Here is a 71133-nt window from a genome sequence, read left to right as displayed (position 1 = left end):
CATTTTTGGAGGGCTTTATTTGTCTAAACAGGATGAAAGTGCAGCGAGGTTACATAGATAAGAGTGTATGTGTGTGTATGCAGGTTTCTTTAGTTTGTCCTATGGAGCTACGTGTATTTAAAACAGCTCCATGGTCGTCCCAAGGGGAATTTACGCAAGATTTCTGGGTATCTAAAAACAAGTCTCAAACACCAAAAACCATAGGAGCTTTTTTTGTTTTCTTGCTTGAAATGTATTTGGAAGGGGAAGGTGAGGGAGTGGGTTAAGATTTGCGAAGTCATGTTTGTACTTCTCAGATAACTCATTTGCATCTTTTTTTAACTAATAAAACAGCAAGATTCTCTGTGAGTGTGAGTGATCCATTTGCAAGTTCCCAGGTTTGTAGCTTTTTGCTAACATTGCTAGAATCGTGACTTTGGACGTGATCCCTCTCTACATGCATGTGCGGGTTTATGGCTTCTGACTAGCGCCCTTGAACAAAGACATTGACAAAACGTGGAACCGCCAATATAGGGCTGGAAAGCTCAGTTGGTAGAGCACCGGTACGGTATTCCAGAGGTGGCAGGTTCAAACCCTGCTCCAGTCAATGTCTTTGTTAAAATTTTAACTTATTTTAATGCACCATGTCAGTTTTTCTAGTGGTTTATTTGATCATTTGGATCTTGCTGGATCTGATGACTTGAACGAGGACCTTCATAATAAAACAAGACTAATGCCTTTTTTCCCCCAACTTTCACTCGGGAGGTAACACACTGAGTATACAGTGTTTATAGGTCGGTGAAGGGCAAAAACCTAATTTGATTTACATCACCCCGACGCAAAATTCCATCTTATGAATAGTTAATGCGGTACCCGCTGCTATGTACATCAGATTTGAACCAGCCAACCGATCCCGTTAGCTCGGTGGTCGAGTGGTGAGACGTCTGCACTAGAAAGCAGGAGGTCGTGGGTTCGAGTCCCATCAAGTGATTTTTTTTCCAACTTTCTCTCAGGAGGTAACACGCTTGAGTATACAGTGTTTATACATCGGTGAAGGGCAAAATTTGAAGACTTACGCCTATTTGAATATCAGGGTCCTTCTTGAAGTTGAAAACTGTGTCCCAAGGTGTGTAATGTACATTTTCCTTATTCTGCAGGAAAAGGAACTAAACTATTTGAATGGACAGGGAGCCAGCTATTTTCTTCACCTTTTCAAACACCACTCCAGGATAAACTGCCATCCAAATCAACACGTAAACTCACAAGCCTATAAAATGCTTGAAACACCAATTATACTCCTTAATCTGTCGTTCTGTTATGTTAGATTCCTGGCCATCAGAATAACAAAATATCCGAGGGGGACAAGGCAAGCACGGCAGGCAAAGGGCTGAGCGAGTAAATAGGTATGGGGCTATTATCTACAAGTCCTGGTATCTTAAAGCAATAAACTCCGTACAGCTTAGAGGAAAGTTGGCTGCTGTTAGCAGTGTTAGCAAGAGGCCCCAAAAAGCTGTCAAGTAAATAAATAGTGGAGGCAGCTAAATTGTGCAGCTCACTTGTATTACAGCTGAAATCAATTCTGTTTAGCAGTGTTCGCATTGGACTAACATTTTTTGCAAGATTTTACCGAGACGATGGTAAAAATGGGATGGCTAAAAATCTTTACTAGTGTCCCCACTGGTAAGATTTTACCGATACCGTGGCTTACATGTAAGTAACTGCATTGGGCATAAATACGTACGTGAGATTGGTTTTCCTATATCCTTGATCACGGTAACATTTTAACAATTTGTGGACTGCTGTGTTGTGGGATATAATTTGCCCCGAACTTCTTTCAAAACTTCAAAACGATCCAAAACCCACCAAACAAGGTTTATCGGTCGTCTTCTGTCACCCCTGGACATAAAAATCCCCCAAACATTTACTCTGTAATACTCCATTCAGACTGTTGACTGGAAAAATGTCATACATGTAGCTTACCCCCAATCCTACCCCCAATCCTACCCCCACCACACCCTATATGTGCCAAGGTCCTGACCCTGCAAGTGCCATGCGGTATCTACATGACTCATCTTGTATTTTTCTTGGCCCCACTTTTATCTCCAAACCCGTGTTGATGTGTGGATGATCTAATTTGCAGGTCAGCTGAAGTACAGGCTGGGCAATTTTGGGACAACTCCTAGTTTTTATACAGGATGTTATGGGATGTATCATGTTCAAGTACGGATTAATGTATAACTTGACAAATATTTGCAAGCACTCAGAGAGCGCAAACCTTCGCCAAAGCTAAACAATTCCCTGTCATATCGTCAGTACATCCAAAAGAAATACTGGCATAAATGGTGAAAAATCCTTTTAAAAAACCTGGACCCAGACCCAGATCCGGATCACTTCCAAAATCTAATTGATATGTACTTGTAACCAAGGACACCCCTAAACAAATTTTCATGTAAATCCATCCCTAACATTTTGAGTTATCTTGTTAACAATTGCAGAACACAGACAAGCCAACCAACAAACCAACCAAGCAACCACCTAACCAACCAACCAACCAACCAACAAACCAATTAACAAACTAACCAAATCTGATGAAAACATAACCTCCTGCGTGGAGGTAACTAGTCAGGTGAGCTTTGTTTGTAATAATCGGGTTGAGAGGCTCTACCAGGGTAGAAAATCCAAAATCTACAGTCGACTCTCCTACAACCTGTTGGTGTGGAGTTTTCTTTGCCGGCCAACGTGCGATCAGGCCAATGTGTGATCAGGCCAAAGTGCGGTTGCGCTCACGGTGGACCCATGTTGATATTTTAACATGGACAGGTGAGATCATACCAGAGTGAAAATTAAGGCCTACGAAAATTAAGGATGTGACATCGCGTTTAATTTTGTAAATGTTAAGCAAATATTTTAAATACCGTTTAAACGTTTAAACTTCTAGCCAGGTCATTGATGCCTGCCCATTATGTCTGCAGACCATTGTGATTGACATGACAATCAACAATGATTGACATAATAAATAGCGGGCAGTCATTAAAAAAGTTTTAAAAAAATTAACTACGCGTACCACGAATGTAATCAAAGCACTGCAGAGCTTCTACGGTTTTGTAAATTAAATAGGTTTGAAAACATCGTTAATTATTCGTGCTACCTATGTTTAACGCAAAGGAAGATCGCGTGAACGTAGGTTCCTTTATATAATCTGGGTTTCATTTGAACGTTTTGGAAAATTTGTAAACAGTTTTAGAATTTTTTTTCGTTTGAACGTTTAAACGTGTAAACGTCACATCCTTAACAGACAGGTTAAACAGTCAGCAGTGCAGTTTTATTGGGCGGCGGGTTACAATGAACAAACATGTGCTCCAGCTGCAAAAAGGTGATAATCTCAGCACTGCGACAGGATCCCATTCAACACCAGCATCAGTGATGATGAATTTGATGTTAATTCAATGTGTCAGTTGCTTCCTACCACTTGCTCCTGTCTCTCAAGAACAATGGGCCGAGAATAATTCCTTGGAGGCTAGACTACATTATTTTCCAAGCCAACTCATCCGTTGCATATACATGTATATTAAGATGACATGAAGCAACAAGTGCAGCAAGGAGACTGTTCAGTGACTGTCATGCTCGCAGCATATTTTCTAATGATTATAATGTCAGGCCTGCCAACTCTCACGCATTGACCACGAGACTCGCGCATTTCAGCTTAAATTCTCACGTCCACACCGGACTTCTCACCCTACAAACAAAAGCAAATTTTAACAAATACATAAATAAATAACAAAACAAAAATAATAATCAAGAGATTGACCCCAACTCGAAAATGATGTTTAAATGATGATCTTTTGCTCAAAGAAATTGGTTGAAGTAGTCAGAACTTCAAAATTGCCTCAGATCATACCATAGAGCATCTAGAATCCAAAACCCACGCCATTAGGGCTTCATGCTTCGTGCTCCCATTAGTTCTAATCAAGCTCCTTCAACGAATTCTCACTGTCGGCTCTAACTCAAAGTTGGCTGTCCTGTAAAGTTTTTGCCATTTAAAACATTTTTACAAGCTATCAGCAGTGAAACCAAGGACTTTTTATTATTAAAATTAGAAAATAGAAATAGATGACAACTTTCAAACCTATCATATTCTGCACAATGGGAAATGCGAAGTAAATGGTTGGATAGAAAAGAAATATGGATGAAATGAAGAACATATAAAGTCTGGTATAGAAAACTAGAGATTTTAATCATGAGGCTGCGATTTTGGCTTGTGCCACTGCATATACAGTTGAAAGTTGCTCTCTCTAACAGCTCCCTAATAAATTCAGTGTTTTCCTCAAGAACTATCAATTTGTATGTTTTATTTAAATGTTTGTATTGCTAGAAATATTAGGGGTAAGACAGAAGTGGAAGAGCCACTTCAACTCAGGCACATATGCAACTGGGAAGTCACAAAAAAGATGAAATTCAAATCTTTCCAAGACTTTGTACAGCGTTTTTCTATTCCTAATGGCACGGGAAGCTGATCCGAGGAAAAGTTGCATGCCTGTTAACTACAGAAGAGACAGAAAAAGGTTTTAGGTAGCTTCGCCCATGCATACATGCACGTATGCACCATCTTTTATTGGTAAAAGACTTGTCTGTCATAGGCAGATTATCACCACAATGATTCATCTCTGACCTCTCAATCCCAACGGGAAAAAGTCCATCCCAACAGGTAGTTAAAAGTCCCCTCCCTGAACGATCCATAGACACCTGCCTTACATGTATTCATTGCTTAGGGCCAAAATAAAGCAAACCCAGCCAGCCACAGAACCACAGAAAGTACAGGAGCAGGGGCTGACCCAGCCAGGAGACTGGGGGAGGGGGTGTGGGGGGGGGGGGGGGGGGGGGGCGGGGTTGACTTCTTATCATAGCCTATAAAGAAGTTTATCAGAATAGCTCAAATGAAAAAATGGTCCATGCCGGTACTAACTTCAAGTTGAACTATTTTCATGAAGTTAGGGTCCAAGTTGTAACTTGTTTTTGACTGACTTCTCTGAAATCATTTGCATGTACCCATGTAACTTATAAGAAAGTAGCTTTTCCCGTACCACCTTGTTGTTACATTCCTCTTAGAACCGCGAATGTCTCTTCCCTCTCCAAATTTACCCCTGAACATACCCACCCCCACCCCCACCCGGCCTCCCCTTAAAAAAATATATCAATATGTCCGACAGTGACATCCTATTTTAAGGTATGTGTATTCTTGAAAACCATGCGTATCACAGCAATATGTACTTTAAAGTTGAACATGGCATACATTTTCAGGGTTTAATGATACAATACGAATATCTACAGATACTGCACGTGTGGGAAACAAGCTGATCTGGAAAGAATTTTTTTTTACATGAAAAGGGGACATGATTGAGGGAAAGTTGCGACTGAGTTCCAAGGCTTCGGAAATTGATAAGGCCAAACAAGAAGGACACAAAATACTTGAAAGGGCTGCGTCCCACCTGTATTATCAAGGGAAATGTTTTTTGAAAGTGAACTTGAGGAAAAAGGAAGACGGTTAATTTGAAGGGAAAACTTGATAGAGCTCCATTGTCACAGGGGACGTTTCAATAAGGGAAACACCTTGCTCTGTGATACCCGACTTGGTTGTTTCTGAACTCTTTATAGAAAGCCAAGCCGATGATAAGTTTAGGGGGAAGGGGGAAGAGAAGGTTTGGCCAGGGTGCAATGTCCATCCATCATGCTGTCACAATTATGTCCCAGGAAGTGACTGGCAATCCAATTGCACTGCAGACAAGATGTATTAATAGCCTCTTTTGCCAACATCGGGATAAAGAAATTGTTAGCTTTTGTTTTTAACAGACAGGAAAAAAACAGGTGAAAGTGTCAGGGTAAAATGTTGGGGGTTTCAAAACTTGAAAATCCCATGAGATCTTATAAAAATTTCGCCGCCACGGAGTGGGCAAAATCACGCAGCCATGACAATCTTAAATTGAATTGATCTCATGCCAAGTCTGTGTTGAGTGGAAATACGTATCAGTATTAAGAGTGGTAGTGGTGACAAAGTTTATCAGCGTGCGCAATAAACCTTTCATTTCACCATCTGCTCTGGCTTGTTCTGAATTCATCTCCCTTGCGAGATATTCAAGCGGGACACTTGGGAATGTCTGGCCGACTGATGATGAAAACTGGATGCCAGTCTATGGATGTGCCATACCATGGCACTGCAAATGATGTCAGCAATTCGTCTGATGCCAGATTTCAATGACTCATTTTTCAATTGAAATTAATGTCTGTTAGCTTTACAAATAGACCGTGTATATTTGCACAACAGATTTTCTACAAAAAAACTTGACGCATATTTGACAAATGAACCATATCGTTCTGTGGCAGATTGCTTCCAAATCTACTTTTTCAATGTTACTCTTCATGCAGACAGATATAGACAAACTTGAGTTGAAAAGCACAGAAGTTTGTGTGTTATGCATAATGGCTTCTAATCTTTAAAGGGATTTTTATAAAACATTTGCAAACATCAAAAAACAAAACTACTACATTACTATGAAATACCTTACTGGACTGTTAGAGAATGACAGTCTAAAAGCATCCTGTGAATCATGGCACCTGGTGTGCTGTCATTTTCAAGAAAAGTGGTGAAGCACTGGTCAGCCAACCAACGTTGGAATAAAAACTGACTTTTTTCAAATACTGCCCCCAATTTACCATATTTAGTTCGTCCGCATTTTGTTTGCAACTGATTACACACCTATGAACGGGTACAAGCCAGCTAGACTGGTTCCCTGATCTTACAATTCCCAGACATCTATTAATTGCTCCATTTCATCTTATGTGGGGTCAGGGGAAACCAGACTACAGGAACGTGATTGTTTTTCTTGGTTTTTCCAGCATCTGCGAACACTAAACTTAAAACAAGTCAGTGTAACAATATTTACTATAAAATACTAACCCCCAAATCCATCCATTTCTGAAAATTACAGCAAAAGTAAATGTATATTCCCTTTAATTGCATGTATAGTCTCCAACATGCTTAGAATTCAGTTCATATAAAGGACATAATAGACACCGACAGAAACTGTCATAAACTTCAATCTGCACGACACAAAATGTGGTAAATGGGTCACCAGGCCAGGCTACTGCTCACCAGATGTTTTGCCATTATTTGACGACCACAGAACCTGTTCTACATGTGTTTTGTCAGCATGCATGCAGGCAACAACAGGAGCGAAACCTGTTGTCACAGTTTTGTTTTCAATCATTTTCTAACCACATGTAGTTTGCTCCTTTCTACTGAAAACAGAAAATTGTTAACAAATATGAAACTGTCATTGTTTCTATTCCAGTAAGAGCTTGCAAATTGAGTTAAATGTAGTGCAGACTTTTGCGGGTTCATGTAATGCCAACAATTTTTAACAATTTGTGAAATAAAGCTGTAAAATTGTCAGAAACTTTACCCTAACCCCCTACTAGGCCCTTTTTGTTTGAGGAACCATCCTCAACCCTCAAAAATTCTCCAAAATGTTGCACCTGTGCTCAAATGAAGGATACCCAGCGCTTCAATCCTTCAAATCGTCAGACAGTCCTGCCTCCCAAAATGCATTCATCCTCAATCCTCCAAAATCCTCCTCTTCTTCAAACACCATTCATCCTCAATCCTCCAAAACGTCTCATGTGCTTCAACACCATTCATCCTCAATCCTCCAAAATCCTCATGTTTCTCAAACACCATTCATCTTCAATCCTCCAAAACTTCTCATGTGCTTCAACACCATTCATCCTCAATCCCCCAAAACCTCTCATGTGCTTCAACACCATTCATCCTCAATCCTCCAAAATCCTCAAGTTTCTCAAACACCATTCATCTTCAATCCTCCAAAATCCTCCAAAACCACCAGGAGGATTTCGGTGGATTGAGGAAGAACTTTGCATGTTACTTTCATATAAAATGGACACACAAGACACTGAAAAGGGCAAGTACACATGTACATGTACACATCATGTAGTTTGTCTTCAGGCAATCTCCGAACAGTGGTACATGTACATGTGCATGTATCTCCAGTAACCTTGCAGTAGTCAAGGATAAATCTTTGGTGTTTGTTAGGGGACAACTCCCCTGTACACCTTGCAGCTTTTATTGAAGTGGTCATCAGGAGAAATTAATGGCTTTTCTTCAGTGCTAATATGCCCCCTGGAATGCTGGCTTTTGTGTGTTCATGAAGGTCAAATGACCAATAATCTGACCAAAAAGGCAGAGTGGTATTGGGCTAATCTAAATTCCTGGCCCTGGAATAGTTTGAGTTGAAAATTCTTAGGAATTTCCCAACTGTATTGTACTCAACTTGTAATTAATAGGCTGCCTATGATCTGTAGACAACCTGGTATAGAAATATGCACTGATCATGGTACAATTCAAAACCTGATGTTTCTTCCCAATTTTCAGGTTTTTTTCACTGCTTATGCAGTTGAAGGCCTACTCTGTTATAGAATACAAAAAAAACCTTAATTTTTCTTGATTCAAATCAAGACAACATTTTTCCAGCCTGCAAAAACATCAACAATTAACTTTCGAACAAATTGTAGGATGAACTTGAATTGCCATACAACTACCATACAATCAAAATGCCCAATCTAGTCTACATGTACAGTATATCATAACAGTCATTTGTCTGTCCTGCTAATGGTCTAACATGAACAATAACCTGGAATGATGCAAAAATAAATAAAACTTGAAGCTATAGTCCATCATTTGCAGCCATCCGAAAAGTAACTTGCGTAATTATTGTTGAAAAACAAACTTGGTTGAAAGATAGTAAGGGAACTAAACTCCCTGTGAAATTATTCTTTCTGGCAAGCTGTCATTTAGAAGTAATCAACGAAAGAAGGCCTTTCCAACGGTGCGTCTTAAGACGCACCGTAGGAAAATTTAAATTAGTAGTTCGTTTTGTTATTCGGCGAAGCGCGTGCAAGCATTGGCACGACACACACGTGCGCGCGGTTGCTATAATTCGTCGGATCAGTGCGCGATGTCGCGTATAGCTGCAATTCAAAACAATTCAAAACATGATTCAGTAACTTTTGATTTGAAATTGAGATCCTAGAATGCTATTTTACTCGGAATATACAGCTGAAACTTCATCAGGTTAGTTGTTCCGTATCCTTCATTAGATTTTGAACACTTTTGTTGCTTCAAACAAACAAAATGCACAAATTACAAATGATGGACTATATCTTTAAACTTGATCTTCCTAATCCGCCTGGAAAAGTTGAAAGTTGAAACTGTAGTCAAAATACTCAGACGCTTACAAGTTTACAACATCAACTTGTTTACAACAAGTTATGCATGTAACCTTGAGCTTACTGTAGTAGTGTTAGTACTGTTACCAGTTGGTACTGGTGATTACACTTTGCATGCAAATTCTATACATTCAGTGTGTCCTAGGGCTCGGTGACCGACCGAAAATGTCCGTGTACAGTGTACAATGGTACCTCAGGTATCAAATCTGTTATGCGAGTGCGTTTTGCCGCGATTTGAGGCATGCACGGTGATGTACATGCAATTGTAATGGAATATTGACAAACCTGGCCCGGGTCTTGTAAACTGGGCGAGGAGTCTCGAATGGCTAGTTTCTAAAGCGGTGTAGGGAGGGGACAAACATGCCTCGATAAATGGAATCGTGGAAGCGTTCATGCAGACAGGAATTGAAAGCTTGATTGAACTGGCTATAAACACGAACAGGCACACCTATCTGGTGGTTTTTTTAATTCCATTTTATTGCATTAATGCATTTAAATGTGTAGTTATTTCACTTTTTTTGGAAAGGGGGTTGGGTATTGGGTTCGGGGTTGGTTAACCCCAAAAGTGGACAACTTAATTTTCCTATTTTCTTTCTAGCAGAATTGTTTTGGAAGTCGCGCCACCAATTTTTTTTTTTTTTTTAAGTGTCCATGTTCTGCTAGCAGAACTTTTTTTTACTTTGAGGACTCTCGCTGCGCCCCAAAATACTTTACTGTTTTGAATTGCACCCGAAATCAGCATCCGGGACACTTCACATTCAGCTGATTGCAGCTTGCGATTGTCACGCACTGAACAGGCCTGCCAACTCTCACGCATTGAGCGCGAGACTCACACATTTAAAGTTATTCTCACACTCTCACGCCCACACGGATTTCTCATGCCAAAAAAAAAAATCTAGAAAATGATGTTTACATGATGATCTTTTGCTCAAAAAAATTGGTTAAGGTGGTCATAAATTGCTTCAGATCACACCACAGGGCATCTAGAATCCAATTTTTTTTAGGGCCCTAAGGCGGGCCCTGAATCCCACACCGTTAGCCGGTTCGCACTCGCATAAGCTCTACGCTTTGATAAAATTCCATCGCCAAATTCTCACTCTCTGCTCTTACTCAAGTTGGCAACCCTGCACTGAAGCGACGAATAATAGCAGCCATCAATGCTTGCGTGCACCCATTCACGGATTCGCCGAATTACAAACCAAAAAAGTAAATTTCGAAAATGCGTCACTTGACACATCTTAAGAAATGGCCATTTTTTCCTTCAAAATGTATAATATCGATTTCTTCAATGTGTAATAGACAAACTTTCAATACGACATTTGATAGAACAAGTACAACAAAGGAAAAATAATGCAGTCTACAAAAAGATAAGGGGTAGAACCTGCCAAATGCGATTGAAGTGGACTTTAAACCTACATCTAGTTGTTAGGCAATGCAACGTTAGTTTATCACAAACTTGAGTGACTCAGTATCTAGACAATGTGTCTTTGGCCCACATTCCTCACGTCTGTTTAGAAACATTCGATGACACGAAAAAAGGGCAAACATTCTAGATACAAGTGCATGCAATAATGTGTTCCAAAGGAGACACTTAAGTTGATAACGCATTCTGTCACAATTTATGAGTGAGAGGGTCGGGTTACCGACAGGTGAGTGGAACCGGTGAGGTCGAGACCTACAAACGAAAATTCAAATTGTCACGTAGGCACTTCATTGATGGGTACTTGGTGACCTGAATTCCTCCGGCACTTTGCAAAAGAACCTGTCAATATCAACGAAACTTTGCCCTTTTGATAAACCTAAACATATTTAACAAGTTCATTTGAACTCTCTTGACATTTTTGTCGGGAACCTTTCTGAATCCATCCAAAATCCACCAACGTGCTGGAAAGCAGACCGATAGGCCCTTTCACCCAAGATTTCAGAACCCCTTTCACACTAAATTGAAGTAACACAGCTCCTAGGTCTAGCACACTTCAGAGGTAAAATTTTGACTCTGGTCAGGACCAAGGTCAAGAGGCTCTACCCAGGTAGAAAATTCCAAATCTGCAGCCAGCCCGTCTAAATACGTGTATTGGTGTATGTGTTGTACATAACCCCCGAGGACCGACACACAAAGAGAGAACAACAGATCCTTTCAGTCCTCGTGAGTTGGGATTTTTTGTTAGAAAAGGTCCTCTGTAGTACGTTTGTGTGCTTAGTCTATGGGAGTGTGTTATATAACAGGGACAAAGGTAAACACAAAGCATTGTCCTCGAGAGTATAGTAAAACAAGAGTTGGTGTAAGTGTGAACGATAAGCCTTGTTTTAACCTGTGTTCAATTGAAGCAGGTCCAGATGGACCATAGTTGTCGAGACCTTGTGTTTGTGCTTTGAACCTTCAAGGCGCCTTTAAATTAAAGCAAGTTAGATATCTCGATGAAGTAATCCATGTCAAAGGTTATTCCGGATAAAATCGCTGATGTGATGTTACGCAATGTTACGCACACGCCCATTCTGCTCGTTATTAACACAGGAGTGTCATGTGCCCGTCTCCCTGCGCATTCATACGCCTTCGTGAGCGTGCGATTATCCGAATGACCTGTGTCTCATATATCAAACTGGTTTACTGCCATTTTAAATCAGAGCAACTGGCTCCATAGGCCTCAATCATCCAAAGCTTTTGGTAGAATTTGAAGAATCCGGGAGTGTTTCAATCAATAATCTTTTAAAATCAATAAGATTTCTTTGCAACAATTTCTGAGAATGAATGGACTGTTGAGCCAATTTGCAACAAAACTTTTACAAACCTACGTGTATGGCAATGGCATGCCCACTTTTGCCCAGTGGCAAAGGCACTCAATTGTCCTCTTAAAGGGAATATACATCATTTGCTTTTGCTGTAATTTTCAGAAATGGATGGAATTGGGGGGTTGGAAATATAAAGCAAATATAGTTGCACTGACTTTTTGGAGGTTTTGGGTTCGAAAATGCTATAAAAACCAAGAAAAACGATCATTTTCCTGTAGTCTGGTTCCCTGACTCCATATAAGAAGAAACAGAGCAGTTTACATACATTGGGGAATTGTAAGGTCAGGGAACCAGTCTAGCTGGCTCGTACCCGTTCATAGGTTTGTAATCGATTGCAAACAAGTGCAATGGTCAATTGGGGCCAGTATTTGAAAAAAAGCCAGTTGTTTCCAACGCTGATCGGCCGATCAGCGTTGGAAATTGATACAAAAATACCACTTTTCTTGAAAATGACAGTATACCAGGTGCCATAATTTTACAGGATGCTTCAGGCTGTCATTTACCAACATCCTATTAAGGTATTTCGCAAAAACTTGGTAGTTTTTTTTTTTGATGTTTGCAAATGTTGTATATTCCCTTTAATGTCGCCACTCTTTTGGTCATTGCCGTCATTGCGTGGGTGTGTACTTGCGCACACGTCCGTTATGTTGCTGGATTCGGCAAGTTGCAATTTTAAATCGAGTAGGCACATGACAACAATAATAAAATTGGCGTCGGCAAATGTTCAAAGCCTTGTGCACGGCGTAAACATCTTAATTTTCCGAAAAGCCCTGGGGTTGATGAATCATCATGTATTCTTCCATCAGGAAAAAAAAATAGGACCAAAAAAAACAACTGACGGGTGCATACATAAACCTATTTACGTTGATCTGACGCAATCCGAGCAAGTTGAATTTGACAAGACTAATCTGTGCATGTGGTTGCAATTTCCAGTAACTTTCCGGAGGTCTTCTTCTTTGAAGGATAAGCAAAGACAACAAACTGTTTACAAACTATAAAAACAACATCTCATTCTGAGAGAGAGTGTTTGTCGATCAAAACAAGTTAACGAGACACTGGCACCGCAGGAGGTGCTAATGTATCATCCTAAAAACCCTGAAAGCAAAAAAAAACCACAAACACACAAAAAGAAAAAATATTGACCCGACTATTAAATTTAATATTGTCCCATAAAGAAAAGGAAAGCTTTTGAATATGAGAGCTGGGGGCAATTTCTTCATTGTCCGACACCAACTTCAACAAAAGTTTGAAATTTGTCTGTAAACTAACAACGCCCCTTGAAAGTACGCAGTCAGAAGATTACAAGTTTTGGTGTGGCATGTATTTTCAGCTTTTCCCTAATTTTTTCACTGTTCCTGATCACAATATTTTTTATTTTCTTAGACACATTGATAGTGGTACATTGCAAGAATTTGTTTAATTATTGAAGGACAATATACACCTTTAAAGTTACAGGAATTTTGACAAGAGTTTTCGTGATCTGTTTACATCATCAAGCCAATTTAGGGAAGTGTTAGCACTTTTATGTGAGAATTGCTTCACCAATGGGAAAGCCAAAGTTCTTGGAAATTTATTTTAACTTCCGTGAAAATTTTGGGACATTCCCTTTAGAAAGTGAAAGCATACCTTTCCGTACCATTGTTTTTGCAACATTTTGAGATACGTATCAATAAATGTATATTTATGTACACATTCATTTAAGCCTTGTTAAATTTCATCAGGTTTTGCTAGATTCCGTTCTTTTTATTTTTCCACTTTGTGAAGCTATGCATCAGCCTTGGTCTTGAGTAAATTTTTTTTCCCAGTTGAAATGCCCCCTGAGATTACCATGTGACCACTAAGATGGTGATATCCGTGAAACAGTCCATGCATGCTGCGATTATACCCATGGGGAGGGAGGCATGACAACTGGGAAGTGTCCTTCGCACGCTCCTTCGCGAGGTTGCATAGCGCCCTCTGTTGTTGAATCTAATAGCCCGGAGGGAGGCAATTACAATTTCTCGAGCTAAAGAGCACAGGAGTTCTCCATCTGCCTTATCGTGTCCTACCCATTTGGCCGTTATCTCACACTACACTTAATTGCAGTTGAACAAGCAAAGTAAATGCTTTCCTTAACAAATTAGCGCGAGGCGGTGGTGACCGCAAAAATCCGAAAAGGTCACTTGGCGCATGAATCACGTGTAGGCAGGGAGTAACATATTGCATCTGTTTCGCTCACTACCTTCCAAAAAAGGAAATGTAACTAGAATGTCCCCACAGAAGATAAATTCATCAGTTAGTACACATATCCTGCGATTCCTGTCGATGGTTAAAGCTGGCTTCTTATCGATTTTCATGATCTCCGAGAAACTACACAGAATAACGAATAGCGCAAAAAAAAGAGGTTACTTACGATACATGCAGCCTGATTCGCCGTTGAATCGCGACCAGCCGTGACAGCACTTGTAGCGGGTGACGTAAGAGTTTTCATAAACGAGACGGTACGATGTGTAGTATGCAGTTCTGTAAAATTAATTTCACAATAAACAAATTTAAAATGTGAGCAATCTTCAAAAGTATCGAGCCTGTCACTTACGCAATTTCCTGTTCTAAATTATATTCTTTTAACTCTAACCCCTTGGGCTCTTTTACTAGAGAGTATCCTGAATCCGCCAAAATCCATCAATTTTGCCGAGCAAAAAAATGTTGGTGGCCAGTGAGTCCATCAGAATCCACCATTTAGGCGGAAGTAAATCCGTTGAGATCCTGAATCCGCCAAAGTCCCCAAACAGCTCGATATAGGGGTATCCTGAATCTATCAAAATCCTGCAGTTCCGCTAGGCTTACAATCCTAAATCCATCAAAATCCCCCAGTTTGTGCAATATGGAGGTATCCTGAATGCGCCGAAATCCCCCGAAACAGGGTGTGGATTGATGCATTCAGGTACATTAGGGTTAACGATTCTTTCTTTGAAAGGCAGAAAATATGAGGGAACAGCTGGCTTGCAGCCTTTTGAAACTCATCTGGTGAAAAGGTTACTTCAACACTATGTTCCTAAACTTTGTTGCCAATTCCCTGGTGTCAAGCTTACTATGTGTTAAGTTTTATCCCTATAAAAGTGTTCCTTTGTGGTATGGCTGAGGCGGCAACAATCACACGTTGTGCAAAAAAAATCCGCGCAGGGAGTTCAATTTGGTGTCAGACTTAAGCTCCCCATAAATTCTCTCAATTATGTCACTTCTGACGAGACCACATTTGCAGTGTATCAGTGTCACAGTAATAATACACATTTGAAGTTGAATGCAAAGTGGTAAAACATCTTGTGGGGTGCTGTGGTCCAATGGTCATGGTGTTCGACTTGAGGGCTGTGGTACAGGAGTTCGAATCCTGACCGTGGGAACATTGGGCTTGTGCTCTTGAGCAAGGCAATTTACCACTATTGCTCCGTTCTTCGGATGGGACGTAAAGCCGTAGATTTCTCGTGTGTTGTAGAATGCACGCTATAGAACCCAATAACACTTGTCGCTATTAGCTTAAAGTCCAATCTAAAGTGTTTCTGGCAGTGGCTGCTTAATGGCATTGATAGTGGTACATTGCAAGAATTTTTTTAATTATTGAAGGACAATATACACCTTTAAAGTTACAGGAATTTTGACAAGAGTTTTCGTGATCTGTTTACTTCATCAAGTCAATTTAGGGAAGTGTTAGCACTTTTATGTGAGCATTGCTTCACCAATGGGAAAGCCAAAGTTCTTGGAAATTTATTTTAACTTCTGTGAAAAATTTTGGGACATTCCCTTTAGAAAGTGAAAGCATACCGGTACCTTTCCGTACCATTGTTTTTGCAACATTTCGTATCTTTTGAGATACGCAACAATAAATGTATATATTTATGTACACATTCATTTCAAGCCTTCTTAAATTTCATTTTTATCAGGTTTTGCTAGATTCCATTCTTTTTTTCAGTTGAAATGCCCCCTGAGATAACCATCTGACCACTAAGATGGTGATATCCGTGAAACAGTTCAATTTGGTGTCAGACTTAAGCTCCCCATAAATTCTCTCAATTATGTCACTTCTGACAAGACCACATTTGCAGTGTATCATTGCCACAATAATAATACGCAGTTAATGCCCCACAGAACCTTGATAACCTTTATAAAGGGCTACATAATTGTTTATTGGTCTCATATCTCTCATGCATTTCATTCACCTGTCTCTAATAGTAGACATAACTCCCAGCGCCTTGAGCACCTATACTCCGTTGTGTCATGCCTGAATAGATTTCTGCAACACAGCCATACAGACAGAGATCTTTTGGAGGGGGGCAGGGCTAGGTTGAGGCGGGGGGGGGGGGGGGTTGTCAGTCAATTAGTCAAGTACATGCTTTACTAGAGGCATGACTTGTCTGATTTTATATATTTTTAAAATTTCTTTTAAATAATTACCTGCGTTCATATCCGACGCACCACTGGCCAGAGTAGCCACAGTTGGGCCTCCATACTTTTACCATCCTAGTGTAGGCTTTGACGCAGGGCCGTCGGTGGCCTATCATCGAGGGTTCTTGGTAGGGACAAACGTGTGGCCTGAAATGGCAAAAAAAAAAGGTGCATAATTACAAAAACTCATTCTCAAATTCTACATGAAACTTTTGATATCAATGGTGCTCATAGTCATCCATTACTGCATATAATACTATGTAAAGGAAATAATCGAAATCTGACAGTGTCAATTCAAAACATGGGCAATTCTTCAGAAATTGAAGCTAAATTAATTTTGAGAAAAAATCAAGAAGTCTTTCATTTGATGTAATACAAATTATTATTGTTCACGTAAGTGTTGCTAGTATGTAAATATATTAACTTCTTCAGACATTTCATATGTTGGTCTATCTGTGCATACATTTGCATAAATTAAATATCAAAATGTCACATACATCGTCGCAGAGCTGACAAACCGGCGAATCGACCATTTTGGCGATTTCGATTTTTTGTTATTTTTAGGCCTTATGAAGGTTGCTCTTTCAAGTATTTATGCCAAAATTCTTAATATTTGTCTGGATTTTGAGATTCAGAGCCCCCCTTGTGGCGAATCACTCACAAAAACAAATCCATAATTTGACATAGTGACGAATACGAAATTTCGCTGGTAACCAGCTTATGTAAGGTGTGCGTTCCAAGTACCAACGAATGTTATTCGTCAGTTTGTCGGATTGCGCGTGCATGCACGCGCGATCCGACAAACTGACGAATAGCTACACACATTTCGCTGGTAACCAGCTTATGTAAGGTGTGCGTTCAAAGTACCAACGAATGTTATTCGTCAGTTTGTCGGATTGCGCGTGCGTGCACGCGCGATCCGACAAACTGACGAATAGCATACAAACAGTGTGAAGAACAACCGGATATTGCCGATTAATGTAATTTGACAAACTGACGAATGCGTTAACGATCAAATAAAACCATATCGCACAACTTCTCTGATTAAATAAGTGACCTGGTCGATACTTAGTTTCATATTTTATTCAGAATATATACTAACAGTTTTTTTATGGAAACATTAAGGGTAAAATACGGCGCCCGGAGAAGTTTCCAACTTCAAACGCGAATTACTCCAAACAAGGTTTTCGCTTATTCGTCGGTTTGTCAGCTCTGCGACGACATGCTCACTGAACAATTCCCATTTAGTAAAACTAAAGCAGAGGGTGGACATTGTTTATGCAAATAAATCACAAAAGATGAGTCTTTCTCAAAAAATCAGTATGTGTGTCCTTAGAACTTTGGAGGAAAGTGTGAATTTCCGATATGGGCCTGATGACATTTTTACGTCTTATGTCACACCCGTGACCAAACTTTGATGACCCCTCGTAATACTTTGACACAATTTGTGAAAGTAGAAACTTTACTCTGAGGTAGGGAGTTAAAAGTACTAACCTGATGAATCAGTGAAAGTAATATGTCAGATGTACTTTAAAAAAAAAAAAAAATATGGGGTAGAGCTTCAAAAATCAGACAACCTCAATTTTATGTCATATTGTGACCAAAGAATGGCACTGATACACAATGTTTGGATGAACTTTTTCATTATACATGTATTCTCAATTTATCATTTTTCCGAGCGTGAGCAGGGGAGCATTTGCCCTACCCCCCTCCCCCCCCCCTCAAATAAACAGCAATATGGCTTCGCACCAATATGGCTTTTGCCCCCCCCCCCCTCGCGACGCCCATGGTATCAACATATACAACAAATTGTTAACACAAGACAAAAGCCTTGATATAATCATAATTATATCTGCCACCGCCTTTCTGACAAGACTGACGTGAATATTAAGTTTTGAGGTCCTGATGTTTTGATCCTAGCACAAGCTTTCTCAATTGCACAAAATAAAATTCCTTTGAGAAACATTCTGCTAATCAAAAGTAATAGTGCTTGGATCGAAACGTCTGGCCCGCTCCCTTGCACAAAAGAAAAGCTATTAAAGCACTCTTCTCCTGTTGAGTTCAATGATCTCTCGGTATATAATATGCCATAATTGACAATCGATACTGCCCGGGTCAATTCCCTAGTCATGTCTGTTGTACAGGAGTATTGGTGTTACGGGCCGTGAACGCGCGCTTTTTTGGTGCCATCCAGACACAACATCCAGCATTGCACAACCATTGATGTGACCACAGGTTGATCATCAACACGCCTTTTTGTAACGGAGGAGTGAACCAAACCATTTTTGGTGTCCAAGGATCTGCGCCTCGCGTGACAGCGAACAATCAAACCCTCTCATTTCAATGACACTTTGGCTTACGGATAAGCCCTAAACACGGCCACAAAAGGACCTCTTCACAAAAGACGCAACGAAGAAGGGAAAGAATAACACACCGCGAATACCTCCAAACAACACCCGGCACTGTTTTGAGACGCACAGGCGAGTTACCAAGGACTGAAGGATCGGCAGTTTTAATGTCAAATATTTTCAGGCATGGTAGCCCACACTAGTATAAAAAAAAAAACTTTCATTGTAATTGGTCACGATAACATTGGTCAGAAAAATTCTTCGTGCGAAAACAATCTTTCATGTGAAACGTTTCCAATTAAGTTTTGACAATGACGTACGACATGCCCGTTTTCAGCAGTAGTTGTCCAAAATGATGTGCTAACATATTTTGTATGTTCACTAAAATTTTATTGCGACTTTGTAAATTAAGTTTAGAGAACAGTTTTGCTCCCAAGACGTGATAAAATCATTGCCAAAGCATGGAGGTAGGAAAACCTTATCTGAATGTTTCAAGAAATTTACCAAATTACCAACTTTTTCTATAGGCATAGGCCAATATATGCACCAACATGACCAAATCTTTCTTTAGGTAGGGGAGAAGAATATATCCAGACGCCACTTCTTTGGTTGTGTATAAGACCTGTGGCTGTGAAGACGAGAGCCGCGTGCATTTTCTAAGAATTTTCTATCAAAATTGTCATGTCCCGGATTCATGACTTTTCGACATTTTTGCAATGACTGCCTTTCATTGAGATCACATTATGAGTTATGACGAAAAAAAGTGGCGTCAGGATGGAACATTCTTTCCGAAAATAGGGCTCATCAACTTACATTCCAGCTCCCAGTTCATTGCCCGACGACGCCATTGGAATCCCCGATGTCCGGACCGGGATAGGATCCATGGATCCCGGGGCTGGCCCTCCTCCGTACCCCGCGTACTGCTGCTGCTGATTACCCTGCTGCTGATAGTAACCCTGTTGTTGCTGTTGGTCATTATAATTCACTCCTCCCTGTGGTGGAATATACTGGGTCCCCACGAGCTTCAGCTCCGCTAGTAATCCCATCACCAGCACGGTGATGAATGCTGCACTCCTTGCCATGGCTGCACTCCGGTCTGCAGACTCGAAAAGCCTACTCTTTTTGTTACCGTCGTTACACAAATCGGCTCACGATTATTTTACACAAACAGTAACGTAACAAACGATGGCTATCGATTCCAGTGTGTCCTTAAATCCTGTAATAAGTATTGGTTCCAATACTATTACTAGTCTTATTTCACCACAGTAGCGATATTCCTGTTTTCCCCAATAGCTGGTTAATTCCGATCGACGGTCGGTGGTGTCTGAAAACTTCCCCAGCAAATATCCACTTGAAATTGTACCTTCCACTTATCCGTGAAGATTTCAAAAACTCGTTGTAGCCAGTGATCGGCTATAATGGCTCGGCAAACTAGTAAGAACTACCGGCAAGTATTCCAACCTCTCGCAAGTTTTCCACGCTTCATTCAAGCTCCAGTAGGAAAATAATCAAGCTCGCAAATGTTGCGTCTACTCGCCCTGAAGTCCAGTGAAATATGTGAATGGTAATTTTGAATAGCGCTGTCCCGATCGCGATCCCACGAGCACTGGCGCTGTATGCCGTGTACGGTATGTGTACAGCAAAGTGTACAGTATATACGTGCCTGTTGCAAAGTGGTTCATGCATATGTATCTCATTCTCCATTGGTTCTTTCTCGGAACCCGTCATCATGGACTCGTATCGCTATTTGTTTACTGACCCAAGTCGGCGCACCGTGATTACCTCGCACCCAATCATCACAAAGATGAGGCGTGGCTACCGTGTTGGATTTCATTCAGCTATAGGTCAAAAGTTTAGCGTTGAAAGTACAGCGGGTGCATGAGTATAAATACGGCAGTAAAATTCGTCGATCTGGGAGAGATTAAGTTTAGGTCGGGTCGGGTCTTTTCAATGGATTTTGCTGTTTGATTCAAAGTCTAGTTCAATTTCCCTTTCAATCCTAGTTTTATAGCCCTGTTGTGAATAGGTAAGCGCAGTATAAATCATTTTGGATATTAAAAAGTAGGTTATGACAAGTTCATAATACAGGCGCAGTTCAATCAGGAAACGGGGCATAACAAATACAAAACAGACGCTTAAAAACTCGATATGATCATCAAAATATGGAAGTTATTTCCTGTATTTAATTTGGCCTTTTTAGCCCGGAGGCAACCGACCTGAATTTTAAAAGTCATCGTATAATGGGGTAACAACGATTTCTACCAAACTCGTTATAGATTTTCAATAAGAAAAGAAGTGTTTGTCGATTATAAATTCCTTGCTCGGAATATATCATTTTTTCTTACTCATTCAAAAGCAATCACAGACTAGAGGTCGAGGATTCCTAATAACAATTTAGAAAGTTTCCCTTCTGATAGGAGTACGAATGGACAATACTAAATACTTATCTCACTTTTGATATTTGTTTGTCTTTCTAATGCATGTCCAACATCATTTAAAATTCCCATGTATGTTTTCCAACTCACTTGTTATACCTTACTAATGAAAGACATTCTTACGAGAAATGCAGACTCATGAATACAAATATTAGGAATATTTATATTATAACTAGTATTAGATTTGATGCCTGAAGCTTTTTCCTTTTTCATTAAGGGGCACTTTATGACACCACACCTGATTAATGTCACATCACCCTCATAATGTATTCGACCTTTGACCTTATACGTTCTCTCGGGTGAGTTTCCGGTGACCTTTGCTATGGCAGGACTAAACCTCCCGCTGTCGGATACGCTCTCATCCCCGCGAGAGGTAGTTTGCAATCTATCAAACTCACTTGGAGTTGTTTTATCCCCAATTTGGTTTCAGGTGAAGGGCCCGAGCGAGGAATCTAAATTGGAAAACTCTATAAAAATGAGGGACGTTATTTTAGGATTTCACCCTCTGGTGAACCTGATGATTTTAACATTTTAAAATACGTCCGGTTGTCCTAAAACGGTAACTAGATCCAATTTGCGAGGGGCACCGTCTTTTTTTCTTCGTGTATAGCGACCTTTCGGAAAGGTACATGAAGTGGCGCACCGGGATGAAGTTTCAGTTGGGAAAGGGAACACATGCCCTCCTAGTGCCTCTTACTGCCTCATCCCTTTTTGGATTGGAAGTGCTATTTTGGCAGATCCACGTACGACGATGGGCCTTCGATCGAAAGTTCGAATGAATGCTATATGCGCCCAACTTCGGCACATTTTCTTGCACAGTACTTCATGGTTCAGATCGTGGAGCTATTAAACAGTTCCATGTTCTGATGAAGATGTCAAGATGAACATCGCACACAGTTCGAACCGTCGGAACACAGCACACAAAAAGAGAAATGCGATGATACAGTCTTTACAGATCAAGGTGTTATGATTATTTATTTATTCAATCAATCATTTAAACGTTGCCCCGTCACGTCTTGATATTTTGTGGTTTTGACGTTTGCTGAGAGGTTGTAGAGCACCTCACCCGACCAGATTTTCTTCTTTTGCAATAAATGCCAACAAAATTAATTCCATAAATTCTATAACTAGCTAAGGGAGTACTCGGAGCAAGCGAAACACCTTTACTCTCTTTTCTTTTCAGTTATCGTGGCGGCAAGGTATGATACATTATTGGCCGGACGGAAAGGACAACAAATGCTAGGAAGTGGGATGTTGTGGTTTCACGGAGCTGGAGCTGGGGCCATGCTGTACCACTGCGGAGGCCTGATCATATCCCGTGGACCTGGCCCTGCTGGCTACATGTGGTTAACCCCACGTCATGATAGGGTACAAGACCTTAATGTCAAGCACAGCAAAACTATCAAAACATGATTCATTCACGAAAAACGGAATCTGAGTGCATGGTATTGGCTTCCGTATTTCCAATTTAAAGGTCCAGTTGGATTTTCCCTTTATTAACCTTATCTGATGACGAGTTGGTAATGAACCACAAAAGGCCAAGCAAAAAAGGATGTAACAAGTCACGAATTGCAGGAAGCAGAAAGGAAATTGACAGACCTTCCTCGTTAAGGACAGATTGTGAAATTGTTGTTTTCGCAAGGTCGGGGCTCCCCCACAAAACACAGCAATTAACGTAATGTAACTGGGGAGTCAAGTTTAATGTTGCAATAATGTACCACCCATGCTGGTGCTTTTTTTTTTACATAAGGGGTGGGATGTTCGACTATCCACGGAGCTATCCAAGGTCTAAAAAAACCTGTATGACCCAATAAAAATTGAACTAACTAATGTATCCGAGAAAGCAAAGTAGGTCTACGTGTACTTTTGTTCAGATTCACCGTTTTATAGTCAGATCTGGGAAGTAGAACCAGACGTGTCGGATGTCCGACACCCTTGCTCAACTGCCGTTGTCATGTGACGGCCATCTGCTGGCATCCAAAAACAAACATAGGTTGCTTCCGGAACCGGACTGTAAGTTTCAACCAGACACATTGTTTGGATTCAAGGGCAAAGCAAGGAAATATGATGGCAACATGGCCGACAGAGAAGGTAGACATAGGCCTACAAGCGAGCTGATTACACAAGTTTTCGTCTGATCGCTGTCTACGACTGGAGCAGACTTTTACTCGGCCCATAGGACCAACATATATAGTGTCCTCTGTTTGAACGACTGTCACTTGTGGGCCGGGCAGTGCAATCGTATAGGATTACCCCGTTATGCCGATGAATGGGCTAAACTCCGCCCATTGTGTAGACCAGAATGCATGAAAGACTACATAGCGATTGGAATCATTGATTAGAATTCTGTGCACACTGGGACCAGCTTTATAGGTTTGCCAACAACGAGGCCAAAACACTGTTAAGGAGTGGTGTTCCAGAAGACATCAGGCAGTATTCATGTGCTTGGAATGACATCATTCTGCGTAACAACGGGCCTAGATTACTCCTTCGCAAAAAGTTTGTAAACTTTCGCCTTTGCCAGCGCCAGTCGAGTCAACTTAGATGGAAGACCGAATATCGCGATTTAAGGAACGAAATGAGAAGGCACTTGGCGCCTCGGGGCCGTCAAATTTTCAGGGACCGAAGTTGAGCACGAAAATAACCGAGTGTTCCCAATTTGATGGTATGGAAATGGATAGAATGGGAAGCTTTTTTTTAATTGCAATGTTGGAATTCTGCCAATCGTCTCAACCCCACCGGAAAAAAATTCATCCCATCTGACCCACTCGGGATCGTATGCCGTGTCAACCGTGAGAGTTGAGCGGCAATTAAGTGTGCCTGCAGAAGCTATTTCTGTCCGATGTGAAAACCCAAAAGGTTAATTCTCAAATATAGATCAGGCCGTCAGGAAGGGGTTTAGGTGGCAAGGATGTCGGCTTGTGAACAGTGTGTAGAGAAAGGAAGGCAAAAGTAATTGGTATTAACCAGACTGCATTTTCCTGAAGGAAATGCGTTTGGAAAGCCCCGAAAGGTAGAAATAGAGGGCGCTATATCGTTTCCTCAGTCATCGGTTCCAGGGCATTTGTGTGCGGTTTCACTTTTAGCGGGCCAACAAAACACTTGATCATGCCAAGATGACATTTATTTTATAGTTTTCAAGCAAAGTGGCACAAAACCCTGATATACAGTGGGTAACACCAACACTCATACAACTGAAAGATGCATGTAGGATGATATGACATACTGACGTTTTGTTTACACAAAATCAGTTCCTTTTTTTTTTATTTTAGAAGCCTCGGAATGTTGTGTTTTGCCACAGAAAACTACATGTAGTTGGATATGAGATGTATTTGTTGGGTTGTTCCGAATAATGAAGTAATTTGAAACAGTCTATTGGATTTTTCTTTCTAATTCTTGAACATTGTTTTATTTCTTGCAATAAATAAAAACTTTTGTTTACAACAGGTAGGTCTCTGCAATTAATAATGTTTTTCTCTAACACACACTGAACAGCACCAATGAACAAATTTAAATATGCTTATTTATAGATATCATAAATATCAAAGATAAAGGTTGTATTAAACTTTCATAAGTGAATGAATTGCTATTACTGTCAAAATGGAAAATTAAATTCCCAATATGCAATTTCAGCAAGTTATCCTGAGTTTCTGCCAACTTGAATTCATTCGATACTTTTGGAAAGGTATCTTCATCAACTTTCTAACACAACTGATGCACGTCAAGCAACAAGAACTAATTAACAATAGAGGTGAAATCTAGCACATGGATGTAAAATAATCGCGGGGTAGGTTGGTCTTTTAATTGCTGCAATGGCGTGTACATTTCCGTTTAATTGTATCATCTCAAGACATTGTGATTTTAGACCTACAACCACAGTATTTGGATGGGATGATGATCAAATACTATGTCATCCAATTAAATAAGCTAGGTATAGCATTCCACTTTTTGGATCGCCTAAATGGTTTAAATACCATCTCCATTGAGACTTGGGTCACCCTGAGCCTCCTAAAAGTCCTTATAAGCTATAATGATGGAGCCCCTACTATCCCAAATCCCATACAAATTACCAAAAATGGTAATTTATATACAAAATGCACTTTTGATATGGGATATATACTTATATTTACTTAACACACAACTGAAGGCGAAACACAATATCAAAAAATCCAACAAATTAACTTTCGATAACAAGAAAAAGTAAGTCAAGGCCATATAAGTCATGTTGGCAAGGGTATTTATTTATTCCTCAACTATTTCAAACGACTGTGGGTTTGTGTCACTTCCTGATGTCTGGTTAAGGAGTTTGTTGGGATCTCCCTGAGAAGGCTCATCAACTGTGTCTTGATCCTTAGGCCAGTCCTCTAGATCCTCCATGCTGAAGTCATCACTATCCTCCCCCACATCCACCCGATCCCTTTGCCTATCTTCTACGACCAAGACAGTGTCATCATCGAGGAGATCCTCATCTAGATTGAGGAGGAACTCCTCATCATCAACATAATGTTGCTCCTGTCGTTCAGCTTTCATTTTCTTGGGAGATGGAGATATGCTGTCCTTGGCATCAATTCCAGACTTCAGGTTGGTCGCTTCTCCAAATTCAGATGATGGTTTACGCTTGACGTTCAACTTCTTTGGTGATGGTTTTTTGGTTACCCCTGTTGGCTCATTTATACCTAATGTTTTTACTTCATTGCCTGGATTTTCATTCCTACTGGTGTCTGGACTGACCTTGTTCATAAGCTCTGGTGGTTCTGAATGGGGATGTGCAACTGAAGAAGCCTTTGAGACTGCGGTCTTGTGTTTGATGCTGAATTTCTTTGCAGTACCTTTCTTAGGCGGATTCTTCTCCAGCTTCTGTGGTTGTTGGTTAAACGTACAATCAGCATCCCTAGTCGGCTCTGCTGGGGGAGTTGGATTTTGGTTTATGCATGGACTTGCATCAGTCACGGAAATTTCTGCTGAGGAAGTTGACTCGGAAAGAGGGAGGTTAGCTTTCTTCTTGATGCTAAACTTTTTGGCTCTTTGTTTGGACACACCAGCATCTTCTGGACCAGTTTTAGTGGTGGTGGTATCTGATTTAGGAGGCTCTTTTTTCAAGTCTTTGTCAATTCTCCCTTCAACTGACATCAAGGCATGATTTTCCATGTTATTGGAAAGTTTGTCTTTTGTGGTTTCCTTCTGATGAAACTTTTTAGACAACTGTTCATCTTTTCTCACCAACGGAACTGCAAAGGATGACTTCTTTGGCTTCTTTACCACATCCTCTAACTTCTTGGATGGTGTTTTGAAAGCTGGCTTCATCTTTGGGCCAGCCTCGGTTGTCTTACTCTTCTTTTTGGTTTTGGTTTTTGAATCATCATCCCGAGTGTTTGGAGAGCCATGAGCTTCGATATTTAACCTGTCAGACATGTCTTCTGCGGTACAAGTCTTCACAGGATCTGCTGAAGGTTTTGCAGCAGAGGATTTCTTAGCTCTTGGCTTCTTGACTCTTGGTTTTGAATTTGTGTCACTTTCTCTAACATCTTGGATTTTCTCGGATTCTGCTGTTGGGGTATCAGTCTTATTCAAATTCCCTGTGTTCATCTTTGCTGAAAATTTCTTTGCTCTGGGCTTCTTGACTTTGGGTTCAACTTCACCATCTGATTTCTTAACCCTTGGCTTTCGGACTTTCTTTTCTTTCTTCTCTTTTGGGACAGCAGCTCCATCACTTTTGTCAGGTTGTTGTGGATTCTCAGATTCTTTTACTGAGGCTGTCTCCTTCGGCACCACAGCAGGTTTTTGCTCATTATTCTCTTTGGATTCAACCCGTGGCCTTCTGACTTTCTTCACCTTTGGTCTGACATCTCCAGCAGTTTTCTTTGATTCTTGTTTCTCAGATTCAACCACTGAAGTACTAGTCTGGGGAGACTCTTCTGCCTTTAGCACTACAGCAGGTGCTATATTTGTTTTCGGTTCAACCTCAACATGTGATTTCTTTACTCTTGGCTTTCTGGGTTTTTTTTGTTTTGTTCTCGCATCAGGATCAGAGTTTTTACACTGATTCATTGCATCATCTTCCCCTGTACTTCCTGCTGCTTTTTTGTTGAGTAAACAGCTCTTCTTGACATGTTGCTTCTTTGACTTCTTTGTTGAGCCATCTTCTTTCACCTCATCATTTATTATCTTGGATCGTATTTCTGATTCAGAAGCTTGAATATCTCCAACACTCTTGCGACATTCTTCATCCATGTGCTTTGCAGTATCGTCATTTGACCCTGCAGTGATGCCTGCTTCTTTCTCCTTACTATTTTTCTTTGAATGATGATGATGGGATTTATGCTTCTTTTTCTTTTGGTCACTAATATCTTTGAGAGACTTCTTTTTGTACTGCCTCTTTGTCTTACATTCCTTATCAATATTACCCTCCCGTGCCTCTCCATCCGTAATCTTCTTTGACTTCCTTCTCTTTTTAGTTTCCTTTGGGGCCTCTGCAGAAAGTAAAGTAAGAAAACAAAATAACCAAATGATAAACATCTTTCCTAATGGTAAACATCTTTCATATCTTTCATTTGCATTAGCAGAGGAGGAAGTATCTTCCCTGACAGAGAAATAACTAAAACTACTAGGACACGGTTGACTGAGCAAAGTATATTGACGAATCCGCGCACGTGATCACTGTACACTCACAAGGCCCCCTTCAATGGAAAAACCATTGTGCATGCAATGGACCGATCCAGTAAGCTCCGCCCAGTGCGCACGTGGGCAAATTAACACGTGCTCCTCTCCAATGCCACGCTGCATTTTCCTTCCGCGCGCATCATACGCGCGTGCACGCATGTCGGACTTGAGTGCACACACGTCGGACATAAATCACGGCTGTGATTAGTCAGAACACCATGGGGCGGTGCTTACTGGATCGGTCCATTGTAGAAACCAACTTCTACATGATGGATTTATCTACAATAGCTAGCACAATGCTTTCGCCATTGAAGGCGCCTTCATGATAGAATTGATAGCGTCACCGGATTGGTCTATACTGAAAATTAACAGGAAGTTTTTGAGGCAATAAGATTTCTTCCAACTGAGTTTTCAAACAAATTTCTCTTTTCACACAGTTGTGGGGAATTCAATACTTCCCTGAAGGCATTTTGTACTGGGTTACAGATGATATTCTACCTTCATCAAGAGGTGTGTCTTGAAGTGACTGGATGGTCTCCCCTGCCTCACTCAGTAAGGCCTCTGCCTCCTCAAGTATCTCGTCTACGTCCAGCCCAAGTATCTCAAGATCAAACTCTACATCCACATCATCTGACTCATGGTCTGAATCTGAAGCGACATCTACAACCTCAACTGTGACAAGATCAAAGACACAGAAAATGTTTTAAGAAAGACTGCTGTTGAGAAAAATCGGTTAAATTATTGTTTCTCAGTCTTTGAGGTATATTAAAGTTCATGGTTTCTCTAAGATTATAGCTTTCTCAGCTGTTTTCTTCAAATCAAATTTGTGGACTTTAAGGTTTGTTATTTGCATGGTTTGAGTAAGTATTTGCTGGAATTTTAAAAAGACATCTTGACTTTTGACCCAAACCGTTATGGGTGATTACAACAACAAAATGAACCAAAACATTTTGTTACTGTATAAAAACACCTCTCCAAGAGTAAGAAACGTAATTTAAAGGGAATCTGATTTTTATATGACTAAAAAATGGCTTATCAAACCCTGGTTTAAATTCTTCTTAACAAAATTTAAGGTTCAAGGGTTTTAAAGGGTTTTTCCCCACTGACCAACAAATAAATGAAATGACTCCATAAAGGTGCTCACCAATTGAAGACTCCTGTGAGTTATCCACTATCTTTCCTTTAAAGGTGTGACTGAAGCCAAATGTCTTTATTCGCTCCTGTAGAAATTGAGATTTAAAAAAATTTACCCTTTGTGATCCCCAAAACAAGGCAAACAGTAAGTAACAAAATTTGGTATCATACAACCATCATAAATATGTGAATTATTACTCTGAACTCACTTAAACCTGTCTGGACGTATATGGTGGTTTTCTACAGGGATGTGATTGTCAATTTAAAAGAAAAAAAAAATCGGAAAATTGGATGAAAGGTCTGAAAGATCTAGTTTTTCCTATAGTGAATACGTCTTTCTCTCAGATTAAAAAAGTCTGATTTCAGACAAGTCTGAAAAATCTCATGCCTATCCCTAGTTTGTCAATGTAATATTTTTTGGATTCCGAGTTTTAAAGATGATAGAATACAAACAAACTAAGCAAGAAATACAAGTAATGAAAGAAATTGCAATAGACTGATCTATTAAGCCCCCAATGATGTTCCCGACATGATTAATGTCAGACATGCGTGCAGGCTTTATCATGCAGCTGTTGCCTAACATGCACAGTGGCCAGGGTAAAACAAAATTTTCCTGGGGCCCTTGAGCGGGCCCCAGACCCCACGCCACAAAGGCTTCACGCTTCGCTCTCGCATGCCCCATCTTGGACAATGCTCCTATTCTATAATTATATCCTGGCTAGAACCCTGAGCCACTGCATAAAATGCATTTTTAAAAATTATCTTTAAAAATTGATGTTTAAACAATAGACTTTGTTTTACGTACCTGTACGTTCATGGACAGTGCCTTGTTAGCTCTGGCTACAGCTTGACTAACCTGCTGTTTGTAGTCTCGGCCCTTTGCATGTGTCTGTTAAAGTCATGGTTAATGTAAAATCATTCTCACTCAAAGAAAAATGTCTGTAAGTTTTGTTTGGATTTTATGGGTTTGTTTTGGGTTGAGTTGGCCGGGTGGTTGGGTTTGGTTGGGTAGGGTTGTGTTGTTTGGGGGTTGGGTTGCGTTGTTTTGGGGTTGGACTGTTTTGGGTTGGGTTGGTTTTTTTTTGGGGGGGGTTGGATGAGTTGGGTTGGGATGGGTTGTTTTGGGTCAAGTTGGCATGAGTTTGTTTCTGCATTCAGTAGGGGACGCTGAACAATAGAGGACAAAAGGGTCCCAATTCCCGAGAGGTCCCCTATTTGGATTCGTGTACAAAACATATGGGAGGTCTTCCTAAAAAGTTAGTACAAACAAAAGAGGGACAATAGGGGGTTCCCGATTGCAGGCAAATACACACTTGTGTGGGTTGGGTTGGGTTGGATTGGGTTTCTTAGTGGGGAAGTTTCGACTGGGAAGTGTTATCTCAGAACCTCCATATTGTCAAAGCATGTGGGCTGGAAAATCAGGTATCACTGCACAAATATCTGTGAGGCTCAATTAAACCAAAATGTACGTTCCATTTTGAAATTCGTGTCTTCACTGCAGATCAGAATTAGTTCTCTTAAATGGTTGGACTGCAGACAATGCGCACTGAACATTTAGCCAATTGGCTTGTCATCTCCAGCAGGTACCTTTTCCAGGTGCTATTTTGACTCTTTGTATGCAAAGTTAATACCTATCCCCTCCCTCAGAGTTTGTCAAGTACAATGCACTGCAAGTTAAATAACTAGTACTACACCTATGGATGTTCGATATTTGAGTCAACATTCATTGTCAGGTAATACGGCATTTTTTTTATTAAACATCTCACAAAGACCTTCTCAAGCTCTTTGAAGAAATAGATCCTTTGCTCCAATAAAAAGATAATTTCAAATCCTACTTTAACATTATAACGTCGTAATTGTTTTGTATAATGACAGTAAAAGTATTATGTCTCAGCTTATTAAGTTGGACTTAAATGAAATCTGATGTTCTATTGCATAAACATTGTTTATACAATAGTGAGACCTCGTGTGAGGTCTCACAGAAAGTCTCAAGTACATCATTAACTTCATGATCAACCCTCACAATTCACCCCAGTTCCCCCAAATGAATTAATCCTCCTAAGACAGTCATCCTGGTAAGGATTTGATAAATCTTACTTGCTCGTCTTTGCCGGGATCATACTTCCTGATGAATGTGCTCTTCAGCCAAGTCCTGGAGACATTCTTGTCCAGAAACACGACATGGTAGTGAGTCTAAATAAAAACAAGGAAAGAAATATTAACAAACCAAAATAAGTACTTATAAATGAACAGAAATATTTATCTCATTGTGTCAAAAGTTGTTCTGACTTTTTCACGTACAAAGAAAAACAAAATTGTAAAATTATTACTTGACAACTTGACCACATTTCATTTGGAAAGAGGACTCCTCAATTTTAACTTTGAAACGGTTGTTTACTCTTCCCGCATTTTATGGACCGTGATAATTAAAAGGTATTTTTATCACAGTACTCCAATTGAAAAAAACACCCTATTCTCACTTGAAACAAACTGGAAAACAAGGTGCATGTTCAATCTGTCGGAAGATGTTTTACTCTGAAAAAGGCCAGGGAACAAGTTGTTTGAAACAGACAGATCCTTTCCCAAATCTAGTGTTCACACTGAAAGGACTTTAACAATTTAGAAATGAATGTGCTTTGAAGCTCTGCATGGCAATACATAGTAGAATAGTTTTTTGCGGATACACCCTGGAATACCTCTCCTCTGAAGAAGTGTGGTTCTGAAAATAACAGACCGTGAGAATTGTTCTCGACAGTTATAGGACAGTGTCCTCTGTCCTCAATATTCTTCCGTTGATGGGACACTCTGTCTGAAACATCAAGAACATTTCTCACCTCTAGTTATTTTCAGAACCACACTTCTTCACAAAAGAGATATTTCATGGTGAATACGGGCAAAAGTTATCCTTTTACTGTATTTTAGGAATTGTTTTTAGACCCTTCTTTTGAGATTCTTACAGGGTAGGTGTCGGTGTCCTCTTGTTCCAGGTATGTACCAGTGTCGGGGTCTTCCTCTACCATTGCCGGCCACCTGTCATGTTTACAGAAAAATACACATTTTAGTTTCATGAGCAAGAATTCATTATTGCATTTACGTGAATAGCAGTCCCTGGATTAATTTTCACGTGTCAAATTCAAAGTTAAAATATCTTGAGCCAACTTCTGACAGAAGCTGTGTATTTTACCATGGGAAGCCCTGCATCTTGGCCCAGACAATGGATCCCTCGGTGAACTTGGTGAAGACAAACTCCAGCGAGTGGTAATCCTCCTCAGGGTGTTCACAAGAATTGTGAGCAGAATCTTAAGATAAAAAAATAACAATTAAAAAAAGGATTATTTGGTTCACGTGGTTTGCTGTGTTGTAGTTAAGAGTCTCCTAATGGTGGGCGGAGCATACTGGTTTTTTTTATTGAGGTCCCCACAAACCACATAATTACCAGGACCCAATTTCATGGTTCTGCCTACCGTTAGTGGAAAATCCCTACTTACTAAAACTTCCGCGCTTACGGCTAGCATATTTCACAAGTTGGCAAGGATTTTGGCTTATATCTGCACATGTGTACATCACGTAACTAAGGATTCTGTGCTCACACAGGGTTAGCACAGATTTTTTTTTTGTTGCTTGTCTGCTAGCACAAAATGATGATCATAAGCGTGGAATTCTGTGGTAAACAGAGCCACGAAAATGGGCTCTGGCCACATGTGTCGTGAGGGTACAATCCGTAGTGTGCCTGGCAGAAGGTCGTAGGCGCCTACGCCCTTACACACAAACGCGTAATCACCAAAACATTTTCAGCAAAAGGCCATATGCAGAAAACTGCCTCTATTTCACTGAAATTTTAATACTTTCATCTGAAATTAATATGTTGTTCCCAAAATTATGATTCATATGTGTGACAAGTTTACAATTTATAATATGTGTGGGAGAACATTGGATTCATAATACGTGTAGCGGACACATTGGAGCCTTTCAATGCAATTTTCTTGAAAAGTGATTTTTTTTTTGCATTGGAACGCTCATATGCCCTTCTGCCGGGCACCCAACGAATCCTCCATGGGCGGATTCAGCATACTGTCTGACAATTGAGTTCCCCTGGTTCTTTTCAGAACCTCATGAACTCACAAAAGGTGGATTTCTTACTACATGTACATGGTAAAACCACAAACTTTCTCTTATTGCTAATACTTCACCATGCAAACCTTCAAATTTTGAATCAAAATATCTGCCTTCTGTAGTTGTGGAATGATTGTTTTACAAATTGCAAATTATTTGTGGTCCTAAACTAATTAAGGTTGATCTTTTGCTGCATTTAAGAGATGCATTAGCAATCCAAAATAAAGGCCTTTTTACAAAGGGTTACATGTGCCCAAAGTAGGGGAAAAAAGTTTGTCTTCAAGTAAAAAATGCTGTGTACAAGTTTAAAATTTGTTACGAAAAAATAATGGAATTCTTAGACCGAAGCCCTGTAAATGAACTGCACAATCTGTGTTTCCTAAAACAAATTTCTTTCACAATGTAGAAGTATCTACAGACTTTTACCTGTATTCATTTTGCAGACCCAGTGCTCAGGTATCAGTGCGGGATCTGTGACATCACTCAGATAGCGCCACTTCAAGCATTCACTGTGCATACACTGCACCCAGGTTCCGTCTTCATGGACCGTTCGCTCTTGAAGCTTCTTCTTCTTATCGCTGCCCTTTCTTTTTTTCTTGGGTTTGGGGTCAGATTTTGGGAGGCGTTTTCTCTTGATCGCTTTGTGGAGGGGCACTGGAGAGTTTTGGGTTAAGGAATAAGAAATAAACAATTATATGTGAGGAAATGTTATTCTAGACAAAACAAGTTGGGATGTTAAGGCCAAAAAAAACCAGTTGGTCTCTGGTCAGCGCGCGCGTCGATTTTGATCATGCACGTCTTTTTTTCTTCAAATTTTTCGCGGTAGCTACAACAGCGATATCTCTATTGCCGCGCCACCTCAAATTTTTGTACGAAGGAGCACCAAGGAATTGGGAAAGTGCACAAAGGCAAATGATGGAGGACACCAAGGCAAATGATGGAGGACACCAATGTATATGAGGACACAAAAAACAAAAATAGAGCCCACCTTGGCTGTACAATCCAAGATTGGAAAAAAAATGGGGGAAACAAAAAATAATGTGCTGCCTCATCAATTTCGGAGCTTTGGTCTGACCACAGACCCAGTCCTTCTGATTTGAGGCGTGCGATCGCACCCCCACGCCATCGCATGCCTAAAAGCTTCCCGAGAAGTGTGAATAATTGCATGCCTGAATTTCCTTGGACCACAGATCACACACCTAGAAAAACCACACGCCTAGAAAAATCCAGGTGTGCGTTTTCCCACACGCCTGTGATTTTCAAATCAGGACTGGAGACAGACTATTTTTTTTTTGGCCTAAGATTGTTTTTTTTTCAGGGGAAGGAAACCAATTTTGGAGGGAATGGTTTGGAAGAAGACTTAGCTAGAAGCTTTGACATTATGCCTGCCAAAAGAAAATTATGCCTGCAAAACAGTAAATTATACATTTGAAGACATCAAAACATTCCTGCCATTTTAATAAAATGATTGCATATTTGAGGTCAATGACATTTTTGCCGGCCACTTTTAATTATTGAATTTCTGTCTGCCACAGTTAAACAGTAAGTAGACATTTTAATGAAACACATATCATTTCCAACATTCATAAAGTAGGCCTATGGGCGCTGGGCGTCAACAAAAGAGGGTGCCTTTTTACCACTTTTGAGCCCCGTGCACGGGACACACAGCGTGTGTGTACTGTACTATACTGCTCGCGCGTGAAGAATGCACAACTTCCTGAATGTGCCAAAGATATTAGCCACAGCATCTTCGCGTGACCGTCATCATCGTCAGTGCGCGAATGCGTTCGAATTTATCTTGCGATGGTCTCCTAGACTAATCCCTGCCCCCATAACTTTGGATCTTTCGAAATACGCAGTGGATGAATCGGGAACCGGTCTAAGTCTCCCCCAACTCTCCTTTTCTGGCCGTTGAAGGGGTACTTGTGCACGGAGCCCATAACTTTAAATTTGAGGTATTACTGACACGTATTCGAACAACTGTCAGTAGACCCACATATACACACCCATTACGTACTTGAGATATTACAAGTAATGAAGAAGAATTACAATTCTTTTCCCTTTTATTTGCAGCGACGGTGATTAAACAGCGTTACCATTATACAAAACACTGAAATTTGTCTCCAGATATCTTAAGTTTCATACCAGATTGTGTAGAGCTCTGGTACTCCAGTTTTCTCCCACTTCTCTTGCGTCGATCAGCCTGAGGAGTCTTCTTCTTGTGCGACCTCTTGTGAGAGAGTTTTGGAGGCATGGGCAGGGATTCCTTTTCCTCGGCGCTCAGCTCCGGGGTGACTAGATCGCTGTGTCTTTAAGGAGGAAATCAACAAGCAACCATTATAGTGATGCTCATGAATAACAGAATCACTTGAAATACAATGAGTGCGTTCGATTACTTCCCCCAGCTTACTCACGCCTGGCTCCTCGCGTGATGACAGACATGCACAGTGGAGCTAAATAAATGAACGGTTTCGGGTAAAGTTTCGTGCAGGAGCTAGAGTTGAACTTTGACATGACACTCAGGCTGCATCCGAATCAACTGTCTAGAGCTAGTTAGTCTAGGTCCGAAAATACTGAATACTGAAAATACGCGGGGATGCGCTGACAATAGACGTAGCCGTAGCTCTGAAAGCCCGTTTTGGACACAGCCTGAGGCGCCCGCCGGACGTCACGTTGGCAGCCATGTTTATTGCATGGCCTTATGGGATACTTACCCAAGTAACCGGCTTGGCGAGTCGGTTACTTGGGCCAGGCTCGAGTAAGCGCGGGAAGTCACGTGAGAGGTAAATCGAACGCTGCCGCACTTGCACGAGTAAGCACGGGGGAAGTAATCGAACGCACTCAACATGGAGCAGAAGGAATTTAATTAAAGAATTTTGCTGGTGACTGAGCAGTTATTGCCACCAACTGTATTTATCTCCTCATACAATTCTTAATTTTTGTTTTTTTTGGCGGGTGACTTATTATTTGAACAAGCATCTTTAATTTTAGAGGATTACTTAACCCTAAAGGGGCCTGGGGGGGCGCCCCCCCCCCCCCTCAACATTTTCTGTGATAGCCTCTGTTAAGACTTTTTAGCCTCGAGCTTTGCGCATCTTTTGATACCAAAAACATAAAAATCGGACAACGGGTTGCTGCGTAGCGAAAAATTTTCCAGCGCTATGCGCCGTGAAAACTGAATTTTCGCATATACTTCGTGTACACAGAGCAGAATTGCCATTCGTACATATGAATAATTAATAAGCCATAATTCCAAAACCCTGTGACCTATAGTCATGAAATTTCTTGGGTATGTTTAGGAAGAGTTGCTCTATGCATTAGTAGAGTTTCAAAATTTTTCGTCACTCTGTTTTCTGCTTCCGATTACATGGCATTTGAAAATAGAAAAAAAAATTTTGGCCAATTTTTTTGTGTACGATCATATGGAGGCGTCTGCATGTAGTCAAGGGCAAAAGGTAGAAATTGATGGTTTTGGGTGTTTTCTTCTCATTTTTCCAATAAAAAAATAATGGTACGGGCTGTCAGAATAGGGTAGGTAGGGAAACCGGAAGCAGAACTATTATTTTTTTTGGCCTAATAAGTCCTCAAGTTTTGATCAACTTGAACCAAAAAGTAATAGGTGGCAGATGCCTACCATATAAACCCATGCCTGTAAAATCAGCGTCCAATTTAATTGAGCTACTATGCAAAATGATGTTGTTCAGCAAATGTATGTGCCAAGAAAATGTCAGTTGAAAACCAGACACAAGCAATATCACATAAACAATTTGGCTGATGATCTGTTTTTGAAAGGAAATATGTTTGGCAAATTCTTGTGCTTGAAAGTTCAGTAAAATTGGGCCCAGGGTTTGAGATGGCTCACATGTTATCTGTTTGTTGTTGTTGCTGGTCAACGTCTTGAAGTTCTTCCTCCTCGCTCTGTGGATCCTCCAGATCTTCATCAGGACCACACCCTGTCAATCAACACGAAGTAACAACCACCATTTTTCACAACAGTACATGCAAGTTTATAAATAACAAGGGCTGGGTATAAATGTTAATAGAATTATGACGATTACTTGATCCGGTACATGGTATCCTGTGGACACATATGCATTAATAGGGAACAAAAGACGGAATATGTCTCCTCAGGGCAATTTCAATGGGTGAATACGTCTCCAAAAGGTTATCACGAAATAGATATATGGATTTTACTCAAAAACTAGGAATTTCCAAGTTGTGTTGATCGTGACAATGGACCGATCCAGTAAGCCCCTCCCACTGCGCACGTGGGCAAATTAACACATGCTCCTCTCCAATGCCACACTGCATTTGGCTGCCGCGCGCATCATACGCGCGTGCACGCATGTCGGACTTTTGTGCACGCGTGTCGGACATAAATCACGGCTGTGATTGGTCAGAATACCATGGGGCGGTGCTTACTGGATCGGTCCATTTCAGCCCAAAATTTTAAGGTTATTAAAAACAGGAGCCTTTTAAAACTACACTTACAAACTGTAAAATTTTAGTACCCAAGAACAAAGAAATGACTCCTCAAGGATACAAATTCCAGTATGTGTGTACTTTACAAGAAAAATGCCAGTGAGCAAAAAACATTTTGGTTCAATTTTTTCAACACCACGTATTAGCATGTACTTGTCAATTGATCAAGCACACTTGAAAAAGTCTATACTGCTCACTTTATTTGTTAAACTGTTTAACTTTGAGGAAACCTTTATAACATTTTCATAGAGACTCTCACCAGGTCTGTCAGCAAGTGTCTTTTTTCTCCTTTGCAGGACTGCATCACACAGTTCATTGTACTCCTCATCGGACACAGAATTTGCTGATGGGATATTCTAGTGATACACACCATACAAAACACAACCCAACAATTAAGTTTGTTTCATCAATAATTCATTTACCCATCAATAAGGAAAAATTTAAAAAAACATGTTTAGCATCCCCGTCCGCCTCCTTTTTGGACGCCGCCTCCTTTTTTTTCTCTTTTTTTCTTTCAAAAACCGAAAAAAAGATAAATTTTAAACAGTGACATCATTTTGGCCTCTTTGTCTGTTGCATCTAGCCCATATAAAGCTGGTATGCTATTTCCCCGAGTCCAATGGCGGCCATTTAAAATAAACTGGCGGCCATCTTGAGAAATAGCTGGGTCGGGCGGCCATATTGGGAAGGAAAAAAAAGGGCCTCCCACTTCCATTTATTCAAAAAGGCAGGATGCTAAACATGTTTTTTTTTTTTTTGGCCTAATATAATGATGTAGCCTACATGTCGCTGGGGATAAAGTATATTTTTAGCTCCTTACATGACCCTATAATTAGGCCCTACTTAAATTTTAGCCAATAAAAGTCAAGGCAAAATCAGTTTCAATACTTTTTATAAAATGCAGTGGCTATCGGTACGGCAGCTGTATCGTGATTTTTAACTGCTATCGTTACTAGTATAGTTAGTAGTAAAATAGAAGTAGGCCTCTATTCAATGTCAGGATTTTTGGCTGCCGGAACCAGACTATCAACCGAATGGTTCTCAGATTTTATTAATTATTTCCCTTTTTTAAAAAATCCTCCAAAGCCACTGATTCCAAAGAAGAAAATGAAATCTAGGTCGTCTTAAATATAAAGTACAGTTTGATTAAAACAATGCGTTAAGAAAATTCTCAGAATACCTGATTCAATTTTTAAGTTGGCTTAGCCGCTATTGATGTGTTGTTTATTGTCATGTCTACTTTGTTTAACCGTTATATATTTAACATTTATTATTTCAAATTCTATAATAGGGGCCTAAGTGTTGTTTGTCTTGTATTGTTGGGCACATCCACCACTGAATTAGCTTCGGCTTTTTAGGATGCTGCCTCCACAGAGTGGAAATAAATTGAATTGAATTGAATTGAACATCATTTTGTACATGTACCAAAGGCGTTTTGGTCGGATGGGTAGGCTACTTTTTGTAAATGTGATATCGATTCACAATTGATGCAATGCCGTAACGATAGCAGTTGACATGGTTGAAAATTGCGTTTACGGCTGCCGTACCGATACTGCAATAGGCCTACGAAATAAACAACAAATTTTCGATAAGTTCCAAGTTTACAAATTGACAGTCAAAAATACTGCAAATCTTGATGCATTTCTTCATTCAGGTCTTTGTTGGTATTTGTGGGCCTAGGCCAGAGGCCTATGCCATAAATATTGTGCCTCCCCCCGAAAATGTTAAAGTAAAGTAAGACTTCCGATGGCCCAGCCAGCTAGCCAGCCACTAGGCCTAATGGTGCTAACCGTTAGCCCCTAGCCTAGGCCTTGGGCGGCCTAAATGACAATGATTGATACTAACCACAGTCCATGTACATGATGTATTAAACGAAACATTAAAGATCATGCTGACACAGTCACAAGCTTACCCGTTCGACATCGACGACACGTTCGACACATTCGCTTTCTTTTATCTCCTCATCAACATTAACTAGGGCCTCCATGCCTACAATCGTTTCCAGTTCGCTGTCATCATTCTGCCGTGTGGGCTCGTTCTTGTCTCCTTCCGTTTTATTTTCGGCCTCCATTTCATGAATCTTGCAACATCAAAATTCTCACCACCTGGCCTGTCCGTGACCGTGCCGTGTTCACTCAAGTCATGACAGTGACTGTTACTGTTAGTGTTACAGAGCAAACTTTACTTTTTTGTACAAACGGCCTCGTCTTTTTAAGTCCAAGTCCAACAACTACATGGACCGACAAAAAATACAAAGCGAAATCTTTCAAAATTCAAACATGTTAGACTAAGAGGATTCTTTTTACTGCAGAATGAAGGCCAAACCTGTACATGCTGTAGGCCTAAACGAAATTTCACGGAGGCGTCCGATCCGACGTCACTTCATGAACTTGGAAAAGTTTGGGCCGTGCATGGTCTGGTGCTTGTGGTAATATATACTTTAGCGCAATCAATCCTATATAGATGAAAGGGAACCAGACTATATTTTGACACATTTTTGAGTAAAACTTTTCGCGCCAAAAAATAAAGGTACCATTGTCTAGATAACTATTTCATGTACGCTTCCGTCTTTTGGACGGGATGCGCACGTATCGGACAATTTTGCGCTCACTTCCCGTATATATTTTGTACGCGGCGTCATTAAAGAGCGGAGCATGAATTTTATAAATAAAACAGTCGTTGAGCGCGCTCACGACCGGCCTAGAAAAAGTGAAACTGTGTCACATTATTGTTCCAGTTCCTCAACATTTGATCGGAAATTTATGCAACAAGGGACAGGGTTTAGACGAATGCGACGACACGTTTATGAAGATAGAAGTTTATAGTTTCGATTTATGCGTTTTCCAGACAGGAAATTCGATGACATCATCACGAATTCAGGCGAAGGAATTCGTCACTCTACACAGCAGTCAGGCTCGTTTGGTTATCCATGTTTATATCGTAGTTTTTTAAACTTTACTTAGGCCTAAGGCCTTGCGTAAACTACGTTTGGCCTGCCCGGCGCCTATAGACTAGACCTTGATAATTACACCCTGCTTTACCATGGCGTCAGGAAGCATGGCCCTCGTGGATTCTGGTCTGGCTGATTTGGACAAAATTCTTCAGAGCTTAGGTAAGTTTCTCCCCAAAGTCAGAAACAAATCTGTGAACACATGCATTGTCATGGCCATGCCTTTTTGCTTTAGAGTTTTTACCATATAAAAACAAACATGCTTAGCGTCCTGCCTTTTTTCAAGATGGCCGCTAGCTCTTTTTTTAAAAATGGCCCCCACTTGGACTCACGAAATAACATACCAGCTTTATATGAGCTAGATGCAACAGACAAAGAGGCCAAAAGGATGTCACTGTTTGAAATTTATCAATTTTTTTTTTTCAATTAAAAAAAGGGAAAAAGGAGGCGGCCTCCAAAAGGAAGCGGGTGGTGACACTAAACAGGTTTTTATTTTTTTATTCGGCCTTATTGCTGACTTTTGGTTTATTATTATAACAACATTAGAGACACCAACAAAGTTGAAGTTAGTGCCCTGTTTGAATAAAGAAACAGCTTTTTTACTTTGCCCTTCACCATTTTTTTCCCCAATGTGTTACAGAAATTGAGAATAAACAACAACAGCATGAGATACAAAAGGAACAGCAACAGACAGCAGGTTTGTTAAACTTAAGTCAAGAAAAAGAAAACAAATGAGGCTTAGAGACTAGCAAAAAGTGCTTTGGCAAAAATGTACTTTGGTAAAATGTGCTTTGTGGAATTAAAACTACATATTCAGCATCTCAAATTTCCAACTCACGCAACACTATTCCCACAGATTTGTGTCTCAAATCTGACAGAAAATACACATCAAAAATTAGTTGCTGAAATTTGAAAGACACCAATTTCAGAAATGGGTAAGTTTAAGAAGTTAGAGAAAATAATTATGTTTAATATTCTGTTATTTGTTAGCCTTTGAAGCAGCCACTATTGAGAAAGAGATGGGTACAAAAACACAACAGGAGGAAACAGCCAGGCTGGACGAGGAGACTAAGGCAGCTCATCAACAGTTTTGTCGCAACAAGGAGACTTATGAAAGGTCAAAAGGATGGATGTTTGCACACTTGTAATAAAGTCAACCACAAGTCAATCACAAGACAAATCACAAAATAAGGTCCCTTAATATCCGAACATGTAGAACTCCTAAGTCCAAAAAGGAATGTTTTGTTGACCCAACAGCTTGAGACTAGGTTACTTGTTTTTGACTTGTGATTTAGTTGTGATTAACTTGTGATGGACTTGTGATTGACTTGTGATTGACTTGTGATTGAATTGTGATGGACTTGTGATGGACTTGAGATGGACTTGTGATGGATTTGTGATGGACTTGAGTTTGTGATTGACACGTGAATTGTGATTGACTCGTGATTGACTTGTGAATTGTGATTGACTTGTGATTGACTTGTGATTGAATGGTGATGGACTCGTCATGGACTCGTGATTGACTTGAGATGGACTTGTGATTGACTTGTGATGGACTTGTGATGGACTTGAGATGGACTTGTGATGGACTTGTGATGGACTCGTGATGGACTTGAGATGGACTTGTGATGGACTCGTGATGGACTTGTGATGGACTTGTGATGGACTTGTGATGGACTTGTGATTGACTTGTGATGGACATGTGATGGACTTGTGATTGACTTGTGATGGACTTGTGATGGACTTGTGATTGACTTGTGATGGACTTGTGACTGACTTGTGATTGACTTGTGAACTTGTGATTGACTTGTGATTAAATGGTGATTGAATGGCGATGGACTTGTGATGGACTTGTGATGGACTTGTGATGGACTTGTGATGGACTTGAGATGGACTTGTGATGTCTTGTGATGGACTTCGGATGGACTTCGGATGGACTTGGGCTGGACTTGGGCTGGACGTGCGAGCGACTTGAGATGGACTTGGGATTGATTGACCTGACAGTAACACTGGAAATTTAACTACTCTCCAGTGTCAACTTTGAAATAACAAATGAAATGATTAAGGAAGGAAAATCCCCTAGTACCTTTTTTAAATTTCCAATTTCTTTTTTTTAGCTTGAAGAATCATTATCTTGCCTTGGTGTTGAACCAAGAAACGGCACAGAAAGAATTACATGAGCTGCAAGACAAGTGGCAAGTCCAACAGTAAGTTTGATTTCACAAGAAAAGGAGAATTGGCCATTGGCACTGCAGATGTACAGTTTTAGTGGTTGGAGGAAACCACAGAATGGTATATATGGAAACGCTGTGCATTTGTATTCCTAAGCTGTCCCTAGTAAACATTACACCTGCCTGTTCAACACCCCCCCCCCCCCCATTTTCAATTTTCTGTTCTAGGAAATGGGCATTTCTAATATCCTAGATAAATCCCCATGTTTGAGTTGTTTTCAGTGAAAAAATATATGTCCGGTACCCAAGGGCGTAAATCCCCCCCCCCCCACTTTTTTACCCATGGCCCATTGGATCACCCCCTCCCCCCCCCCCAAATAAAAGTTCAGGCTATTTTCTAACTTTCTAAAAGCCCAACTGTTGAAAAACGGAGAACGAACAGCACGTAAGCTTTAAATGCACCGTCTTGATGTATTGTAAGCAGCCAGTTGGCATAAGATGTACATTTGTATCATGAACAGCACCCTCTAGCCCCCCCCCCCAAAAAAAAGCTTTCAAATTTCCATGACTGGGCAATATTAGGATTTGGGTCATCCACCATCCCCCATGGCATGAATTGACGCCACTGTTAGTGCCCAATAATTGTGTATATTAATATGTACAAAAAGACACCTATGTGGATTTTTTTTATTGTACACAGAGCCGAGCAGGAGAGAATTCTGCAGCACTACGAGTCCATCTGGGACAAGTACAAGGCCAAATATGAGGAGAAAGCGTTGGCTGTGGAGCTGAGGCAGTGGCAACAGCAGGTGGCACAGACGAGGGAGCGACTGACTGAATCAAAGCACAAAGTCACGTCCCTAGAAGCAGCCATTCAGGAGAGAGAAGACCAGAAAAAGAATGGTACGATTTTTTTTTGTGGGGGGGGGGGGGGGAGACGGTAGGATGAAGTGCCCCCCCCCCCCATCCCCGTAAGCTTATAGCAAAAAAAACGGGAAAGGCATTTCATAAGGTGCTTTAAAGGACAAGTGTACAAAAAGTGGTAGAAGAATTTTTCAAAAATCCATTTTCCGATCCCCCAAAAAACGAAAAGCAGGAAGGCTTTATAGACAGCATCTGACACAGAATTGTAGTGTTTATTGTGGTATTTTGAAGATTTCGGCATTTTACGCCCATTTGAGACATCCCACAAAAGGTAAAAATGCCAGGGTCAGCGTTTTCTTCTGTGAAGTTAAATTTCTTGGCAATGTCTTCACAAAGATGACAATTTTTTTCACAGACATTTTTCAAACAATTTTTCTTTTTATAAATTATAACAGCTCAATTTCTATCATGTTATTGCTGGTATTGTTGTATTACCCCCAAACATATTACTTTTCCTACATTTGTATCTTATCCTTCTCAATTTTTCTAAATTCTCGTTTTCCTTTAACAGCTCCAAAGCCATTTAAAAGCCTGAACGATTGGGTCATCCAGATGTATCCTTACACAAAACTAAAAAAAGAAGCGTCGTGCAAAAATACACTCTGCCTTAAAGCTATAGTCCATCATTTGCAGCCATCCGAAAAAGTAACTGGCGTATTTATTGTTGAAAAACATACTTGGTTGAAAGATAGTAAGTGGACTAAACTCCCTGTGAAATTAATCTTTCTGGCAAGCTATCATTTTGAAGTAATCAACGAAAGAAGGCCTTTCCAAAGGTACGTCTTCAGACACACCGTAGGAAAATTTAAATTAGTAGTTCGTTTTGTTATTCGGCGCAGCGCGCGCAAGCATTGGCACGACGCACAGGCGCGCGCAGTTGCTATAATTCGTCGGATCAGTGCGCAGCATCGCGTATAGCTGCAATTCAAAACAATTCAAAACATGATTCAGCAACTTTTGATTTGAAATTGAGATCCTAGAATGCTGTTTTTCTCGAAATATACAGCTGAAGCTGAGCTGAAACTTCATCAAGTAAGTTGTTCACTATCCGTCATTAGATTTTGAACACTTTTGTTGCTTCAAACGAACAAAATGCACAAATTACAAATGATGGACTATATCTTTAAATAAGACAAGGGTATTCATTTTGTAAGCCTTCTTAATAATTTCCAAACCATGAATGCAGATTTTAAAAAACACTCGGCGAACTAGTTCAGAGTGTGAATTTCTCGTGCTTTCTTACCAAATGCTTGTTTTTTTTGTAAATGAAATTAATAAAACAAAGAAAAACAATCAGCATTTTGTTGAAGTTGTTCTACTCATGTACTCAATTTGTTTGCTCCTAATGAATTTTTAATTTGTATTTTTTTTTTATGAACAAAAAACTCCATTTCATCTCTATTTTGGATGTTTTCAACCCTCTCTCTAAAAATACATTTTTATTTTGGGTATCTTTTGGCCCATTTTATGCACAAAGAACAGTCAGAATGATTTTTTGGGTACAAAAAATTCAAAAGTTATAAAGTAAATATTGCACAAATAAATGTGGACAGGGTTTTTGTTTGATGTCTCATTCAAAAGTGAATATAAGTGAATAAAAAAATACATCTCATGAATGAATAAGTTTTGTTTTTCTAGAAAAAAAAAATTCAAAACCAAAATATATTTTTTCCGGATAAACTAAAGAAAAAATAATAGACTTGGGGTAAGTAACTTTATATTCAAATAAAATGATCTGAAAACGGCTTGACTCAAGTGTGGCATCAGAGCCAAGGCTGCAGTACGAACAAGAGATCTTAGACGACAGAAGGAAGAGACACTGAGGTCAATCAACAGTGCAAAGATGAAAATACAAGAGAGGAAAGAAAAGCAACTCCGACTGCAAAAGGTAGGCCTGCGATCTTCAAGGATCTTTCACTTGACTTGTGCCTCTTGCAAAAAGGATAAACTTCACTTGTTTACATTTAATACTTTATCACGGTTTTCTTTCTTTAAACATTATTCATAAATACCTAAGACAGTTTACCCATTCCTATTGGTAGAGAGCCTGTTGCATGGCTGTTCTTTTGATAAAACACCGGCTTGCTGGTTTTTAACACTTTAACAGTGTCACCTGAAATTTTGGACTCCTATGAAATCTGGTCCCTTTTAACCTTTTATTGGTTGAACGTTCACAATCTTCACTTAGGCATACACAATACTACCACTGAATCTGTATTTCGAGAGTCCTCAATTGACACTACACCGGCACCGCTGCGTTCTGCGCCACATCATACAGTGCGCACCAATCTCCGTATAAGGAGTTGTTTATGACTACTCACGAGAGGCACATACCATAACATAGCCAGAGTGGTGTTTCAGAAGACATGAAGTGAAATTGTTAAATAAAAAAGTTGGAAATGTATAATTGTTGAGTTGTTTTGACTTTCTACCGAAATGTATTTATGATGAGAATAAATATGTGCTTGGCTGGTATTAAACAAGTCTGTTTAAGACCTGCTGGGGGCTCGGGCTATTATCAGCGTCCATTCCCCCAGCCGGTCTTAAACGGACTTGTTTAAAACCGGCCAAGCCTACATATCTATTTAAGATATAAAACCTTTAGCCAGAGTGTTAATCAAGTCATCACAAGTCAATCACAAGTCAATCACAAGTCATACGGTATCCAATCACAAGCAGTTCAAATGAATCATGACAGCATTCCATTGTCATTTATTAATCCCATTGCTCATGAAGCTTGTGGCTGATCTAAGACCTGGGCGCTCTTTCATGGCGCTGCTTGTTAGTAAGCAGAAACGTTGAGCTTACTATAGCAGAAAAGTTTACTAAACTTAAGCACTATTTCACTGCGTGGATGTGCTAATGGTTGCGCATATGGAAATTTCTATTGTTAAGTCAGTAATTTAAGTAACTTTTTCATCTGAGGTAAGCATTTCTTTTGCTGTGCTTACTGCTTACGGTCTCCGCGCAATAGACAGAGACTCTGTAAGCAGAAAATCATAACAGCTATGAAATTGGGCCTGACTTTTAAACTTGACTTTAAATTATTTGACTTGTGATTGACTTAATTGCATCTCTGCCTTTATTCTAAATACATTACTATGAACTATGCATTTAGGATTTTTCGTAACAAACTTCTAGGCATTAAAGATGTACATGTACTTTAGTCTAAACTTTTAAACACAACTTTATACATATCTTATCACAAATGAAGGGGTGTGAGTAACCATTTATGACTAATAATCATCGCGGTGTCCGCTTTAAGCAATAATTAATCTTTTGAGGACAGGAAAAGGAGGAACAGGAACGCAAGAGGAAGTTGAAAGAGGCCGAAGACAAGACACGCCAGGAAGAACTGGAGAGGTATATATAGAACTGCGGTCGCATGTTGGTCTAAAAATAGACCAGGGGTCATGCAGAGGTCAGACCTGGATCAGACATCCTCAGTCTAAACAAAATACCCATTTAAAATATGCCCTGTTCAGTCTAGGGGTGCTGTGGTCCAATGGTTACAGTGTTCGACTCGTGTGCCGTGGTACATGGGTTCGAATCCTGACCGTGAGAATATAGTGCTTGTGCTCTTGAGCAAGACACTTTACCATCATTGCTCCTTTCTTCGGATGGGACGTAAAGCCCTCAGGTCCCGTGTGTTGTGTAATGCAAGTTAAAGAACCCAGTAACACTTATCGCTAAGAGAAGGGGTTTGCCCCGGTGTTTCCAACAGTGGCTGCTTAATGCGCGGCAGCACCTTGTAAACCCTCATAAAGGTGCTATCATATTTTCTGATGTACTTCATCCACATGTCTCTAATAACAGACGTAATTTTCAGCGCCTTGAGTACCTCATTGCTGGTAGATACATGTACATGCGCTATATAAGACTCCGGTATTATCTTGTTTCATATGTCTAGTTTGGAGACGTCAGGGCAGATCTTGCTTTCAGGAAACGGGGGTTCGATATGAAGGGGGGTTGATCAAAGGCGTGCCAAGAAAATTTTGGAGTCTACCATGCTCTCTCCTGCATTCTAAGGCAATTTGAAAATAAATTAAGGAACTTTAGCATTCCATATATTACTTTTGGTCCTCTTTTTCTAGTATCAAAACATTGCTGAACAGGGGCAGGGGGTGTCACCCCCGCCACTCCCCATCTAGATCCGCTACTGGACTATTATTTGAGAAAATCACTGCACACAGGTTGGGTCACAGCGGGATTGCTTAGTTATGGTGTTTCGTACTAATTGAACCATTTCAAATATGCAACTGCTGCCTTGATTGTAAACAAAATGTCAAAAATATTTGAAGAAAAAAACTTTTTGTTACTTTCACATGTTGTTTTCCAGACAAAAACAACAACAGCTGTACCAGGAACACAAACTGCAGCAGCTGAAGGCACAGCAGCAGCAACGGCAACAGCAAACCTCAGTTCCTACCACACCCCAACAGATCCTTCCCCCACAGTCCCCGATATTTCAGCAGCCCACCAGGAGAGCCCCGCCCCAGTACATCCAGAGTCCTATGGTTAGGCCGGCAGCTGCGGTTCCAGCCAGCCCGCTGCGGCGACCGCCTTACTTGCAGATGCCGATCCTGGCATCCCCTCGACTCTCGGCCGATAGTGCCAGCGGCAGCTCTGAGAATGTGCCGCAGCCATTTGCACTCAGAATGCCAGCGGAGAGTGTGAATAAAACTCAGGTTCGTTGTTCAAAAGCCATTCCTCCAATCCGAAAAAGGTCCAAAGATAATTTTAGATGGGCACATGTAGTTTACTTTGTGGTACCCATTCTTTTGTGGGAAGAAGCTCCTGCCTTTATGGTTCACACTGCAATTCCTTAAAATAGCTTAACCCTAACCCCCTAGGCCCTTGTTGCTTACAACCATCCTCAACCCTCCAAAATCCTCCAAAATCCTCCAAAATTTTGCAACTCCGCCTAAATTTTTCAAAATTGTCAGACAGTCCTGCCTCAAAATGCATTCATCCTCAATCCTCCAAAATCCTCCTCATCCCAAAACTTTGCACTCGTGTTTAAATGAAGGATAACCAACGCCAAATCCTTCAAAATCATCAGACAGTCCTGCCTCAAAATGCATTCATCCTCAATCCTCCAAAATCCTCTTGTGCTTCAATCACCATTCATCCTCAATTCTCCAAAATCCTCATGTGCTTCAATCACCATTCATCCTCAATCCTCCAGAATCCTCATTTGATTCAATCACCATTCATCCTCAATCCTCTAGAATCCTCCAAAACCGCCAGGAGGATTTTGGAGGAGTGAGGTGGGTTAGGGTTAATACTTGAATAAAACAAATACATGTACAATGTATTACCCAAATGATTGTTTTCCATTTATTTCACAAAACCAAAACCGGACATTCCAAACTAGATGCAACCGCAGGCAATGGTGCAACAGTCCTCAGATGCGCCTGTACCCAAGGAAGCACCAGCCCTACCCTCAGTCTCCGCCCATGAGAGGGCGGAAGCAGCCAATCAGAGAGCAGTCCCACGGCAGGACGAGCCAATCACAGAGGGCCGATTTGAAGTCAGTGGGGAGGAGGAAAGTGGAGGAACTGATGATGCAGGCATGTGCAAAATTTTTCTAATTGTTGACAGATTCTTAGTGCAGCACGTGACTTCAAAGTTATAATTTGCATCGATTCTTGGCATATCTGGAGTGTGCATTTATAATAACAAGTATTCCCGTTAACTGTGACAAAAAGTAATATGTAAAAGTGACTTTAAAGGGAATATACAACATTTAGTTTTGCTGTAATTTTCAGAAAAGGAAGGATTTGGGGGGTTAGTATTTTATCGCAAATATATTTTTACACTGACTTGTTTGAAGCTTTGTGTTCGTAGATGCTGGAAAAACCAAGAAAAACAATCATGTTTATGTAGTCTGGTTCCCTGACCCCACTTAAGATGAAACGGAGCAATTTAAAGTTGTCGAGGAATTGTAAGGTGAGGGAACCAGTCTCGCTGGCTTGTACCCGTTCATAGGTGTGTAATCAATTGCAAACAGGGGTCAAAACCCCCTCTTCGGCTGCATAAAAAAGTAAAAAATTGTGCAAGAAAACACAGCAAATGCCTGCAAACGCCCCTCTTGGCAGTTAACGTTCCTCTTGATCGAAACCTGGATCCGCCCCTGCAACATGATGGAGCACCCCTTGCCTTTTAATCTTACAGTAGACGAATCTCTGAGTGAAGCCCCAGTGACGCCGGCTACAGACCCGACCAGCTTCCAGGACCCAGGCACGCCTGGATCAGTCATGTCTCTGCCCCCGAGAAGCCCCTTTGATCTGGACACTCATCTGCAGGGCCTGCAGGAGATGGCCAAGTCGCCTGGATTCTCTTACTCATTCAGGCCCATGTTTGGTTCCGCCGAGGATGCAAATGCACATGTAGGTGTCTCAATTGTGTTCAAGTCAATTCAAAAGTTGAAGTCAGCTAAGTTGAAATGAAGTTTTCGCAATTCCTCATTCAAGTCAATCACAAATCTTCCACTCTTGAGTCAAGTATGGGTGGATAGTGCGTAAAGCGCTAGCCTCTCACAAATGTGGCCCAGGTTCAATCCCCGGCTCGGACCATAATGTGAGTAGAGTTGTTCGTTGAGTCTCTCCTGTGCCACGAGGGTTTTTCTCCAAACTCTCCGGTTTCCTCCCTCCACAAACAGCAACACTTGCGATCTCTGGCTGTGCTTCGTGGTCAAACATGGGTCGTATGGCAGCAGCCTAAGGCACCTATGGCAGCCTACGGCTCGACTTTGTTGTAGCCACGTCCTTGGCAATTCAGCTTCTCAGCTGCGAGTAAGGATGATTAGCCCACCAACTTATTTTAAGTAAGGATGATTAGCCCACCAACTTATTTTAAGTAACAGGCTATTCAAATGAATTGTGACAATAGAATTCCTTAGTTCGGTTCGGCGGTTCAGGTGCAGTACTAGACACCGTGATGGTGTTGCAAGCTCCTGATACGAGCTCTGTAACTCAAGTCTCAAAAAGGTATCTTTTATTTAATTAACCTCATTTTGTTTGTTGTAGGGTGAAGTGGCGGACAAGTCTTGTAGTAACCCTCCAACCTCCTCCTCCGAAAACTTTGACTCTCCTTTCTTCGAGTCTTTCTTCTCTGGGGTAAGAGTTGAGGAATTTGTAACATTGAAACGATTATGTGCTAATACATGGTCACTGTTAGCATGTGTTATGTGGGAAATGTAGATGGCACTACGTTCGGGGAAGGACCAATTCTGCGTTTGCACTGGTTCTCGTACATGTACGAACATGCACATTACTATTGCTGAGATCTGGTTATTCTATAACGGTTATCTGATTTTACTAGAAGCTCCCATTCAGTTTACAGTCATGCCGAGAAAAAGTGACGAGTTAGGTGCTGCGTGCAATGCCCTCTGCAATGATTGGGTATAGTTTGTGGGATTCAATGACCACCGGGCCTTTACAAAAACACGTCAGAGGTGTAATGTTGAACAAATGGGTGGGAACTCTCTGATAAGTCAAATGGGCAGGCTTTTCATGAATCAAAAAAGACCGCTAGCAATTGAATTTGATTGAAATCAGAGATGATGGAGCAGAATTTGGGAATGGTCCAATTGTTTTCTTTATCCTGTGTCACAAAAACTGGAAGGCAATATTTTTTTAAAGATTGGTTTTGAGTATCCGGTTTCTAAAATACAAACCGAATAGTGGAATTCAAACCCAATTTTTAAAAAATCTGGATTTTATCCCACCACTACACACGATGATTCGCAAATGTGGTGTTCACAAATCCATAGCATTTTACATTTAGGGGTAAATGCACTCAAATTTGCTTCAAAATTAGCACTCTTCATCAATTTCACAGCTGTGGGGATAATGACACCATAGAGTAAAGCCATTTTAAACAGTAAAAGAATTTAACTTGGAAGTGCGGTTGAATGTTTTAACCAAATGTGTTTCTCCATACCCCAAGATGGGTGGAGCCATTCAGCCAGCCTCCAACACCCCCACCAATATCTTTGGTCCAAGCAGAGACCAAGTGTCGTCACATCCTACTGGTGCATGTAAGTTTAAAGTCAGAGGTAAAAAACATCAAAATCATCCAACGAAATAAACACTAATCTGATTGGGGTGTTTAAAGACAGAGTTGACCATTTGTAATTTGGACAAAAATTTTTTTTTGAAACAACAAAAGTGCTCAAAATCTTAAGACGGGTAGTTTTAAGGCGTAAATTGCAACTTTCATGTGCGTCATAAACATGAAATATGTTTTGTTTTCACATGAAGCCTGTTTTTCCTTTTGAAAATTCCCCACAAATGACATTCAAACCTTTCTTTTTCATTGTCTGAGAAGTTACTAAGTAATTTGTAAAGTTGGTTACTGGTACCCGATCCCATAATCTGGAACCGGTTCCTGACATCAACGGTTGGGTACTCGGGTACCCTGTTCCAATGCACAGTCCTAATTGGTCAATAGCTGTCAGCTGACATACATCATTGGGTACCAAGGATATGATAGAAGGCACCCATTGCATGTCGGAATCCAAAGGCCAAGACGCAAGTGTATTGCATAACTAATCGCCAAATCTGCATATTATATTCCATGGACTAGTTGATACAAGTTCATGAACTTTTATCGTCTCCTGATCTGCAATTTTTACATTTTTTTTCTGGGATATTATTGTATCATAGCCATCTTTGGAAGGCCTGGCAGCCCTATGGATACTGGCCACTCCAGGCCTCCAGGGGGCGTCCTGTCACTATTCGGCGGAGGTTCAGAAAAAGCCGACAAGGCCAGAAATGACGAGAGAGGATCCCCGGCCGCTGGCTTCAGTTTCAATTTCGGTGGGTCCAGATCCCCTAACGTCGACAGTTCCGGAGAGGGTAAATTCAGCCTTTTCTAAACATGATTTTACAAAAATCCCCCAAAAGTATTTATTGAAAGTGTTCAAGTGTTCATTTCAAGAGTTGGTGTTCTGAAAAGTTGAGTTTCTGTGTTGTACAGTGCACACGCATTGCTTTAAGATTCTCAGATTTGCTGAAAAGATTGCTCCGTTTGTATTGACAAAGCAGTTTGAGTGCCCTTTTTGAAAAATCCAATCTTTCCCTCGCGAAGCATTTTAGACACTTGAAATTCTTGTGAGTTGTGAACAACTTCATTTTGTTTGACATAAAAGTATGACAGGTACATCATAGTATGTGCATATTAATTACACTGATTTTATTTAAATCTGTTTATATTTCCAATCAAAAAAAGGTATGTTTTGATAAACATGCTATTTCAATATGTACATTTTTCATTTGGCTGGGAGTATTTCATTGATGTGTAATACACAAATCAAAGTGCGGAAATAAGTTAAACTAATTACAGTCTTTATTTAATATTCAGTTTGGCGTGGTTCAAACCACTAAGCATAACTGCTTCACAATATTATACTTAGCAAGTTCATGTGCTACGAAACATGACAACCAGTCACAAAGCAATAAACATCACATGTAGTGCTGTACAGAGCAAAAGGTCTGTTGTCAGCATGTCCATAACAGGATTTCAATCAATTGTTGGCCGCAGGTTTCAATTATTTGTTGACCTTCACATTAACACAATTGGCAATTTTTTAAAAGTTATTTCTCGGGGAAAATACATGTTGCAGCTATATGCTACTGTATGTCTATAAGTAAATGTGAATGATGACAAACTCAGTCTAATATAAAAAGAAAATTCATTGTTCCAGTATTTTGCAATGTTCTTTAAATTAAACCCGATTCTTGAATGTTATGCAACAATTTCACAATCAGATAATTGTTGCTGTATGGCTTTCCATATTCAGTTTTAATTTCAGGCGGATTTGGAGATCATCAAGGAATTTCTTCACGATGTAGTAAATTAACATGCATTACCATGACTGTACAGCTTGGAAAAGTTAGGCCGAGCAACAGTTTATATATTGAAAAATAAAAGGTAATACTTGAAATGTGCAGCTACATGTACTGAAGTGTCAGTTTAAAAATTGCTAAATCGAATTTTAATACCCTAATAATGCACACAGAAACAGGTTTGAAAGACTTCTTGTCAGAAGGCATCAACGGTGACTTCATAACGATTTTCCTCAGAGAAAGAAATTCTTTAAGCATGGAAGGTATAGGACTGGCCTTGCTAAATATATTGTCTGTACTTTGTGCGAACGCCTCCCAATGTCAACTAAGTGTTCCAAATTGTTGCGTGTTAACAGTTAATGTTTACGTCGTGGAGCTCCCTGCATATTTGACAATAGCCCTGCCCACTGTGTGTGACATACGGGCGTCAACCCCGACTCCATGGGCTGCGTGCGCGTTCCTTCACTAACCCCTGGCCATGTAAAATACGAAAACGACATTGATTACTATTCAGAGCGTACTTCGCATGTTTTTCGAATGCTGCACACACTATATGCGTTCACGTTATCTCCTGCATGTTAAATCATCCTGAAACATTTTTTTTTTCAAGACTGCACTACGCCTCAACAATATGGAAAGTCCGGAAATCTCATTTTTTTTCGAGAAAAATACCTGTACTTTGTGTTGTAAAAAGGACGACAGGGGTACGCACATTATACATTCTAGCAATGCGATGGCAAAATCTCATTTATCAAAGGATTGATTCTACAAATTAAAAAATGTCATAAGGAAAAGCACTGTGTCCCGTGTCAAACACATCGACTGCCGTACTAATTTAAATCTCCAAAATAAAGGGATACTTAAATCACAAAATACCAGGGGTTAAGATCGTGCAAGGCATGGTGTGAACCAACATGGCACAGCAAGATTGTACCCATGGGAACGAGGTTGTAACCAGGTACACACAGTCGTGTTTTACTATACTCTCGAGGACAAGGCTTTGTGTTTCCCTTTGTCCCTATAATATAACACTCTCCCATAGACTAAGCACACACGCTCATGCTCGAGAACCATTTTCAACAAAAGATAAACACTCGAGGACAGCAAAGAATCTGTTGTTCTCCGTTTGTCTCTCTGTCTTCCGGGTGTATGTAATACATGTGCGTGCATGTCAGACGTTAAGCATGGCTGTGATTGGTCGAACCACCATTGGGCAGGGCTAATTGGATCAGTGCATTGAGCAGTGGAGAGGTACATATTGTTAGATGCAACATCAGCTTTTCCACAGTTGAGAACTAAGAAGTGCCATAAAGATACCTTGGATTTGTTTGCGTAAGCGAGAAGCGTAGATGACAGGTGCTTTAAGGCGAGTCCTCAGAGAGGAAGCAGACGCACATCTGATCTTTGCTCATCAGCAGGATGGCGTTACCATCCGGATGCCACTGCAACCAGTTCACTTGGAAACTCGCTGTGCAATCAAAAGAAACAAGTAAGAAAGCTTGCATTAATTATAGTAAACTCCGGCTAAACCTACATCGTACAACTTGTCAAATTGCTCAAGTCGGACGTCTTACTAAAGTCCCGATTTGTGTATGTCGACATTCAACAAATCACGCATTGGCATCGACTTCCTGTACTGCGGTTGGCAAAGTGTCGAGTGAAAGTGGTTTCGCACGGCCCGTGATCGCTGCATGCATCGGTGTCGAAAAAGGGAGTTCTACTGCAAACATCGCATATGCATCGTGAGCATATCAATACCAGTACCCCCTCTAGGCTGTACGCATGCGCTCTGTCCATTTTGGGGGTCGTCTTATTGAATGACTACTGCTGCAGTCAATACGTGTGTGGCATATACCGGACCACGCACGCATTTAATTTGTTACTGTGCACGTACATATGTATCGTGGTCTCCACTATCAATACCCCAAACGTGATGATACAGTTCAAGGATTAATTTGCTGGATTCAACTCGAGCATTAAGGAGATAATCCAGGGTAATTGGAAGCCAATTAGTGCAATGAATCATGTGTGCAAAAGACCATTCATGTAAGCCGGCAAAATGACGACTTACAGCAGATATCGGCATTCGCATAAGTCGTCACAAATTCTCGGGTCCCGAGAGTGCCGGTTTAGCCGGAGTTTACTGTATATCACTGCCAGTTGAAACACGCATACCAAATCAAAAGTCAAACTGTCCGAGCTTCAGATGGTGTGGAGTGTCATGGCCTAGCGGTTAAGAGAGCACCGAACTCATGCTCTGGTGTTTCAGAGGCAACAGTGGCGTGGGTTCGAGCCCGGGTGGACACTTGTGTCCTTAGGCAAGACACTTAACCATTAATGCTTCGTCCTTCGGATGGGACGTACAGCCGTAGGTCCCGTGTGTTGTGTAATGCAATGCACGTAAAAGAACCCGGGGACACATCGCTAAGAGAAGGGGTTTGCCCCGGTGTTTCTCGCCTCCTGGTCAAACTCCCCCGCGGAGTATTTAGGAGAAGAACCAACCAAGAGTGCATCAGGTGACAAATAATAAGAATAATAATTTGGGAGGCTAATCATCCTTACTCGCAGCTGAGATGTTGAATTGCAAAGGACGCGGCTACAACGTGGTCAAGCCGCTGGCATGTAAAGGCGCCCTTTGGCGACCAGCCATACGACCCATATATGACAACCCAGCACAGCCAGAGATCGAAAGTGTGATTTTTTTCAGAGGGAGGAAACACTGAGGGCCCGGAGAAAACCCTCGTGGCACGGGAACCAACGCGCAACTCACATATGGTTCGCAGCCGGGAACGAACCAGGACCACAGTGGTGAGGGGCGAGCACTTTACGCACTAGCCACCCATGCCACCCAATGAACCCTATGACAAAGTCTGTGGGATGGGACCTTGCTGCATTGAGCCATAAACACACCCACTCTTGTTTTACTATACTCCAGAGGACAATGCTTTGTGTTTCCCTTTGTCCCTGTAATATAACACTCTCCCATAAACTAAGCACACAAACCTACTACAGAGGACCGTTTTGAACAAAAGTTCCAACTCCCGAGGAGTGAAAGGATCTGTTGTTCTCCCCCTTTGTGTGACTGTCCTAGGGGATTTTATACAACACGTACACCCGTGCATACACTGCCAATTCTGAGACTACTAGAGCTAGTCCCATTGAACAATACCACAGTTGTATCCTGTTGCAGTCTGGGACTACATTTTGGCCTTGGGGTTGTTTACCTGATGGATCAGCAGGGTTTCTGGCCAATATACCTAAGCAAGTTAGTCTATAAAATATCCGCTTGCAAACAAGCGTGAACGATATACGTGCAGATCTGACGATTAATTAACCAAAACAGCGGGCGATTAATTAAGCAAAATAGCAGGTGCCTTCTATCAGGTCTTCGGTAACCCATTGTATGACAAAAACAGAGCAGCTAATTGACTAATCAACACAACCACACACTGTGCTGTCATACGCACCTTCAGCAGGTACTTCCACAGAGACGCACCCAGCAGGGGACCACATATACAGCTTGTTGTTACCAGTGCACACGGCTAATCTTGCTCGGATGGGATCCCACTGCATACCTGCATCAAACAGTCATCAAGACCATTAAAAAATAGTCAAATTCGAATCAATTCAAGAAACGTTTACAATACATGTTTCTTTCTACACACTGGTCATTGAAATGTAATAACTAGTAAGAGATTATGTGTAGGGAGACACAATCATGAAAAGCTAAAGCTTGGGTGACGGAAGGACTCAAGATACAGTGTAGGTACAACATTTTGATGAGGAAAACAATGAACAATATTGTTTCAACCAACAAATAAATATGATATCCAAATATGACCTGAAATCTGACATTAAAATATGCCATAAAATATGACATCCAAATATGACACACAAATATGGCACACAAATATGACATAAAAAATGAAATCCAAATATGATATGAAATATGACATCAAACGGACACGTTAATGGTCAAAATACAGACAGACAACCCAAAGGTTTGACTAACAGCCAAATAGATACATGATAAGTGAGTAGAAAAAGATGGCCAAAACAGAAATGATTACAGTAGAATAATGAGCACAAGAAGAACGACTTTGCAACATGTTGAGAGAAAATGAAATTATACAAGCTCAACCAAAGAGTGAACAATTAGGCCTATTGGTGGAGGTCAAATATAAGAAGGCTTGATATACGTATAATTTAACTTTATCACCTACGTATCAAACATGAACAGCTTGGAAGTAGCAAAATGAACAATAAATTGACATCTGATGAGCCATCACTGTTTTCATAATGGAATCCAACTTACATTTGATAGCGTTGACTTGTAACAACAGCACAGACTGACATAGCTTCTGTACGTCCCATATCCACAACGCATTCGGCATGTTATCTGAAAACCAAAACAAATATTGATTTTTAAAGAATTACACTAGAAATACTTACTATCTCACAGTATTTCATTTTGAGCGACAGTACAAACATATCTTGAAGGTAAAATTATTTTGGCCAATCTGTCATAAATAAAAAACAATGATCAATGCTGTTTTTCTAAAATCAGGTTCTTGAGGTCATTTTTGTCCCTTCAGTATCATGTTCTTGTGCTCAGACAAAAGTAATAATTTATACAATGGACCACTTACTGAGATGTACGCTGTTGAAGGAACCTTGAACTACTGAACATTTAGCCAACAGCACCATCAAAGCACAGCTTTGCGCTCACCATTGGTCAACAACATTTGAGTTGGACACGATAGATAGATAGATAGACATGGCATTATAGCTACAGCTAACAGCAACACACACATCTATGAGAAGTGGACTCGGCTGCTTCCATAGGTGCATGTGTAAATGCCAGCTGTAATCACGTAATTCAGATACGGCCTAACATGAAATGCCAGGCAAAAGGTGCCTGACAACTTCCATTTTTGTTCAGACAAATACGGTAAAATGTTGCAAAAGTCGGATGTCAGAAATGAAATTTCACCCTCTGTGGACCCGAGACCTCATCTATGGAGTATCCCCTTGCACAGCAAGGGTTTAAGATATGCGAGCAGATTCTGCGATTAAATATGCAACTAGACTACGTCTTGACCTCAAGATTCTGACCATTCAGGGGGAGACCTTCTATCGGATCTTCGGTAATCCATTGTATTACAAAAACATGGCAGCCAAATTGACCAATCAACAGCTTATTCCACATTTGTGATTGAAATGCCGTCACAATTGCTAAAGTTAACTCCGGAAGGCTGGCGCGCAGGGTCGCATAAAATGTACATTGCTCATATCAGACGGTGGTTACGGAGAGGGCTCTATTGGACTGCGGGTGATACTCAGAATACCCAACACCTTGCCACCTACCATTTTTGGAGGCCATGTATCGGTTGTCTGGACTGAACGACAGCTGGCTGATTCCGACCTTGGGATTGGCTTTGTCTGGGTCTGGCTTGACCACCGGGATCTGAATGGAGCCCTCGGTAAGGACTTCATCTGTACAACAGATCAGGACAATGACGGTACATTTTGATAACGTAAATCTGAGTCCAAGTGCTGACAAGAAGACTTAATCAAGTACTTGAAAGAGCACAAATTTTTTTTAATCTCAAAACTCTCATGAAGATTATGAACTCAAAAGAATTGTTGCAGTGATAGAAGACAAAATGTACAAGTGTGGATTTCGATTCCCCCATCCTCTGTTAGGGTTAAATCACCATTATACTGTAAAGCGCAAGGGGTGTATGTATATGTTTTCACAAATTGATCGTGCACATGGCAGGCAACTTGCCCGCGAAGGTGCCCTCCCTGCAAAGCGGACGAGGCAAAGCCTTGTCATGTAAGTGGCGAAAGAAATGGCAAAAGGCAACTTACATTTACTCTGGACGCTGAACATGCTGGCATCTGGCCTCCAGTTGGTCTGGTTACTGACTCCCCGGCCGCCTTCTCTGACTAACTGTGGTCTCTTCTCGACTTCTTTGTAAAGTACCTGGTATAAAATCATTGGGGGAGAATGCATCATAAGTGGTGGATTCTGGAGTGGCGGATTCTGGAGTGTTTAATGGCAAGATGTAGAGCAGAAACATAAAAGCCTTCAAAAAATTTAATGTTTTATTACTTCTATTTGGTTTTCTGTTTCATTTTGGACTTACAACTGAACCACTGTCAAGGTTAGGTGGATGAGCATGCTCCACGACCGTCTTCCACGTCACATGGTTCAAAACACGAACCTGTTAAGACAAATGCACACTAAATTTGAAGAGAGCAACAATGTGATCTTTGAAAAAACTCCTGCCAAATTTAGTTAAGAGCTGACAAACTGATTGTTTTCAGGATAAATTTACTGCACTTTGAAAAAGAAGGTGTGCTAGACGTCACTCATAATACTTGTGCCTTGAAATGGAAAATACACTAGGGTGAACCATGTATAACAGAAAGTTAGACAACACTCTGCCAGTAGTCATATACGATTGTCTACCCTAACCCACCTCACTCCTCCAAAATCCTCCTGGCGGTTTTGGAGGATTCTAGAGGATTGAGGATGAATGGTGATTGAATCAAATGAGGATTTTGGAGGATTGAGGATGAATGGTGATTGAAGCACAAGAGGATTTGGGAGGATTGAGGATGAATGCATTTTGAGGCAGGACTGTCTGAAGATTTTGAAGGATTTGGCGTTGGTTATCCTTCATTTAAACACGAGAGCAAATTTTGGGATGAGGATGATTTTGGAGGATTGATGATGAATGCATTTTGAGGCAGGACTGTCTGACAATTTTGAAAATTTTAGGCGGAGTTGCAAAATTTTGGAGGATTGAGGATGGTTCTTAGCAAAAAGGGCCTAGGGGGTTAAGCCGTGCATGACTAAGTAAAAGCTCTCACAGGCGAAACTGCAGATGGCTCCTTAACCCTCCCTTTCTGCCTGGCAAATTCCAACAAGGCCAGCCCAGCAGTCAGAATAAATCAGGTGACTGTTTTAACAGTTGAGTGCTCCCTGCGTTCACAAAGCAGGATTGACTGGCTGTGATTGTTATAACCTGATATAGCTATGCTTTGACTGTAGGAGATTGATAAGCCAGCTGTGCCTACCAGTCACCTGCTTTTGTCTGTTGATGGAATTTGACTGTCACATTGCCTACAAGAAATATGATCTGACTGTTGGTGACTAGCCTGTGTAAAAGGCGTGGCAGGGAACAGGATTGAATTTTCAACTGTCTGTGACTAATCAAACAAACGGTGGATTAAATCGGTTATGGTTCCTTGGATTGCATAGTCCTACATGGATAACTGGTAATTCTAGAGCTAATACATGCCAGCAAGTGCCGACCTTGCAGGAGGCATGCTTTTATAACAAACAAGGCCAACCCGGGCTTATCTCAGCTCCGTTGGGGCACTCTGGATAGCCTGGCCGATCGCACAGTCCTCGAACCGGCGATGAGCCCATCTCTCCACAGTGGCCTAAAGTCTGTCACGCATTTGAGGAATCTTTGGTTTCATTACCAGAAATAAATAAGACTATTAATACTTTTGAGACTTGGCTCTCACCTTTTGATCAAAACTTCCGATGGCAAGGAACTGGCTTGTCGGGGACCAGGCAATGGATTTGATCCCCAAGGCATAGTCATACGCCTTGAAGGTAGCCAGACAGCGGCCGTCTACGGAGTAAAGCAGCACCTTGTACTGTCAAGAAAAGTAAAAAAAGAAAACGTGACAATGAAAAGTAGAGATGGGATTACAATCCAGATTGTTTAAAATTCGGTTTGAATGCCACTATTCGGTTTGGATTTTGGAAACTGGAAATTCGAAACCAACCTTAAAAAAAGAAGCAGCCATTTTCTTAAACACAAGCTGCAGAGGGTATCTGGCATACACCAATTTGCTCCATGGTCTCTGAATGTAACCGCATTCACTGGCTAGTGGTCTTCTTTGTTCATAAATAGTCTGCCCATTCGTCTGACCATTTTTTTCACCATTACAGCTCAGGGGTGCTTTTGTAAAGGCCCAGTGGTCATTAAATCCCACAAACTATACCCAATCATTGTGGAGGGCATTGCATGCGGCACCTCACTCCTCACTTTTTGTTGGCATGACTGTGAGCTGAATGGGAACTTCGAGTGAAATCAGATAATCGTTAGTCGGTTTGAAGAAAAAAAAAGGATAACTGGATTTTGAAATCTCTGATATCTCCCACCACTAATGAAAATGACGTTTTATTTTGAAGGCTTCAACATGCATTTGTATGTGGCACTGCATTTGAGCAATAAAGAACGGATAATTAACAACAGTATACAAATATTCAGTGGCTCAGAGTGGAATGGGAGAAATATTATCGTAAGGTAAATTCTGGACTTTTCCAGTTCATGAGGCGAACTAAACAATTCCAGATTTTACCGAGCGATAATATTCCTCCCATTTCACAATTTAAAGCCACTCAATATTTGTTTTATATATCTGACATATAGATCCTTGTAATTTGACATATTTGAACTTTTATTGCACTACAAAATTAGTGGAAAATGTATTTCTCTCTTTCAAACCTCCCCTTGACGAACCCAACTCTGTAGCGCTGGCTCTTTGGAACAATATGCGCTATGCGCAACGCGCACACCAGCATGCATTTGCACACAATACCGCGTCATGGAACAAGAATGATTCTAACTGTTGAACAGGATTTCCCATTCCTCATGGGCGAATGGGACTTTTGGAGCCCCAGCGTGAATGGGAGCAATAACGAATGTCACGTGATGTGAGTTCCACCAATCAAATGACAAGGATCTCTATGTCAGTTATATAATATAAAATGCACGTCCTAATGGAAATAAGGGCACTATCATTAGTGTTCTCTATTGGTAAAGTTTCTTTTTCAAAGACACAATTTCTGAAATCTACATGTATTGGCTGAATTACAGCTACTAGGGCCATTTTATAAACTTAGGGCCAAAATGTGACATTTTTCCTGTCCCTGTTACTGCCATTCAAGAATCATTAATAATGACATCAACCGACTCTTTATTTGTTGGGTAGGTAGTTTGATATTCATAATCACTCTTGGAGGAGTGCATCCGGAATCATAAAATCTTAAATACATGTCAGATATAACAGGAAGAAGTTGACCCCAAATTTTTAGAATGACCCACTAACATTTGCAAACTCCGCCACTGCAATTTCCTCTGACAAAACAACCGCTGGAGTGCATTTATTTCTACATATCCATCTTTCTGAAGGGCACGTCTCAATTCATATCTGGGACGAGTTCCAGACAAATTGCGGGTAGAATCATTCATTTTGTCCGGAAGAAGCTCTGCATTTGTCCCGGACATGTTCCTGGGAATTGTCATTAGCAACTGCTTGACTCATCGATACTGATAACTTTATTGCGGGAAGATTGGGGGGAAGTTGTTTAGAATGTCTTGCCGACAAAATGTCCGCAACTTGTCCAGAACTTGTCTCGGAAATGACTTGAGACGCACCCTAACTTTAAGACAAATTTGAAACTGGTGTACCCGTAGTAGTAAGGGAGGAGCATTTCTTACCTCAAGCAGGGAGTCCCAGACACAGAGCACTCTGCCGTCGGGGGACCACTCCAGGCCGGCCATGTCTCTGGTGTCCGTCTCAAAATGCTGAAAATAACAGGCAAGGTTCATCAATGTAGTCTGAACAGTGCCACCTAGAGTTAAATGGCATGCTGAAACTGGTAGCACAGCCCCTCAATCTTGATAAGCTGTCACTGCTGTTGTCCATTTTCAGTCCGTTTTTTAGTGAACCATCACAAAAGAACTCAAACCTCCAGGTGCCTACACTTTCATGTTTCTCTTCAGAACTTAACTTCAAACACCACTGTACACTGCCGAGGGAAAAGGTTTCCAGAAAGGAATGTGCAAACAGTGCTTTGTAACATGACATGGGGAAGGGACAAAACCCAATTATTTGAATACACTCACATAAACTTTATAAAAGTCATCGATTTTGGTACCCGCTGCTATGTCAGATTTGAACTAGGCAGGAAACCCTCGCAAGCTCTGTGGTCAAGTGGTTTGAGTCCCACCTCAGTTTACTTGTGAAGTTTGCTTGCTAATTCAATGAAAAATACTGAACTAGCCTGTCAAGCGCTTTATGACACTATGAAGGGGAAAAACAGGTTTCAGAACAAGAACCATTTAACAACATAATACAAAGGAGGCTCACCTTTACTAACTGCCAAGTGTTGCAGGCAAAAACGCTGATGAAATCCTTGCAGTCTCGTCTCTCTGCCAGTGCTAGGTACTTGCCATCACGACTAAAATGTAAGGCTTTATGGGAAAACCAACAACATATGCCTGTCAATATTGCAAATATTGCTTGTAAATGCGGCTGCAGCACTATTTCAAACAAAAATGTATGGCAGTTTAAATCATGCTTAATGCAACAACTTTGGTCTAAAAAAGCTAGGATGCCAGGAGTGCGGTATCAATCAAAAATAATGAAACAAAATGCAAGAGTGGAGTGATTCTGTGCAGTGAACAAGGTTACCCTGTTAAATGCAACCAAATGGAACAGTGGATTCTGATGCATCAGCTTTGGCTCTAAGAGCAGTTACCCGGCGAAATGCAACAAATCAAACACAACTTAAATATGAGCCATGCTAATTGCAACAAAATGCAATAGCGGATTCTTTTGTATTAGCCTTGGCATTATGAGCAGTGACCATGCTAAATGCAACAAAATCCAACACAGCTGAAATAACAACCATGCTAATTGCAACAAGATGCAATAGTGGATTCTGTTGTATTAGCCTTGGCATTATGAGCAGTTAACATGCAAAATGCAACAAAATCCAACACAGCTGAAATAACAACCATGCTAATTGCAACAAAATGCAATAGTGGATTGTGTTGTATCAGACTTGGCACTATGAGCAGTTACCCTGCTAAATGCAACAAAATCAAACACAGCTGAAATGTGAGCCATGCTAATTGCAACAAAATGCAATGGTGGATTCTGTTATATCAACCTTGGCACTACTTGTTTTCGCAGTTACCCTGCTAAATGCAACATGATGTAAGTAGCATGCACCTTGAGTTGACTGCTAAATACAACAGTTATGCAACGCTAAATGCAACAGTATGCAACAAATTTTAACCTCTGTTGTTTTATGTTGCTTTTGGCACGGTTAGGATTAATGGGACTTGATGAACGTGTTAAATTGGTTTCCTACAAAGTGGTGGGTTTGGAGGAATAATGAAAGTTCCTGAGCAAAAAATTACTTCAGGGTAAAACTTTGGTGACAATTAATTCCTCAACACTTACGCTGTTTAGCTTCTTTCGGGTACTTGATGTAGGACACTGATTTGGTCACCAGCGACCAGACGGTGATCCTAAGGTGGAATTCAGCAGTAGTTAGTATGTGTCTTCCATCTGGGCTCCAGCGTACGGCGATGAGGCCGGCTGACCCTTCATCGATCTTGCAGGTCCACTCCGGCTGTTCCAACGACCAGACCTGCACGATGCCTCGCTTGAACATGCCGCACAGGATGAAAGCAGAGTCTGATGACCACTGCAACGATAGTCAGATCAATGAATTAACCAAACATAAATTACCATGAATTTGTAAGTTGTACAAGTTTGCAATGAAAATGTTAGTTGTACTTACGATGATAATGATAATGTGGTGCTTACATAGCACCAGAATTTTTATTTGTAATCACATGTAATTTTAAACAGGCCTTTTCTTTTAGGTTATGTGCAGACTGCAGTATTTTATCTGTACTGAATTTTAATAACTTTCTATATCTCTCTATAGTGAAGTACATGTATTGTGATTTTTGTGTAATATTATTTATTATTTGTAATTTTGTAAGTGTTCATTAATGTGTTTAAAATGTAAAAGGCCAATGGAATTTCCCGTCAGGGATAATAAAGTCAAATTTAATTGCATTGAATTATGCCAAAGGCTTGGAAGTACTTAAAATTATTACCCTTGTTCATCGGGCCATGAGACCAGTTTTTGCAGCAGCTCGAGATCAGCGCATTCTGGTCTCTACCTTCACATGTATACCCATTTATACTCTTGGGTGGAGAGAGGCGATTGTAGTAAAGGATCTTGCCCAAGAAACACAAGCACCATGTCGGGGTTCGGACCCATTTACCACACGAGTCAAACACTGTAACCATTGAACAACAGCGCTCCACTTTTAAAGAATTGAGTTCAGCAGTGTGCTGTTCAACTTTATTTTTGTGTCCAGTCCTTTTTTCCTATTTAAAGCTCCATTCTGTAACTGACGCAAACGTAATGGCCACTGATGCTTGACACAATTAGTAATGAACGTTTGCTGAACATCTACACGTACCTCAATGTGCTGGACAGCATCCAGACAGGTGTACAGCTGTAGGATCTGAAGAGACTGGACATCTCGTACAATCAGCCTGTACTGCAAGGTGTTCGCCTGCAACAACAGAAAAGAACTTCTTGAGGATATTCCAAACAAATTCCATTCCAACAAATAAAAATTTTCAAAATAGGCCCAATTAAGATTTACTGAAGAATCATTTTTGGGGGGCATGAACATTTTATCTTTAACCCTCCTATGCAATCATACATTCTGTGTCAACTTGTCATTGCAGTCAAAATCAATCAAGTGATTGTTTACAAACCCATAAGAATTCCCAGCCCCAAAGGCAGGATTGACTGCTTTAATTGGACTGCTTAATTAAGCTTAAGTAACTTGATACAGCTATGCTTTGACTCCGGAAGAGTAACAACAGCTGTGACCACAACTTGCCTGCTTTGTCTGTTGACCCAGTTTGACTAGACAAAGTATAATAATGATAGTGGATATATTGCCGGAGGTAATGCCGGCAAGCTAATGTTACTAAAGGTTTGCCGGCGGCAATCCATATCAACAGAGGGCACTGTACTCTCTAAGATAGAGCTGATATATTAAATTACCACCAACGGTTGTGTAGCACTCTTGGACTAGTGGATAAGCAACGGATCTCATGAGCGGGAAGACCCGGGTTCGATCCCGATCCCCGCTGGCGACATTTCTCTGTTTTTTTTTCCCCATCCCCCAAAAATAGGAATATTCTTCATTTATTATTTTAACATGTCTCAAACATTTTATTGCAGAGTATTAGGCCAAAAAAAGTCTAAGGTTTCTGGTATGGAGCTTCCGCAAAAAGTGGTGCGGCGACGCAGCCTTTTTTTTTTTTAACCCGTCTTTTTTGCTTCAAATGTCGGCTGATGACTGCAAATGGTGCCCGACTAAACTTAGTGCAAATATATGGGAGTGCGGAGAGGCCACATAAAGCTTATTCTCGATCATAACCCCATCTAAAAACACGTTAAAATTGTGCAGCAGCAGGATTCCAGTCAAACCAGTGAGTTTGGCGGTTTTGAGACATCATCTTTTATTGAAAAAAACCTTTTTCATTTTGCCGACGCCCATGGCTACGGTGACACGCGCGCATACCAGAAACCGGAGACTTTTTTTTTTTGGCCTTACATTTTCTTTTTCAGATTTGTGGCTCCCTGGAGGATTTTTTTTAAAGGGAAATAAAGTCCGAAATTGTAAAATGGTCTGATTCCCATTTTGTGAATGCGGAGTTACCACGATAATGTTGGTATGGAGCCAGACTAAAATTTGTCACCGAAAAATAGTACCAAAAAACAGTAACTGCGCATGTTCAGCGCATATCCGGCAAGCTAACGTTTACTAAAGGTTTGACGTCTCCGGCAAAATATACACTGCCCATAATAAAATACCCAGCAGTACGCTTCCTTTTTTATTTTTACTATAATTTTTAAGGAAAGAATGTTGCACCCTGACTAGCCCCATAAATGTGGCCTATTTACTGGACTGTCTCCTTAAACATAGGCCACACATCCACATGTACAAAAACGTGTCGCACTTTGCCAAATTTTGATTTTCACATTTAGGCTTAGTTTGTAGGATTTTTTTGCTTTAGAAATAGAAGCATACTCGAGCACCCTCTTTATAGGTAGTCCGAGTAACTTGGACCCAACTTATCGCCTTTTTAAAAATTTGGACATGGTCTGGCGATAGTAGGGTCCAAGCCCATTCCTCGACCTAGACAACACAGTCACTGACAGTCCCAAAAACCAACATTTTCCAACAAAAAACATCAGATTTCACCTTCAAAACGCCCTCCAAATTACTAGATATGTCACCTGAGGTACAAGTAGACATAGATGATTAAGATGGTTGTACTTAAGTTTACTTACGATCCGGAAAAAAAGTGAAATTTTCCGTTCAATTCTGGAGACCCCCTCTGCCTAGGTTGTCGTTGTTGTGCTCACGTTCAAAACTGCATGATAATGGCGTCTGACCTCGACCTCATGCAAATGTGGTGCGGCGCGCTTGCGCATAATGCACATAATGCAGCATACACGGCAGATTCCCCTGCGCCGCGCCGACGACTGTTTCCTGATGTAGAGCGCTGTGTAAGTTCGCGGTACGCCTGGCTAGCCAGCGCGACTCCCAGGCGTACCGCGAACTTACACAGCGCTCTACATCAGGAAACAGTCGTCGGCGCGGCGCAGGGGAATCTGCCGTGTATGCATGCAGTGCATTATGCGCAAGCGCACTGCACCACATTTGCATGAGGTCGAGGTCAGACGCCATTATCATGCAGTTTTGAACGTGAGCACAACAACGACAACCTAGGCAGAGGGGGTCTCCAGAATTGAACGGAAAATTTCACTTTTTTTCCGGATCGTAAGTAAACTTAAGTACAACCATCTTAATCATCTATGTCTACTTGTACCTCAGGTGACATATCTAGTAATTTGGAGGGCGTTTTGAAGGTGAAATCTGATGTTTTTTGTTGGAAAATGTTGGTTTTTGGGACTGTCAGTGACTGTGTTGTCTAGGTCAAGGAATGGGCTTGGACCCTACTATCGCCAGACCATGTCCAAATTTTTAAAAAGGCGATAAGTTGGGTCCAAGTTACTCGGACTACTTTATAGGCTAGTCAGAAAGTGCTGCCTTTTTCAGATGTCTAATTTTTGTGAAATTTCATGTTGAAATTTTGATACGCAAACGTGTAAAAATGAATCTGGAAATTTCACGAAAAAGATACATCTGAAAAAGGCAGCACTTTCTGATTAGCCGATAAAGAGGGTGAGTATGCTTCTAAAGCAAAAAAACCTACAAACTAAGCCTAAATGCGAAAATCAAAATTTGGCAAAGTGCGACACGTTTTTGTACATGTGGATGTGTGGCCTATGTTTACGGAGGCAGTCCAGTAAATAGGCCACATTTATGGGGCTACACCCTGACATGCCTGACGCCATTACTATCAATCATCATCTCAATGAAGGTCAGTCAAATTGCAAAAATGTTGAAATTTAGGCCTATTCCTGGGACTGAGAAACATTTCCAATTTCATGATTTTGTCATGTTTGTTAGGTCGGGAAATACTTTAAAATAAAAAATTTCTTGACTCTCCATACTCGACTATTAAACTTTGTACAAAAAGGGTGCAGTGGCAATATTGGGCAAAGTGGCAATGTGAGGCGAAGTGTATTAATGCGGGGGCGGGGCGTAAGCGTAAGCGCCAGTGCATATCATGTTGCCACTGCACTGATTGCATAAGTTACCGCGTCATTGACCGTAAGTTCCCGTAAAAATAACGTCACTAACGTCATGAACGTCGACTGCCGGGATTTTTTTAGGAGTGACAAACCACCACAAGAAACGTCGTTATACAGCGATAAATACTTACCAAATATTTCCCATTGGGTGAAAATTTACATATATGACTACTCTGCTTAAATGGTTCAGAAAAATTCATATCTAAAAGGCAACAAATGGAAATATTTTCTACGAACGAAACAAAATTTTATACACCGGATGTTCCGCCATCTTTAAAATTGGCGCTTCGCAAAGGTTGATGGGATAGCAAGTTTGTCCTTTTTCACATATTTAAATGTACATCACCCACATTTGTCACGTTTTTACTATCTTTCTCCGGTTATGTTAACACTAATAATTTATTAAAAATTACATAATTCTACTTTTCAGAGAATTAATATGAATAAATTCTTATTTTCCTTTAAATTCATTCAACAACTTTAAGTTTGATCCAGAACGCAGGCTAGGCGGACGACGGTCGACGGACGATGTTTATTTCGTCCGTAGAGTTTTGAACTTCAATCAATTTAACAACAATTAATCAACCTAAAAGTATTGATTGTGTTTTAAAGATGGCTGTCATTACGTCAACTATTTCAGTTCTGACTAGATCATTACACTTAGGTTCGATTGTACGACATTTATCTCAAGGTAAGCAGACGATCCGACAAATGTGTTGCGTGTGAAGTTCGCTTGTCAAATGAGGGCGCTATTTTATAATAATGGGGCAACTTTTGCAAGGATTTCGAGTATTAAAAGTGAATGAAAACACAGGGCTTCCTTCTCCAATTCATACTCTGGCCCCAGTCATAAACATACAAAAATAAAAATTTATGAAAATTCAGCATGTCTTTTGAAATAAAATGTCAGACTTCAATTAAAATTTGTTCTCAAACTGTGCCGATATGGAATTTCGTCATTGTTTAAAATATAACATTGAAATTTGAATGGAGTTACTGAAGGCATGCTACAATTGCTAGGGATTACAATACATGTTTCTTTATTCTGCTTTTAATTTTAGGAGCATGTGCCTGCAGCAACAAGCAACGTCCACCAACAGAGTCCCTGATCCAGTGGAACAAACTCTCCGTCCCCAACAAACCCAAGAAGGATCGCTGGGACGAGAAGCACGCCCTCTTTGGCGAGAACGACTACAAGGACATCCTCGGGGACGGATCCTACCTGCTGAAGAACAACGTCAAGCACGGCCCGCTGTGGCTGAGAGGCTGGAAAGGCAACGAGTTGCAGCGTTTGATCCGGAAAAATAAAGTGATGGGGGACGACATGGGGCCGACGGAGCGATATGCCATGCTCAAGCGTATGAAGTACCTGCACAAGCGCATGAACAGAAACCATGGACGGTGGAAGTACATAGACAAAAATGTGCCAAACTACCGAGACGGCATGTGACTCAACAGACAACAATGCTGTTCCATATGACTGCGTTTTTCTTGGAGTGTGCGGATGTGATTGAGACGTTGAACATTTCGCGACCCAATACCCACCTTTAACCCTAACCCCTTAGGCCCTTTTGGCTAGGAACCATCCTCAATCCTGCAAAATCCTCGATTTGCCATTGTGTAAAAATTGGGTTCAGCCTCAATCCTCCAAAATCAACCGTAATTTCTTGAATGTGGTCCATGTAGGGGTGACCACTGCCTCAATCCTTCAAAATCCTCCAACAATCACTGTTAATGGGTTGATGCAGTGCCGATGACATTCAGAAGCAGTGCGGATATCGAGCATAATGCAGGGCTCAATTATGCATGGCTGAACATAAACAATGCAGGGTACGAACTCGACACAATGCATCCTACAAAATCAACGGATGCTTTTGTGGCATTCAGCCTCAATCCTCCAAAATCCTCCAAAAGGCTCCAATCATCCTCCACCTTAAGGATTTTGGAGGATTGAGGGTTAGGGTTAATAAATTACAATTTGCATG

The 71133-nt window shown here is 40.8% G+C and overlaps 5 protein-coding genes across 5 annotated transcripts; 2 read left to right on the top strand and 3 right to left on the bottom strand.

The window, feature by feature from the left end:
* Positions 1 to 14450: 14450 nt before the first annotated feature.
* Positions 14451 to 20444, bottom strand: LOC119732359 (multiple epidermal growth factor-like domains protein 6). Its single transcript, XM_038205816.1, has 3 exons — positions 19647 to 20444; positions 16495 to 16632; positions 14451 to 14568 (listed from the first exon to the last, which is right to left on the bottom strand). The coding sequence occupies exons 1-3, from the start codon at positions 19913 to 19915 to the stop codon at positions 14451 to 14453; spliced, it is 525 nt and encodes a 174-aa protein (XP_038061744.1). The 5' UTR covers positions 19916 to 20444.
* Positions 20445 to 24709: 4265 nt separating this feature from the next.
* LOC119732705 (hepatoma-derived growth factor-related protein 2-like) lies at positions 24710 to 39774 on the bottom strand. The gene is made up of 12 exons (XM_038206353.1): positions 39570 to 39774; positions 37917 to 38013; positions 37038 to 37128; positions 35321 to 35484; positions 33602 to 33829; positions 32247 to 32361; positions 32020 to 32092; positions 31160 to 31255; positions 29868 to 29951; positions 29073 to 29148; positions 28427 to 28600; positions 24710 to 27738 (listed from the first exon to the last, which is right to left on the bottom strand). The coding sequence occupies exons 1-12, from the start codon at positions 39726 to 39728 to the stop codon at positions 25511 to 25513; spliced, it is 3585 nt and encodes a 1194-aa protein (XP_038062281.1). The 5' UTR covers positions 39729 to 39774; the 3' UTR covers positions 24710 to 25510.
* A 916-nt stretch (positions 39775 to 40690) lies between these two features.
* On the top strand, positions 40691 to 53666 carry LOC119732654 (DNA ligase 1-like). The gene is made up of 14 exons (XM_038206280.1): positions 40691 to 40769; positions 41248 to 41304; positions 41598 to 41724; positions 42725 to 42814; positions 43479 to 43681; positions 44214 to 44256; positions 45470 to 45590; positions 46992 to 47065; positions 48042 to 48390; positions 49080 to 49275; positions 49883 to 50094; positions 50734 to 50823; positions 51656 to 51746; positions 52375 to 53666. Exons 1-14 carry the CDS (start codon positions 40700 to 40702, stop codon positions 52584 to 52586), a joined length of 1935 nt encoding a protein of 644 aa, XP_038062208.1. The 5' UTR covers positions 40691 to 40699; the 3' UTR covers positions 52587 to 53666.
* Positions 53667 to 54802: 1136 nt separating this feature from the next.
* Positions 54803 to 69457, bottom strand: LOC119732577 (WD repeat-containing protein WRAP73-like). The gene is made up of 12 exons (XM_038206147.1): positions 69280 to 69457; positions 65883 to 65978; positions 64843 to 65089; positions 63742 to 63845; positions 63090 to 63176; positions 61102 to 61236; positions 59709 to 59786; positions 59431 to 59545; positions 58924 to 59052; positions 57872 to 57955; positions 57024 to 57131; positions 54803 to 55024 (listed from the first exon to the last, which is right to left on the bottom strand). The coding sequence occupies exons 1-12, from the start codon at positions 69346 to 69348 to the stop codon at positions 54918 to 54920; spliced, it is 1359 nt and encodes a 452-aa protein (XP_038062075.1). The 5' UTR covers positions 69349 to 69457; the 3' UTR covers positions 54803 to 54917.
* Positions 69458 to 69637: 180 nt separating this feature from the next.
* LOC119732724 (39S ribosomal protein L51, mitochondrial-like) lies at positions 69638 to 70856 on the top strand. Its single transcript, XM_038206372.1, has 2 exons — positions 69638 to 69839; positions 70210 to 70856. The coding sequence occupies exons 1-2, from the start codon at positions 69761 to 69763 to the stop codon at positions 70596 to 70598; spliced, it is 468 nt and encodes a 155-aa protein (XP_038062300.1). The 5' UTR covers positions 69638 to 69760; the 3' UTR covers positions 70599 to 70856.
* The last annotated feature ends 277 nt before the right edge of the window (positions 70857 to 71133 follow it).

The sequence above is a fragment of the Patiria miniata genome, unplaced genomic scaffold (assembly GCF_015706575.1).
Source record: "Patiria miniata isolate m_02_andy unplaced genomic scaffold, ASM1570657v1 HiC_scaffold_24, whole genome shotgun sequence".
In the NCBI taxonomy this organism is placed as follows: domain Eukaryota; kingdom Metazoa; phylum Echinodermata; class Asteroidea; order Valvatida; family Asterinidae; genus Patiria; species Patiria miniata.
The sequence above is the reverse complement of the archived record's forward strand: the minus strand, read 5'-3'. Positions and strand labels throughout refer to the sequence as shown.

Excerpts from the sequence above, each read along its gene's own strand:
- LOC119732359 (XM_038205816.1), bottom strand. The coding sequence starts at position 19,915 with ATGGCAAGGAGTGCAGCATTCATCACCGTGCTGGTGATGGGATTACTA. Across the intron at positions 16,633-19,646 it reads AATGAACTGGGAGCTGGAAT|GCCACACGTTTGTCCCTACC; the intron begins GTAAGTTGATGA and ends TTGCCATTTCAG. Across the intron at positions 14,569-16,494 it reads TGCGTCGGATATGAACGCAG|AACTGCATACTACACATCGT; the intron begins GTAATTATTTAA and ends TTAATTTTACAG.
- LOC119732705 (XM_038206353.1), bottom strand. The coding sequence starts at position 39,728 with ATGGAGGCCGAAAATAAAACGGAAGGAGACAAGAACGAGCCCACACGG. Across the intron at positions 37,129-37,916 it reads GACACTTGCTGACAGACCTG|GGTGTGGTCCTGATGAAGAT; the intron begins GTGAGAGTCTCT and ends GTTGATTGACAG. Across the intron at positions 32,362-33,601 it reads GGTCTGCAAAATGAATACAG|ATTCTGCTCACAATTCTTGT; the intron begins GTAAAAGTCTGT and ends TTTTATCTTAAG.
- LOC119732654 (XM_038206280.1), top strand. The coding sequence starts at position 40,700 with ATGGCGTCAGGAAGCATGGCCCTCGTGGATTCTGGTCTGGCTGATTTG. Across the intron at positions 47,066-48,041 it reads CGCCAGGAAGAACTGGAGAG|ACAAAAACAACAACAGCTGT; the intron begins GTATATATAGAA and ends GTTGTTTTCCAG. Across the intron at positions 50,095-50,733 it reads CCGAGGATGCAAATGCACAT|GGTGAAGTGGCGGACAAGTC; the intron begins GTAGGTGTCTCA and ends TGTTTGTTGTAG.
- LOC119732577 (XM_038206147.1), bottom strand. The coding sequence starts at position 69,348 with ATGAATTTTTCTGAACCATTTAAGCAGAGTAGTCATATATGTAAATTT. Across the intron at positions 63,846-64,842 it reads CCCGAAAGAAGCTAAACAGC|CCTTACATTTTAGTCGTGAT; the intron begins GTAAGTGTTGAG and ends TTTCCCATAAAG. Across the intron at positions 59,053-59,430 it reads GTTCAGCGTCCAGAGTAAAT|ATGAAGTCCTTACCGAGGGC; the intron begins GTAAGTTGCCTT and ends TCTGTTGTACAG.
- LOC119732724 (XM_038206372.1), top strand. The coding sequence starts at position 69,761 with ATGGCTGTCATTACGTCAACTATTTCAGTTCTGACTAGATCATTACAC. Across the intron at positions 69,840-70,209 it reads TGTACGACATTTATCTCAAG|GAGCATGTGCCTGCAGCAAC; the intron begins GTAAGCAGACGA and ends TTTTAATTTTAG.